General features: G+C 46.6%; 1 protein-coding gene across 2 annotated transcripts; it reads right to left on the reverse strand.

Moving 5' to 3' along the window:
* Positions 1-3570: 3570 nt before the first annotated feature.
* On the reverse strand, positions 3571-49149 carry BDH1 (3-hydroxybutyrate dehydrogenase 1). 2 transcript variants are annotated; one of them, XM_043594536.1, is made up of 7 exons: positions 48903-49149; positions 34454-34580; positions 27370-27442; positions 26639-26749; positions 12548-12689; positions 5612-5764; positions 3571-4368 (listed from the first exon to the last, which is right to left on the reverse strand). In XM_043594536.1, exons 2-7 carry the CDS (start codon positions 34534-34536, stop codon positions 3899-3901), a joined length of 1032 nt encoding a protein of 343 aa, XP_043450471.1. In that variant the 5' UTR covers positions 34537-34580; positions 48903-49149; the 3' UTR covers positions 3571-3898. The 2 variants fall into 2 exon arrangements, with proteins under 2 accessions (XP_043450471.1, XP_043450470.1); XM_043594535.1 differs by lacking the exon at positions 48903-49149 and adding an exon at positions 43269-43705.
* Between the last annotated feature and the right edge of the window lie 22614 nt (positions 49150-71763).

Here is a 71763-nt window from a genome sequence, read left to right on the forward strand (position 1 = left end):
TGACTCACAAGCGGACACACGAGCGTAAGAAGTTGTCAGCATCTCACCAAAGGTACTGAAACCTGTCTCCAAGTTCTAGCTGCTTGAGGAGACGCAGGTGGCCACTCAGCGTGAGGAGTATGGAAACCTTGCCAAACGAGGGACCTGGGCTCTTGAACGTGACCCGGCCACTTCCAAACACCCGGTGTCCTGTGCAGTTCTGGGTCATCGCCACTTGCCAAAGGAGTTATGTTAGGGGTGGTGGGTTTTGGCTCAGTCTTTGGGTAAATTCTCCCCAACCAAGGAAACGTTGTCTCAGGAAGTAATGAGCCTCTTGTCACTGGAGGACTTCAAGGCTTGGCCAGCTCTCTGGAGGCTGAGAGTCAGGCTTGATGGTGGTTGAATCCCCTTTTCCCCTCTGAGGTTCTGGGGGCTCCTAGCAGCCTGTCCCAGCCCTAGCCCAAGGCCCTGGTCCCTGGGGCAGCAAGTCTCACCCTACACTTCTGAAGCTGCTACTCACAAACCACCTTCCGTAGTGCCCGCACACATCAGGAAGGCCTTGTCTGGTCGGTCTCCAGCAGAGCACCAGGGCCCCATAGCTCTCCTTGTTCTACATCCTTATCTGTGGATTCTCAAGCCCCGTGCTCATACAACCCTCGAGCACACTGGGAGCAGCTACAGAGTCTGTCTCTGCCCAAGGTTGGGTTTCGGCATTCCTAGAGCATGCCCTCAGAAATGCCACTGATGGGGGGGCAGTGTTGGCCCAGTCAGGGCACATTTCCTACCGGAGGGACACTAATGGGCTCCTCTGGCATATGCTCTCCTAGGGAGTGGCACCCGGAGCCCAAAGGGGGAAGGGAAGGAGGGGATGGCTCATGTGGCAGTGCTCTGTGGCTGTTACTGTGTATATGCTTACAGATTTTTCTCACTGTTACGTAATTGAGGTATTTTTTTCCCCTCCTTATTTTAGATCCTGGTGCCATCTGCCCTGCTTTTCATGCATCACTAGCTCTGGGCTGGAGGTTAGATCTGGCTTGGCCACCTAGTTCTATCCCTCACTTGGCAAAAGACTTGGGGTAATCTGCTTCCTTATGTGTAAAATGAGATAGTAACCCCACCCTGCCACCTCCCAGGGCCACTGTGAGACTCAGGGGAGCGGCAGTGAACTGGCTGTGGAAAGCACCCAGCACTGCACAGCTCTGCCCAGTGGTTATCTGGCAGCCTGAGCCTGGTGCCACCCAAGCAAGGGAGCCTCTGCTTGCTCATGTCTGCACCTGCACCAGACGGGCTTCACATAGCTTTGCAGAGCCAGGCTCTATTTGAAATGCAGGAAGTGAACAGGCCTCACAGGTGGGGAGTCTGGCAGACCGCCCCCTCCCCCACCAAGGACAACAGGGACACCATCCCAGCAGCTGGCAGCAGGCAGGGCCAGGCTGGCCCATCACCTGCTCATAAGCTTCTTGGTCCCAAGTAGAATGTTAAGTGCACCTTGTCAGAAGCATCTTGCAAAAAGCTCTCACCCAGCTCCGGCCATCAAGGAGAGTACCCTAGAGAGTGGGTGCCATTTGTACCCAGCAGAACTGGAGCCTCCTCCCTCCCGTCACCACTCCCAAGAAGGGGCAGCTCTCTGCTGACAGACAAGCAGTGAGGGTCTAGGTGCCAGGGGACCCTGATCTGCTTAGTTCCCAGGGCTGTTGGGGCGAGGTGATGGTGAACAGCACCACTCAGGAGACATTCAGATCCACTGTGACACTGGGTGAGTCACTTTCCCTCTTTGGGTCTGAGTTATATCATCTGTAAAATGGGAACAACCACCTCTGTTCTGCCCACTCAGCTGTCTCTTGTAAGGATGAGGACGAGACGTGCACCCAAGGAGGCTCAAGGCTGCCAGGGTGAAAGGTAATTGTGAGGTTTTCATTACCATTGAGATTATCTGGAAAGAAGGTGTCTGCGCTTTTCAATCACTGGGGTAAAAATAAAAACTCTGGGAAGCCTGGAGGCCAGTCTAGCAGTCCTGTATTACTCCTGGAGACCCCAGCCGATGAAGATATGGCTTGTCCAGTGCTCAGGTGACTGCTGATCCCGACCGCTTCCCCTTCCCTCTGGTTCCTGGGTGCCCATGTACACATGTAACTCCAAGTGTCATGTCCATCTCTCTTTCATAAATTTGAGCACAAAAACAAAATCTCCCAAGATGTAGAAATGCGATCCTGAAAGGTAAGCTCTGTGATTTAAAAGGATGTGATGGCCATCAAAAGTCCACCTCTGGTCTCTAAAAGGCTTCAGCCCTGCCTGCCCACCCCATCATCCCCACAGGCCCTTTCAGGCCTCCCCCTGCTGACAGGTGGCTGGGTAGGGCATCTCTGATTAAAGACAGAGGGGACCAAGGCCCAAAAGGCAGGCTGAATTTCCTCCTTGTCCAACCCCCTATTCCTTGGCACTGCCTGAGCCCCGCCAGAGGCCAGGCCCAGCTGCACAGCTGTTCTGCCTTCTCCTGGTGCCAGGCTCCGCCTTTAAGCCAGACAGCTATTGAGCAGGAGTGCTGTTTCTAAAAGGGTCTTGCGTTTTTGTGTCCAGATTGTCTGGGAGGTGGGGATCTGGAACCCTCTGAGACCTCAGGCATGGGTGGAAGCACCCAAGTCCAGAGAAGAGGCCACAGGGGCTGGAGAAGAGGCAGAACGCCCTCTAGCGGCCGTCCTAGCCATTCCAGGGAGAGGCGGAAGTGCCGGTTTGATTTGAAGGGCTGGCGCTCAGGACTCTACCATGGGGGGATGGGGGGGGGGGCAGCCACCTGGAGGAGAGAGTGGGGCCTGTGGGGCCTGGTTTTGATCCAAACATCCAGGCTCTGGACAATTGCAGGGATAGCGACTTGCAAACCTAAACCCAGGAAGTGATAATACACTCTGCCTATCAGTGACCTGGCTTTTGATTAGAAATAAGGCCATAGCAGGAAAGCAAGCCATCAGTAAAGGCCACCCTGAGTTTGTGTGTGTCTGTGTGTGTGAAGGCTACTCTGTGTGTATGTGTGTATACACGTACTACATGAGACAGGCAGGGAGCCTGGACCTACCCCTGGTGCAAGCTTATATACCACGCACGGTTCCTGCCAAGGATGCCCCATCACCATGGTCGCACCCCAGGCAAAACTAAGCAGACTCAAACCAGAAACAAACCAACCTCTTAGCCAACAAGCACCTCTACACAAGTCCTAAGAGAGGTTGGAGAAATCACGAATGGAAATTTCCAGAATGTCCCCACCCCTTCGAATTGCTGGCTCTGGGTCACACACAGACGCACCATGGACGTGCAAAGGGGTGCTCAGGTGAGGATACAGAGCTCATCACAGGATTCTCAGGTAGCTGGATTCAGAGCAGCCCTGGAACACAAAACATGAGGCGATTCTACAGCAGTGGCAGGAGCACACAACCCGGACCATTTACAGGCAATAAACGGGTTGCTCGTGTATCCTCTTTGGGCCGCAAATTCATGTACCAAAGGAAAGAATATCTGTCCTTTCTACCCATCAGGCTGGTTTAAGAATCAAATGAGATACATTTTTGAACTGATGTTTTGGCTTTAAGATGTGAAGAATTGATAATAAATCTGTTTTTAATATACACATGTCTTCCCAAATGCTTTGTATGAAATCAGCTCCAGAGAGTTGGATGTACCGTGTTTGCCCTGAGGTTTGGGGGCCCTGCACACCACTCCATACCATGACTGCAAAGGCCCAGACCACTCGTTGTGCGCACAAGTAGGTCTGGGCTGTCCCCTCTGGCTAATGCTAAAACGGGTGGTAGGTCCTCCTGAGACTGTGTGTGGATAATGCACAAGTAGGTAGTCAAGATCCTCCCTCCCTTCCCCCCCTCCCTCCTTCCCTCCCACCAGGGCTCCCCAACAGAGGCCAGTGGGAAACTCTTCAGTGTATGTAGATCCTGTCAGAGACCGCTCCGGGCAAGTGGGTCATGATCTGCATTCGAAGCCACCAGTAGTAGTCCATGGGGTGGTAGCGAGTGTAGGGCGTGGCAGAGGTCAGAGCGTGGGTGACGGCCTTGATGACAGGGGATGTGTCTGTGGAGCCACTGTTACAGTAGGTCTCCATCTTGGCGATCTTCTCATCAAAGTACTTCCTGCCATAGTCCTTGCGCACCACCTCAGGCAGTTCTTCCCACATCTTATTGGCAATGGCCTGGATCCGCTCAGGGCTATAGAGGCTGGTGGCAGCAATGAAGTTGCCAGGCTCCACCACACTGACCTTCACACCCAGCGGGTACATCTCGTAGCGCAGGCAGTCAGAGAAAGCCTCCACTCCGAACTTGGTGATGCAATATGGGGAGCGGGCTGGGTTGGCCATGCGGCCCAGCATGCTGCTGATGTTGACAATGCGACCTACAGAGGGAGACGGCAAACACCTGCTCAGGAGGCACTGCCTGGTGGGGCAGAGGGCCGGGGGCCCGGCATGTTTCCAGAGGCCTGGCTGCAACTGGCTTCCTGGCCCTTACACCTGTTTTGCTGCCTGTCAGGCTGGGGCCTGGACTTCTGAACCACCCAGGGTCAAGGGACCTTCTCGTTTATAGTCAGCTCAGACCCACATGTCAGGATGAACCTCCCTGATATTTCCCAGGCAGCTGATGGTGCCGGGCAGGACACGGGAAGAGCAAAGAGCAGGCTGCATATGAGCAGGGCACACAGAATAGGCAAATTTCTACCACCTGCCAGGGCTCCAGCTGCAAGCAGGCAGGGCCAGGGTTCTGCACCTGATTTCAGGGCTAGGCCATGTGGACAGGGTCTCCGGCACCGGAAGAGAGTGGCGACCTCAAGAGGCTTTCCCACAGACCCAGCCTTGGGTAGTGGGATACAGGTGGAGCTGATCCAAGTAAGCCCAAGCAGACCTGGGACCTGCTTGCCCTGGGTGTGCACTCAGCAAGTTAAGGCACAGCCTCATCCTGGACACTGTGGGGAGGGCAACTTTCAGAAACTTCTAAGCTGGAAGTCACTGGAGGGTTGGGGTTTTCTTTTAAAATCCTACAGCTGCTCTCTGGGTTCATCCTATCACTGCCGAAACTTTGGGATAGACCGTATGGATTGTGCCCTTTTTTCCATTATTGTTTGCTATCTAGGGAGAAAATCTGAATCAGTCACTTCCTAACCAACTGACACGGTTTGAGTGTTTTGTCTGGTTCCAGATTTCTAATCCTCACTGTTACTATTACTGTATTTTACTTACAACCACAATCATCTTATTTTTTAACTGTGGCACAGTAACTCATAGAACGGATATACCAAAATTTACTTAACCACACCTCTGTTGATAGTTGCTGTGCACACACAGCTCTGTGCACAAGGGTGGTTATTTCTCTAGATAGGTCCCGAGAGTGGGATTATTGCTGTTAATTTTTCAGCCTTTGAGACTGCTGACCTCTTAGTGGCCCTTCTTCCTGAGAATCACACATCCCTTTCCATCCGCCTGGCCATGGCACCTCCACTTACCACCATCCATAAGACCTGCACAGCCCCTGAGAGTCAGGTGCTCAGCCTCACCGGGGAACGGATGCTGGATCTGCTGAGACCAAGTTCCATACTAAGCAAAGAAGAAAAGGTGGGGCAAGAGGAAGATCCCTTTCCAACTCACCTTTGGCCCTTCGGATGAGGGGCAGAAAGGATTTTGTCATCCGCACCGTGCCCCAGAGGTTCACTTCTGCCACCTCCTTGTAGGTCTCCATGCTGGTGAACTCCACCTCTCCGAAAGTCGAGATGCCCGCGTTGTTGACCAGGCCCCACATGCCTGGACAGGATGGGACAGAACTGCAGTCACCACCTAGCCTTGGCCTCAGACCTCACCCATCAGCCTGCAGCCCATCCCCCTCCCTGCTCTTGTCCCTTTCCCCCCAGACTTGCCACTTCCTATCCAAGGCTCTTGGGACACTTTCTAGACTCACCAAGAATAACAGGAGACCAAGAGGATGAAAGTGCTGGTTGTGACGCTCCCTTAAGTCTAAAAGGTCCAATCATCATCTTGCTTTTACCTGCATTGACTCTCTGGGCCCCACCATGACCCAGCGCTGCCAGGTGCCCTCAGTCCTGAGTCCCACATCGGCTAACTCGTTTCCACTCTGCTCCGTGCAGTCACGTCCTCGCACCCTGCACCCCGCACTGAGTATTCATCCCTGCCTCTGCAACTTCACCTGAATTCACCCTCCTGCCGGAAGCCAGGAGAACCACAGGAGTCTTCCAGGTCAAGCCTTCTCTGGAGGTCAAGGGAGGGACCCAGCCTCCAAGGTCACATAGCAGTGAGAGGCTCAGCTAAGGCTTGACCTCCGGCCGAGCCCCAGTCCTACTCCACCCTGAGACCCTTCTGATCATTACTGCATTCTCTGATCTCCCTTCTGTGAACCACACACTATTTGCCGGTTACCACTGGTAAGCCCCAGTGTATACATACACCTGGCCTTTGCGGGTAGAGAACCCCCCTCAGCCTTGTGTGGTCCCAGATGGAGTACGGAATTGGGGCAAACGTACACTCTGAGTACACTTGGGTTGACTGTTCCTGCAAGACCAGCGAGGGGAGAGCTGGTTTCTGTAGACTCAGTGAACACTGGTGCTGGAAGGATCCTTGGAGCTCTGACGACTACTTTTACAGCCAGGGAAGCAGAGGCCCCGAGGAGAAGGGACTGGCTTCAGGGTGCCCCAGAAGTCAGAGGCAGAGCTGAACTGGGGAAAGTGGCACCGAGGAGGCGGCCTTGATTTGCAGGGCCCTCTGAGTTCTGTTTTTGGGGGGCCAGGGCTGGATGGGCTGGAGCCTCAGGGCAGAGCTGTCCTCCAGGGCCTGTCCTCCTGCTGCCTGTGGGAACCCTGGCCCTGCTTCACTTTCCAAGTTAATCATGGAAATGAGTTTCTGTAAATGACAGAGTGATTGGTCTCTCGCTGCTTTTCTTCCATGTTACCCAAATTAAAGCTTCAGCTGACCTCTGGTGCCTTCTCCTTCAATTACAGAGAATTAAGGACATTTATTAAGAGAGGAAATTGCTGGTTAACAAAGTGCTCATGAAGCTCTCACTCCCACTCCCCACAGTGGCTGAGCTGACGCCTCAGGCTCTCAGGTCTCACCAGTGACCTCGCAGTGACGCAGCCACTACAACCCCCATCCTGCAGACCTCCCCGGGAAGTCTTCACCCCTCTCTTCTTCCCAGGAAGGGCAGGAGGCCTCCCGCCACCTGACAAGGCTGACACTTCACCCTCCACCTTCCAAACCATAAGCCATCACTCCTTGTCCCTTTTTTATGCAACCTCAACCCTTCCCTTGCCCCTGACCCCCTCCCTTCAGCTTTATACCCATTAGATGCTCAATAAATGTTTGTCAGATGAGTGCATGTCTACAAATACCATGTCTCAACACTCTAAAGAACCTTCTCTTAACCATGCTACCTCCTCACACCGCTGTCTGCTCTCCTTCCCTCCACGGCCCATTTCTCTGCTCCCCTGGGCCCCAGCCCTGCTGCTGCTCCATGGTGTCTGCGGTGCTACCTGCTGAGGATGTCACCGTCCCCCCTCATCCCTCCCTCCCACCTTCACTCCCCTCAACCTCCCACAGTATGAGCACGACTCACGGTGCCTGACATTCACTCCTCCCTTGGCATTAATGATACCCAAGCACTCCTCCATCCTCCCTGACACCCTTCTTCTACCTGCCCCCTAAATACAGGTGTCCACCAATGTCCTGTCCTACACCACCTTCTCTCAAATTACACCTGATGCTCAGGCAGCCTCGTCTTCTTTATGTTCATGGAAATTTCCAGCTGCTTTGTGTTTGATTCACACAGGACAGTATCACACTTAAAATGCATACAAGGATTTTTTTTTTCCCAACTAAAAACTAATTACATCTGACACTGATATCCAAAAAAGTGTAATTGAACTTGACCTGTGGCAGCACATTGCTCCTGGATTACAGCTCTGCTGACTTGATAAGCAGTAACAGTTTGTGGACCTAGGAGCTCTCTGGAGTCCTCAGCCAACATTCCAAACCCACTCACAGTGAACATTCCTGCTGTTTTCCTGCGACAGCCCCGTCACATCACCGCCTCTGCGTCAAGGGTTCCCATGTACCCCTTGCACTCATGGCTCTCTCCTAACCCCGGTCTCCTCCTCCTGATGGGCACTTTCACCTCAATGCTCCCCAGGGCCCCAGCACCCCCGACCCACAGCAACACGTCACTCTCCAGCTGCTCCAGCCCGCACTTCCTCTTTGCTAACAGCCTCACTTTCATCTGGTTCCTCGCTTCTTCCCCCATCTATGAGTACTGATCAAGAGTATCAGTTGATATTACTGATCAGTTGATACTATTGATCAAGATCAAAAGGACAGCTGCCAGCCCCTGAATAAGCACTTTGCATGCATTCATTCAGATACTAAGTTGTCCCAGGTCTGGATGAGGCAATTGAGGCTCAGGGAGGTTAAGTGCCCTGCTCAATGTCACCCAGCTAACACGTAGACAGGATAGAAAACACAGCCCTCATGCTCAACTCTGCGCTGCTGTTGGCTTCCTCTGCTGTCACAGAATCGGTGTCTTCTTTCCTCTTTCCACAGCGTTACTCTGGGTCCTGGTGGCCTCCCTCCAGTATCATTGGAGAAGACTCTCCCAGGTCTCCTTGTCACAGCCTTTGTCCTCCACCTCCATCCTGATAGGCCGGTCAGCCAGACTGTCCTCTATCAGTCACTTCCCCCTCTGATAATTCCCTTCCAGAGGGGGTATGTGAGGCCTCCTTTGCCAGGCTTCTTGTTCTGCCCTCTGGAAGCCTGAGCCACCTACGCTCCTGCCTCATGCTCCACCCCGCCCTGCTGCTCCCTGGCTCTGCTCAGGGCCCCGTCCCTCAGCCGGAGATGAGAGCAGCTTTTGCTGACTTTCTGCCCATGGTGCTGCGGCAGTCAGATCTAGGTGTGAGCACTGGATCACTCACAGGCACTTCTCCCACTTCACAGATGGGCAAGCTGAGGCCCACACAGAGGAACATACAAGCCTAAGGTCACACTTCCAAATAAGAGATGAAGCCCACAATAACTCCAGTCTTCTCACTCCCAGACTGAGGGAGTCCCAGATGGAGGACAGGGTCTTCCCTATCTGCGGCATAATGTCCCCGGTGCTGTAACTGTTCCAAATAGGTCCTGCCGTGAAGCCACCAACTTACGCTTGGCTGGTGTCGCACCACAAACTCCTCCTGCCAGGTCAAACCCTTACTGGTGCTCAGCACACTACCAAGCATACAGCAGGTACTCAATAAGTATCTATGGACTGTGAGGTTAAGTGATGGTTGCAAGATCAGGCCTGCCGGTTGGCTCACTGACTTAGCCTTTCCCTGGGGTGCAGGTGGGCAGTGCTGGTTACGGGCTCCAGGTGTCCATCCAGTCACTCAAGAGTTCTGCTGGCAGATGGCTCACCTGCCCTGATCACACAATCCCCTTCATCTCACCCCCCTGAGCCTGGCTCCCGTGGCTTTGACAGATACTGTTCCACGGAGCCAACGTGAAGGGCACCAAACTCCTCATCAAAATGTACGCTCCACTTGTCCCGGTTAGGATCCTGTCTGGGTGGTGAGTTGGAAGCAGCCACCCACTTTGGAACCGCAGGCTGATCTGAAAGTCCCAGAGGGCGCCACCTGGAGCTCAAGGACAACATTGCCTGGAGAAGGGGAGAACTGCAGCGGCTTTACCAGGAAAAAACCGGCCCTTGGGGTGGGGGTGGGGGCCACAGGGAAGGAAGAGAGGTGGAGGGGGAAGTAGGGAGAGAGAGAGAGAGAGAGAGAGACCTGGACAACCACATGTCTGACAGATTTATTACCTTTTTCAGACCGAAAAATCTTCAAATCTTTTTCCAGAAAAGGCAGTATTGGTTAAGTAAGGTAATGGTGTGGTTTATCAGCCCTCACTGAAATGCGTCATGAGGGAAAATGCAGTAGGGAAAAGTTTACGCATCGAGGCGGTACTAGGCTTTGAGCTCAATGTGGCTCCGGGTCTACCCTGCTTTGCCTGTTAAGCTAAAGGGCCAGACTAATACAGGGAACCGAAACTGTCCTGCCCCGGTGGCAGGGGACAAAGATCAGGATCCTGGGCAGCCCCCAGCTCTGGTGCAGCCCCACTCTGTGCTCAGGTCTACAGTGATGATTTCTTTCTGTGGGCATTTTAAATCACCACAAACCCTCAGGCTGCAATGAAGTGGCTTTATGGTGCTGAATGCAGCTGTTTTCCTGCCTAATCGCTTATGAAGGCAACATCCTGGCCATCCGGGAAGGTGGGCATGAGGAGGATTTACCACTGGGGAGGGGTGAGGCAGCCTGTTCCTCTCAAGCTGATAATCATCCCAGTGGGACCCATATCCTGCCTTTTCTCAATGGGACAGGAGCCCTGGCTTTGCCTGCTAATTATTAAACAGATGTTCAGTGAGTGAGGGAACTCACAGGCCTCTCCTCAGAAAGCAGAGAGACCTGGCCATGGCCTGCCTTGGGGTGGGGGCAGCACTGAGCTGACAAGGTGACACATCAGGGACAGGCTGGCAGGCCTAGCAACAGCTTCTCTGATAGCCACACAGCACAGGAGTTTCTGAGGCAGCTGCTGGCCTCAGCATCTCCACCTGCCTGATAAATGCTCAACAGGGTCCAGCACAGGCCCTGGTGCCCTCCCCTCCTCCCTACTAGTGCTTGAAGTCACCATTCAGGAGAGCTGTCCCCACCCCATTCTGTGGAAAAGCAGAGAACTGAATGAGGTTCTCTTTCTGCATGGTCTACCAGGAAACTCAAAGGTAAATGTCTTAGGGGCACCTGGGTGGCTCAGTCGGCTGAACGTCCGGCTTCGGCTCAGGTCATGATCTCATAGTTCATGAGTTCGAGCCCCGCATCAGGCTCTGTGCTGACAGCTCAGAGCCTGGAGCCTGCTTCCAATTCTGTACCTCCCTCTCTCTCTGCTCCTCCCCAACTCATGCTCTGTCTCTCTCTCTCTCTCTCTCTCAAAAATAAATAAACATAAAAAAAAAAAGGTAAATGTCTTAGATGAAGCAAGTAGCCCAGAATGCAGCACCATCACAGCTGTGTACTTCATGAATGGTGTCTCCTCCCACTTAGGTCCTCCATGAGCCGAACTGGGAGGACAGCTAAGTCCTTATGTTACAGGAACTTTCTGTACCATCTGACCTTATTAGCTACTGGCCCTCAAACTTTTTGTTCCTTCAGCTTCCAGTGCCCAGTACCCACCTTCTCTGCCAGCTGCCTCTCCCCCTTTCGTCCCCTGACTGCTTATGTTCCCAGGAGTCCCTCTGTATCCGTACCACCCCGCCCCCACCCCAGCCTCACCTCCCGGCCTGGACATCTGGTCTCCACCCAGACATTCCCCCAGGGTGTCCCATGGGCACTCCCCATCCCTCAACCTGCTCCTCCAGTGGGGGGCACCAGGTGACAGGAGAGGCCTCATGCCCCTCCCTCATCCCCACATGCATCCATCACCAAGTCCAGACAGCTGTGCCTTCCCGAATCTGATCCCTCTTCATCCGTAACACCCACTGCCCTTGTTCAGCACTCCTGCACTCCCTTTAAATCCACCCTCCACACTGCCGTCACAGTCCCCAGACTGACCAGGTCATTCCCCTCAGAAAATCCCCTTCAGTGGCTCCCACAGGCCTCAAGAGAGTGACCATGGTCCCTTGCCTGGACCCCAGGCCCTGGACGACCTCCCTCCTCAGCCCCATTTCCTGCTCCCGCCTCCACCAGACTTGTCCCCTGGCTCGTCCCCTGGCACATGCCGTGTGCTTCTCACCATCGTTCACGCTCTCCCCTCCTCCTGGAACGCCCTCCTGCTCTCTACCACAATCTGCTTTCAACAACCAGCTCCCCACCCCTCTGAAGACTGGGCTGTGTCCTTCTGTTGTGTGTTGCTCCCTGAGAGGGGATTTGGAAATCATCTGGGCTAGCCCCCCAATAAACTGTGAGGTCCTTGGGGACAGGAACTGTGCCTTGGTCATCTCTGTGTCCCCAGCACTTGGTCTGGCACCAGGCCCAGAGTGGGCATCCAATGAGCACTGTCTGAACGGACCTGAACCAGCACTCATCCATTCATCTCTTCTAGAGATTTAAAAAAAAAATTTTTTTTAACGTCTATTTATCTTTGAGGAAGAGAGAGAGAGAGAGAGACAGAACGCAAGCAGGGGAGGAGCAGAGATAGAGGGAGACACAGGATCTGAAGCAGGCTCTAGGCTCTGAGCTGCCAGCACAGAGCCCGACACAGGGCTCGAACCCACGAACCACGAGATCATGACCTGAGGCAAAGTCGGACACTTAACCAACTGAGCCACCCAGGAGCCCCATTTCTAGAGATTTTTAAACCACCTCTGGCTTTATTTCGCATTGCCTTATTGCGTGTGTGTGTTTAATTTAACCCACTGCCTCCCACTGGGCAAGAGGAAGAGCTTAAACAACAGGGAAAGTAGGCTTTTGGCAGGACACAAGTAAATGGGGCGTAGTGTTTAGGAAAGGTGCCCTTGGGACGGCTAGTGCGCTACCCCTGCTGCCCCAAGGTGCCCCTTACCTTTCTCAGGGTCCTCCAGGCTCGAGCGGACAATCTCCACCACTTTGTCCACTTCCTCGCTTTTGCAGACATTGAGCTGAACAGTTCTTAGTCGATCGCTCTTCAAGCTGTCCAGCTCCTTGACCCCATCATTTCCTTTGTCCTGAGGAGGAGAGAGGAGCTGCTTCAACAACTTCCTTCCTACCCTGCCTCCAGGATGAGGACCAGGGCCAAGGCCCTGCCAAAGCCTGGGCTTACTAACAACTGCAGGAAATGGTCTCTGGAGACCCACTGGGGCTGTTCAACCAGCAGGCGGTTCTATTCAACCCTAGTACTGATGACAAATCAGGCCAAACCAAATGCCCTAGCTCAAGCCCCCAGGAGAAAGACTCACCGGCAGGAGTCTTTCTCTAAGCAAATGTTGCAGACTCAGTACCTGCCCCGGCCAGGCATGTGGGTATCAGATAATGGGGAGGGTGGGGACTTGGGAATGAAGCATGTGCCTTCCTCTCAACCCCTGCCAGCTGCTGCCCATGTGGGTATGTATGTAACATAGAGTTGCCAGATGCTCAGATTAGGATTTCCTAATTTTTTAAGTTTATTTTGAGAGAGAGAGTGTGCGAGAGAGGGCATGTGTGCACATGAGGGAGGGGCAGAAAGAGAGGGATGAGAGAATCCCAAGCAGGCTCCTCACTGTCAGTGCACAGCCTGACACAGAGCTCAATCCCATGATCCCACGAACCATGAGATCATGACCTAAGCTGACACCAAGAGTCAGATGCTTAACTGACTGAGCCACCCAGGTGCCCAGGATTTCCTAATTTTTTAAGTGTTGGCAACTTACATTAAAAAAAAAAAAAAAACAACATAGGCCAAAGCACATCCACAGGCCATATGTGACCAGTGGGCTGCCAGTTTGTCACCTCTGTTCTAAGACAAGGGCCTGTCACCACCAAGATGGTCAGAGGCCAAAGCAGGCTCTAATTCCAGCTCAGTCACTACTCAGGCTCAGGTACTCTGGTGCATCCTTTACCAGGTGCCCAGTTTTTCCAGCTTAGAAATAAGGACATTGCCATCTGTCCTGATCTGCTCAGGTTAACAGAATGAGGAAATCATCTTTATTTAAAGCCTGCTAAACTATAAAGTGCTATGCAAATCCAGGTATTCTTAAACACGAGAAAGCAAACATTTCTTGGGCCTCCATCATGTTCTTAGCCCTGTGCTAAGAACTGGAGACACAAAAATAAATAACTCAGCCCCTGTTGTCAAAGAGGCACCTTGTAAGGAAGGGAGCAGATGCGTCAGCGAACAACACAGGCAGTATTTGCTGCATTGAAACCTTGCAAGAGGTGAGAGACTGCACAGAAGGTGGGACAGACAGGGAAGGCCTTTCAAGAGCAGTGACAGCTGAGGCCATGAGCCAGAGGGGCCCTGGGGATGGGACATCTCAGGCATAGGAAAGTCCTTTTCAGGCAGAGCAGAGGCATAAGGAAATGGTTGCACATGCGGCTGGGGAAGTGGGCGGCGGTCTTCTTGGGGGCAGTGGTGAGCTGCTGGAGGGTGTGGATAAAAGCAGGCATCATTTACTGAGTGTTTACCGTGCTTCCCACTGTGCTAAGCACTTGCCGTGCGTTTCTCATTAGCCCTCACATCATGAGGCCGGTTGTATTACCATATTTCATCTATTCTATAATCCACATTTTTTCCACCATAGGGATCAGCTACAATGGATATGAAAGTCAAACACTGTCCGTTACAATTTGATTGACAGTGACTTTCTTAGTGGTGCATGAAACGGTAACACATCTTATAAGAGGACTACATAGCTGCCAGATGCTGACGTGAGGGAGCTATCCTTACTCCCAGCCAAGGGCTTGCCTCAGCTACAAGCAGTACTGAGCATCCTCAGCAAGGGCAAGAGTAGGAAGCACAAGGATGTCAGCATATGTCAGCGGTGAAAACTTCTCTACAAATTAGGCTGAGCCTCATTAAGTGGTCTGAACCACGAGGACCCTAACCCCAAGGCTGGACACTCTGCACATGCATGTCAGAGGGACAAAGGAGAGAATGGCGAAGGGACTATGTCAAATGTGGCCAAAGGTGCTGGAGATAATCACTCTGGAGAGAGACTTAGGGAGAACAGGACAGTGAGGGAGCAGACTTGTCCTACGCAGCCCACAAAACAGAAGCAGGGCCAGGAGGAAACTCAGCCCAAAACAAGAAGTGACTTTCACAGTCCACGGATGGTGTAGACTGCCCAGGAGCTCAGACAGTGAGGGTGGAGGTCATGGGGCAGAACGTGGTGCAGAGAAAACCCAGGCAGGAGACAGAAGGCCAGGCTGATCCCCCCCCCACTCCCCACTAAGATCTCCTACACCCCAAAACAGTCACCCTCTACAGGGAGCCTCCCCTGAAAGAAGCAACATGCGTAGCCCTTCCTAGACAACACGACAGGTGTTCCATCTACAGGTAGAGCTTCTGCTGCCGTTCCCACAGACGGCTCCACCAGCAAAGAACTCCCTGGGACGACGCCATCTTCAGGCCTGGAGGTGGGAGGGGCTGGTGCCCACAGACACCTCTCTCTTCCCCAGACAGCACACAGGCACCACAAAAACACATATCTTGTGTTCATGCAGTCTTCATGTCATGCTTCCTCGAATGCCCCTCAGAGCAGAGCCCACGTGGTCTGAGTGTCCAAGGGGTGCTGACGCCAGTTCCGCCAGGAGAGGCACCCATGAGTCCTGTCTTCTTCCTGGGCTTTGTTAACCCTGCTACCACCTTTCAGCAACTCTCAGACCCCACACCAGACCTCTCCTTGAGCCTCTAGCCAGCATTGAGCCAATGTCCCTGAAATCCCCAGGGGAGACTCCTCATCCGTGTCAGGGGGCCCATACGAACTTGGTTTGGTAACAGAGCAGCTAAGAGCCTTCCCCCAGAGAAACTGGGGGTTAACCTCACTGCTCACAGCTTTGGGCTCAGCATTCAGGACCCCAGGAGAGAAACCCACCTCCTACCTCCACCTGACAGATGTCCCCAAGAGTTCTCATCACTCTGAGCAGCCTTCACATCCTGCTCCTGACAGCCACGTCAGCAGGGACACCACGACCGTCCCCTTCCAGATCCACCAGCTGGTCCCCTTCCAGATCCACCTGTCCTTAGTCCAAGGCCACACTGCCTGGGCTGCACTGCCTCCCTGGCTCCAGGGTTTTTGTGTCTTTGTCTTCATCTGTCCTGCTGCTCAGGGACAAGCTTTCAGTCCTGCTGTGCTGGTGCCTATGTAACTGGTTTACTAATAAACCCACTTCTTTCACTATCCCTTTATTATTTTTTTAACGTGTATTTATTTTTGAGAGACCGAGAGAGACAGAGCACGAGCAGAGCAGGAGCAGAGACAGAGACACAGAATCTGAAGCAGGCTCCCGGCTCTGAACTGTCAGCATAGAGCCCAACGCAGGGCTTGAACTCACCAACCGTGGGATCATGACCTGAGCCACAGTCGGACACTTAACCGACTGAGCCACCCAGGTGCCCCTTTCACTATCCCTTTAAATTTCATCTGTCAGCTCTCTTTCTACCCCTGGATGAAATCTCAGGCAATTCTTGTAGCGATTCCACACACCCTCAGATAGTAGAGCCTCTTTGTTTGACTTAGGGTGCCCAGCCTGGTTTGAAGACCCAAACCCTCAAACTTGTATCCAATTTAAAACCTGCCCTGACCCAGGCCTGAGGGAGTGCAGAAAACCCACAGGATGCAGGTAGGGGTGAATTTTCTAGCTCCTCCTCACCTGTGCCTTAATCTCTGACCCTTTCTGGGGTGGGATCCAGGGGCTGGCAAATTAGGGGGCAAGACTGTAGTCTTCAGAGGCTGGTACTCCTGCTGTCTTGCTGTCCATGCCCTGGGACAGCAGGTGCACAAGAGCTGGCCCTCCCTTCTTGGGGTGCTTTTGTGGGTTCTGCAGGGATCCCTCCCCTGGACATCTCCTGTGCCTCTTCTCCCTCAGCCTCGGCTTCAGTGAGGCAGCCCTTTGGCTGGGGCCACATGGGTGCTCCTAGGAGTCTCACTGGATGGGCACCCTTATGATGACTCGGGGGAGCCCTCCCCCTTGTCCACATCAGGTCCAGGCAAGCGTGTCCTTCCGGGCAGGACAGCCCTTTCCCGGTACAGCTTTCTTTGCTCTGCCTCCAGATGAGCCATTCTGGCCTCATTATTGGGGCTCTAGACTTCGGTTGGTAAATAATAAGATATCATTCTGTGGCCTCAGACTCCAGAGCATAAATGGTAAGCTCTCCAGGTAGCTTTTAAGTTTGTTTTTGTTTTTGTTTTTTTAATGTTTATTTTTGAGAGACCGTGAGCGGGGAGGAGCAGAGAGATCCAAAAGCGGAGGATCCAAAGCGGGCTCTGTGCCCAATGTGGGTCTTGAACTCACAAACTATGAGATCATACCTGAGCCAAAGTTGGACACTCAACTGACTGAGCCACCCAGGCTCCCCGCTTTTTTTTATTTTAATTCCAATTAGTTAACATACAATGTTCTACTAGTTTCAGGTGTATATTACAGTGATTCAACACTTCCATACATCACCTGCTGGTCATCACAAGGGCACTCCTGAATCCGCATCACTTGTCCCCCCACCCCCACCCCTGCCCCACCCCCCACCCTGGTAACCATCAGTTTGCTCTCCATGGTTAAGAGTCTGTTTTTCCTAGTACTTTTCTTGAAGTCCACCTCATTTTACTGGAGACCAGAAGGAAAATATCACAGCACATTAACAACTCTGTCCAACCTCTCCACCTCTTCCACCTCCACTTATTACCATCTTGAGGCAGGTGACGGACTAATCGACTAATCGTGGCAGGAAGGTTTTACAGACTCTCAGCATGTCCTGGTAGGTGCTCTAGCACCTCAAGGCATGAGTGAGGACACTCAGCATGTTAAATGGGAGCAGTTAACGCACATATTAGAAACACTGAAGAGGAGCAAGCCTGGGGCATTGTAATAATCACAGGATGGGTAGCAAGAGCAGCTCGCAAGGGAAATGGAAGAAAAACCAAGAGAGCAGGTGTCCAAAAGGCAAGAAACAATGTGTAACAAACAAGAGTGGTTTGTTAGGTCAAAGCTGCTGATGGGTTGAGTATGATACGATCCGAGAAGTGGCCAATGGATCCAGCAAAATGAGGGCTGCCGGCATCCTCGAGAAAAGCTGTTCAGAGGCATGCAGGGGCCTTCCTGGTTCCCTGCCTTCTTTTCCCAGCTGGTCTCCTCTCCCTCCAGGAGGGTTCTGGGCTTCACCTACCTCAAACTACTGACAGTGTCTAAGTATGCAAACTCCATCACAGGAACTCCTGTTTGTCCTTCCAGATGGCAATGAGATGCCACCTTGGCCTATCCAAGCCTTCTCCCACTCCCAGAGAGAGGCAATCTGTCCCTTCTCTGATACAAGATCCACCCCCAATTCCATTTTCACCTCACACCACTCCCCCTCCCTCCCTCACTGCAGCCACAGAGGCCTCCTGCTGTTGTCTAATACACCCAGGCACACACCCTGCTTGGGCTTTGGCTTGGCCATCCCTTCTTCCCCCTCAAACCTGCAAGCCTTGCTCCCTTACCTCCTTCCAATGTCACTTTCTCGGTAAGCACTTTCTTCCCTCTTTAAACTCAACACCCGCTCTACCAAATACACCATCCATCTTCTTTCCTGTTTTATTTTTCTCCACAGCTTCAATATCCCATAGAAAAGCAATTTACATTTTTGTCTTCTCTATCTCCCTGTGCATCTCCCCTCCTCCACATAAGCTCCACAAGGGAGCTTACCCTCCCTGAATGGGTATATGCTGTATCTCAAAAGGAGAACATTGTTAGCTCATAGTAGGTACTCAATAACTATTTGTTGGGTGAAAGAACAAATAAACAGAGTGGTGGGGCCCAAAGTCTAATCTAGATGGGTTGGAAATAAAATGGGAAGTAAATAGGCGAAAATATCTATTACAAACAACCCTCTGGGGATGCAGAGAAATAAGGTAGTAGCAGACACAGGATATGGGGTTGTGTCAGAGAGAGAGAGTGGGTGTGTGTGTGTATGTGTGTGCATGCACATGCAACCAAATGATTCAGTAGAGAGCGAGGAGTTAATGATGTAGGAGAGGAGAAACATCTCTGGAGCCAAGTCCTTGAGTTGGCCCAGGGACTGAGATAAGAGCATGTGGAGTGTTTGGGCACAGATGTAGTCAGAATCTACCATGTGGCTTAGCATTGCAGAAGCAGGCTGGAAGACTGATCTCCTGTTTTCAATTCCTATAGCACTTCATCCCTGGTCTCTGGTGGCTCTGACTGCTCTCTGCTGTGCATAATTAATTCAAACCTCTAGTGACTTCTGTCTCCTCTAGCCTTTGACCAGAAAAGACAGACCATGACATCAAAATAGTCAAGAAGTAGCTCCAACAGACATAATCTGGCAATGACCTTGTCCGGTATTTTGAAGAAAATACAGTCACTATATCAGAGTCACTGCCGTGGGGGTGGACGGAATAAGAGCACCCAGTCCAACCCCCTTATTACAAGTAAGGGGCTCAGGGAGGGGAAGTGCCTAGTCCCGGGCTAGTGGCTGATACGGCACTAGAATCCAAGGTCATGACTCTCTCTCAAAAGCTCCTCTTCAGCACTCAGCAGCTTCTGTCCTGCAATGTGGAGTCAGGGTGCAGCCCCTGGGTCACTGGGTAAGCCACCATAATGGCACAGGTGTTTAAGACATGGAGAAGGAACTTCAAAGGCACAAAACATTCTGTGGCATCACAGCTCCTGCCAGGACCTGTTGAAGCAGGTCCACATTATGCAGAGAAGCCAGCTCCAAAGATGCCCCACCCATCATCCCCAAATCCATCCTGAAACAGGATTTTGCATGCACTATCACAGGGAGTAGGCATTGGTGTGGCTTTTGGAGGCAGCAGTTTGGCAGATTTGAATGAAACCTAAAATCTGTACACCTTTTTCTACCCAATATTTTCACATCTAGAAATTTTTCCTAAGAATGACTAATGAAAAGCATGCAAAGATATGTGTAAGACGATTCACTGTGGCTTTGATTTTAATAGCAAAAGTCACAAATAATGTGCACACATACGTTTTAGTTATTCTGGGGCAAGAGACTGCAGTAAAAACACTTCCCTTTTTTATATCATCCACTTCTGTCTGGTTTGAATCTATTATAAATATGTATTACTTTCATAATTCAAAAGAAGGAAAAATTAAAAAGACAAATAAACCCTCTCTGATTTGTGCCAGCACCATACTGTCTTGACGATTACAGCTTTGTAATACAGGTTTAAGTCTGGAAACCCTCTCTGATTTTGAAATATGTTCAAACAGTGGCCATGCAAATTACTGTATTATTTGTGTTTGTTTATCTTATTGAACATTTACATTGGACAGGTATTGTTTTCACAGATATTAAAACTACTATAAAAAAATTCCTTCTCTGGATTCTTACTGCCTTCAAAATAAAGAAAAATATCTCATCTACTGAGAAGAGGCAGCAAATTATTCTAAATACCCATTCTTCCCTTCTTCTATAGCAGTAGAACCCCTAACTTTAAGCAGGGTACATACTATCTCAGAATATGGACTACATTTCCCAGCCTCCCTAGCAGCTAGGTAAGGTCATGTGACTAAGTTCTGGTCAATAGTGAACGTGAAGGTTGCTAAATGGCAACTTCTGGGTCACACATGCCTTTAAATACCAGGGCAGAACTCACAACAGAAGAAATGCAAATTAAAACTGTACTGGGATATATTTCTCACCTATCAGATTGGCAAAAATCAACAGCTTAAAGTACATGGGGTGCCTGGGTGGCTCAGTTGGTTGAGAGTCCAATTCTTGATTTCGGCTGGGGTCATGATCTGATTTGAGCCCCGTGTCGGGCTCTGCACCGACAGTGAGGAGCCTGTTCGGGATCCCTCTCTCTCTGCCCCTCCCTTGCTTGCACTCTCTCTCTCTCTCAAAATAAATAAAAGAAACTTCAAGTACACTGTTGGTGAAATTGTGTGGAAACAGACCTTCTCATACATTACTGGTGGGAATGTAAAGTTACACGGCCCCTATGATGACAAATGTGGAGATATCTTTAAAAAATGATGACATATTTTATTAACTCTTGACATAAGAGTAATCTCATTCCTAAGAATTTACCCTAAGATAAACCCCCAACAAATACAAAAATACACATGCACGAAGTTATTCATTGTGGCATTATTTACAATTGCAAGATATTGAAAAATATTCTAAATGTTCATATATAGGAGATTGGTGGGGTAAACTATGGTCCAACCACACAATGGAGTACTACAATGTTGTTAAAAAAAAAAGTTAGGAAGATCTCTATGAACTCACATGGAGTGATTTCTGATATATTATAAAGGTTTTTTTTCTAAAAAAAAACTCAAAAAGGTCCACGCAGGATACAAACATTTGTGTGGGAAGGGGAAAATGAAAGAATGGGGTGGGAAAGATAGGAGGTAGAAGACTAACACTACTTTGAATGTACTTTTAATATAATTTGATGTTAGAACCTTAATGTTTTACATATTCCAAAATTAAATTAACAAGAATGAAAGGAACAAAATACAAATAAATGAATCAAACTGCATTTAAAATAAAATAACAACAAAGAAAATAAAAAATTAATCCAAGTAACATTCATTCATTTTAAAAAAAAATTTTTTTTTTAACGTTTATTTATTTTTGAGACAGAGAGAGACAGAGCATGAACGGGGGAGGTTCAGAGAGAGAGGGAGACACAGAATCTGAAACAGGCTCCAGACTCTGAGCTGTCAGCACAGAGCCCGACGCTGGGATTGAACCCACGAACTGTGAGATCGTGACCTGAGCCGAAGTCAGACGTCCAGCCCACTGAGCCACCCAGGCGCCCCTCATTTATTTTTTTTAATGTTTATTCATTCTTTGAGAGAGAGTGAGAGAATGACCAGGGGAGGGGCAGAGAGAGGGAGACACAGAATCTGAAGCAGGTTCCAGGGTCTGAGCTGTCAGCACAGAGCCTGGCATGGGGCTTGAACCCATGAACCACGAGATCATGACCTGAGCCCAAGTCGGATGCTTAACCGGCTGAGCCACCCAGGAGCCCCTCATTCACTCATTTATAATGAAGATCCTAATAGTTCCCATTAGGGCTACTGTCATTTAGTTTCCGATTTCTCTGTTGTTGGTCATTTAGGTTATTCCCAAGTTTTTATTATTACAAATAGTACTTCGATTACAGTCTTCATAGATAAATCTTTGGCTATATTTCTTATCATTTCTTTATGACTGTTTTCTTGGATGTTGTCCAAGTAACTTTTTTTTTTCCTGGTCCACGTAACTTCTAAACACAGTTAATACATAAAAACACTTCAAAAAAATCTTAAGCTCTACTGCAGTAGACCTCCCTTCAGGACAGTCTGCTGCAGGAGCAGTTGACTGAAGGTCTCTGGCTGCCTCATCTTCAGATCCACTGTAGTATGAATGCCATGGCCATGGCCATGCTGGCCTGAGCTGCTCTCAGCCAGTGGCCCAGCATGGCAGGAATACTGGGCCATTCCTGGTATACTTTACTTGGAGACGCCTAATCGTCCCAAATGAGACTCTCGGACTGGACCGCAGTCAGAAATTCTGCCTACCTAACCCTCCTTCCTTCCCACTGTTTTTCACAGAATGGCACCACAATCTGAAGGATTTTCCTGCCTTTTCCTGCCCTATTCCCCTTTAGCCATTACAGGCACTTCCCAAATCAATCTCTTGCACATCTTATCCTATGGTGGCATCTGCTTCTTGGAGGAACTGAGCTGACACAACTTAGTAGGTTTTTGTTTGTAATGGTATGAATGTAGTATTCTGAAGCAATTGTGTGTGTATTATAGTATTAACCAAATGAGTAAATATATTGATATAGTTGGGGATCAAGGTTCAAACTGCAGGAAAAGGAAGACAGAAATATGGGGGGCACCTGGGTGGCTCAATCAGTTAAGCATCCGACTTTGGTTCATGTCATGATCTCACGGTTCATGGGTTTGAGCCCTGAGCTGGGCTCTGTGCTGACAGCCCAGAGCCTGGAGCCTGCTTCAGATTCTGTGTTTCCCTCTCTCTCTGCCCCTTCCCTGCTCATGCTCTCTCTCTCTCTCTCAAAAATAAACATTTTTAAAAATTAAAAAAAAAAGAAATATGGAATGAGGGAAGCAAAGAAGAATGCTGTAGTGTTGAACTGGAATAGAAGGTCAGTATAACCTCATGAATTATACGTGTGTGAATGTGTGTGTGTGCGTGTGTGCATGCGTGTGTGTGTGTGTGTGTGTGTGATATTTGTAGGAAATGTAGATAGGGGATAGTTATAAATATATATAGTGTGTGCATATGTATGTATATGTGTGTGTGATTATTTATACATCTTCTAGTTCTGTCCACTGAGAGAGACAAAGAGCACAGCTGTTGGTTTCTAAATTCTGTTAAAAGGAATCTGGTAAAAACATTTCTACACAGAGAGATGTATATGAATGTTCATAGCTGCATAATTCATAATGGCCAAAAAATCCAAACATACCACCCAAATATCCATCAACTAGTGAATTAATTTTTTTAAATGTGGTACATCCACACAATAGAATACTATCCAGCAATAAGAAGAAGTAAACTGCTGATACATTCTACAACAAGGAGAACCTCAAAAACATTATGCTGAGTGAAAGAAGCCTGGCATAAAAGCCCATGCACTGTATGATTCCATACATGAGCAGTCCAGAAAGGGCAAATCTAAAGAGACAGAAATAAGTGCTGTCTAGGACTAGAGAAAGGTGTGGGAATTAAGTGAAAATGGACAGGAGGGAAATGTCTAAGTGATGGAAATTGTTCTAAAAGTGGATTGTGATGAGATTGTACAACTCTACAAATCAGGAGAACTGTCCCTGATTACTTTTGCAGCCTCATGTCCTAATGCTTCCCTTCATATGCCCCCAAATTCCACTTGAGGAATTTCAAAGGATCCTCAGTTTCTATCCAGAACAGCATCATTCAGTCTCCACCTGGGACAGCATTATTCATTCTCCATAGCCCAGAACAAATGTCACCTCTGCCGTGATGCCAGAATCAATCCCTTCCTTCCATTCAATCTCATGAAACACTCTTTGCGCAACCCTGAGAGCCCTCTTTGCTCTAACTCTTCCAGCTGTGTCTGTGCATGGCTGTCCCCTTACCACTGGACAGTGAGCTCCTCAGATGCAGGGACCAGGTCTTATTCCTCTAGAGAACCTATCAAGGCGTCAGGCACATCACTGGCATTTGGCAAATGAATGAATAAATGAATGAATGAACAAAGCCATGAAGAACAAGTGAGAATGAAGTGAACAGAAAAGGTATGGTCTGTTTTAAGCAACAGATGAACCAGTTGTTAGGAAAGCAATTAAAAAACAACTACAAATCTTGGCCCATAGTACTGGTATGAAATACTCAGCTTGAAGGAGGATTCTGGGAAGATGGTAGAGTAGGAAGCACCAGGAATCTCTCCCCGCCCCCCTGCCCCAGACAAGTGTACTGGCAGAATCTGTCTGAAGTAACTATTTTGGAACTCTGGAGTCTGTCAAAGAAATGAAAGGCATCCAAGTTGGAAAGGAAGAAGTAAAATTGTTTTCAGATAACATGATCTTATACATAGAAAACCCTATAGATTCCCTGAAGAACTTACTGGAACTAAAAAACGAATTTTTTTTTTTAACGTTTATTTTTGAGACAGAGAGAGACAGAGCATGAATGGGGGAGGGTCAGAGAGAGGGAGACACAGAATCTGAAACAGGCTCCGGGCTCTGAGCTGTCAGCACAGAGCCAGACGCGGGGCTCGAACTCACGGACTGTGAGATCATGACCTGAGCCGAAGTCGGCCGCTTAACCGACTGAGCCACCCAGGCGCCCCTAAAAAACGAATTTAGGAAAGTAGCAGGATACAAAGTCAACACACAAAAATCAGTTGCATTTCTGTACACAATGAACGATCTGAAAAGGAAATCACAGAAACAATTCCATTTACAACAGCATCAAAAAGAATAACATATTTAGGAATTAACTTAACCAAGGAGGTGAGAGATTTGGACAACAAAAACTGTGAAACATTTCTGAAAGAAACTAAAGAAGGTATAAATAAATGGAAACACATCCCACATTCATGGATCAGAAGACTTAATATTGTTAAACTGTAGATACTACCGAAAGCAATCTCCAGATTTAATCCAATACCTGGAAAAATCTTAGTGATGTTTTTTGCAGAAAAACACAACTTAAAATTCACATGAAGTCTCAAGGGACCCCAGAAAGCTAAAACAATCTTGAAAAAGAAGAACAAACCTGGATGATACAGACTTACTGATGTCAAAACTTACTACAAAGCTACATTAGTCAAAACAGTCTCGTACTGGCGTAAAGACAGACATATGAAACAACAGAATAGAAGAAAGAGCCCAGAAATAAATCTTCACGTGTACGGTCAAATGACTTTTGCAAGGGTGCCAAGACCATTCAATGAAAAAAAAGATGGTATTTTCAACAAATGGTGCTGGAAAACTGGAAATGCACATGCAAAAGAAATAAGTTGGATCCTTATCTAATACCATATACAAAAATTAATTCAAAATAGACCAAAGATCTAAATGTAACACCCCCACACACACACAAAGTAAAAGGCTTAGAGAAAAATAAGACAAAACCACCCTAACTTTGGGTTTGGCTATGATTTCTTGGATATGACATCAAAGGCACAGGTAACAGAAGAAAAAATTGGCATAAAATTTTTTTAATCTTGTATATTAAGAGACACTACCCATGGAGTAAAAAAACAACTCACAGAATAGGAGACAATATTTGCAAATCATTTATATGATAAGGATTCAATATCTAGAATATATAAGTCCTAAAATTCAACAACAATAACAAAAAACAAATGACCCAGTTTAAAACCGGGTGAAGGACTTGAATAGACATTTCTCCACAGAAGATAATGAATGGCCGATAAACACATGAAAAGATGCGCAACGTCACCAATCATCAGGGAAATGCAAATCGAAACTACGATGAGATATCACCTCACAGGCATTAAGGTGGCTGCTATAAAACATCAGCAATAGAAAACAAATATCGGTGAGGCTGTGGAAAAATTGGAACTGTTGACACCATTGGTGAGAATGTAAAATAGTGTAGCCACTGTGGAAAGCAGGTCATTTAAAATAGAGCTACCTCACTTAACAATAGAACTACCATATGGGGCGCCTGGGTAGCTCCGTCAGTTAAGCATCCAACTGGGGCTCAGGTCATGAGCTCACGGTTCCTGAGGTTGAGCCCCACACCAGGCTGTCTGCTTTCAGCACAGAGCCTGGTTCGGATCCTCTGTCTCCCTCTCTCTCTGCCCCTCCCCTGCTCTCTCTCTTTTTCTCTCCCTCATAAGTAAATAAACACTTAAAAATAAATAGAACTACCATATGGTCTAGCAATTCTACTTCTGGTATACACGGACAAGAATTGAAAGCAGGGTCTCAAAGAGACATCTGTACACCCATGTTCACAATAGCTAAAACTTGGAAGCAACACAAGTGTTCAACAGCAGACGAATGGATAAGCGAAATGTGACATATACATACAATGGCATATTATTCAGGCTTAAAAAGGAAAGATATTCTGTAATATGCTACAATACGGACAAACTTTGAGGACATTATGCCAGGTGAAATAAGCCAGTCGCCAAAAGACAAATACTGTAAAATCCACTTATATGAGGTACTTAGAATAGCCAAATTCATAAAGACAGAAATTGTAATGATGATCGCCAGGGGGTGGAGTGGGGAAACGGGGATGGACAGTTATTGTTATTGGGTATAGAGTTTCAGTTTTACAAGATGAAAAGTGTTATGGGGATGGATGGGGGTAATTTCTGTACAACAATGTGAATATATTTAATACCACTGAAGAAGAGTACACTTAAAAATGGTTAAGACAGTAAATTTTATGCATATTTTACTACAATTTTAAAAACGCTACAAAACAATAAGTATGTGTAAAGGACAATGGTGACAAAGATGACCCATCTCTTACCTTCATCAAGCAGCCAGCAAACACAAGGAAGCCTCTTGAATGCAGATGTTTGGCCAACGAGAACCCAAATCCCGAGTCACAGCCTGTGACCAGGACAGCTTTGCTGCCAACCTGTTTTAGAAGGTCATACCCCACATTAGGAACCCAAGATCCTCTAAGCATAGTGATCAAGCCTCTTCTGGGCAGTAACGATTAGTGCTTCCTGAGTGAGCCAGTCCTGGCCCTGCCCACCCGCCTCTAGCTTTCTAGAGAAGCACCATGGTATAGTGGGAAATGCTTGGACTCAGAATCAGACCAGGTTCTAACCTTTCTGGCATCAGTTCCCTAATCTATAATCCCCAACACCACCATCCCCATCATTATGGTATATTGATCGTTTCCTACCATATGCAAGGCACTGTGCACGCATTTTTCTTATTTAATCCCCATAGTAACTCCATACTGTATGATTATTACACTACGTTGCAAGTGAGGAAATAGATATTTTCTAAATGCCCAAGGTAGTTAGTTAGTGGTAGAGCTGGAACTGAAACCAGGAATGAGAGATTCCAGAGTCTAAACTCAACCCCTAACTTCATTTGATGGGGGTAAAGGGGGGCAGTTAAGAGAGTGGAAAGTGGTTCCAGCTGTCTCAGAAGTACTGAGGCCCTGCTCTGAAGGTGGCCCGGGCCGGGGGTCGGAAGGGAAGGGCTCTGATCACCTGGCTGGTTTTCAGCTGGGCTGCCACTCACCGGGTTCACCTCATCAGAGTAAGTGCGCAGGCTGACAGGGACAGGGGAGGCGGAGTAAAGCAGCAGCATGCGTCTGCAAGAGAGAAGGAAACCATGAGTAAAGTCTGTGGTAACACCTGGCCCTGTTCCTGGGTACCAGCGAGCACCCCACTGCTCCCTGCCCCAAGCCCCTGAGGACAATCTGCTGGTACTAGTGAGGAAGAGGACCTTCTTCTTCCGGGGTTGCTAGGCTGGGACAAAGTAAGCCAGCAGTTTGCGGTGGCCATTTTTGCCACTGTGTAAGGAATGGAATCGTCCTCCAGTAATGCAGCTTTGTTAACAAAGCCTTTTGCAAATTCAATGTCAACCCTTAGGTGTTACGCTGCTTCCTGATAGCTATTTTTCAATTAAACTTTTGTTTTTGAAATAATTGTAGATTCATATGCAGTTAAAAAATAACACAGAGAGATGTCCTGTAACCCTTTACCCAATTTCCCCCAATGGCAACATTTTGCAAAACGATATAGCACAATATCACAATCAGGATATTGACATACAGTGAAAATACAGAAGATTTCCATCACCACAAGGATCCCTCATGTTACCCTTTTATAGCCACACCCACTTCTCTCCCACCTCATAGCCTCTTTAACCACTCATCTGTTCTCCATTGCTACAATTTTGTCATTTCAAGAATGTTATATAAATGGAGTCACACAGTATATATAACCTTTTAGGATTGCTTTTTCACTGAACATAATTCTCTGGAGATTCATCCAGATTGTTGCATGTATCAATATTCTTTTTTTATTGCTACATTGTATTTCATGGCATGGGTATACCACAGTTTAACCATTCAACTATTTTTGTTTGTTTTTGTTTTTAAGTAGGCTCCACATCCAACATGGGGCTGGAAATCACCACCCTGAGATCAAGAGGTGTATGCTCTACTGACTGAACCAGCCAAGTGCCCCTGACCATTCAACTATTAAAGGGCATCCAGAATGTTTCCAATTTGGAGTTATTACAAATAAAGCTGCTATGAACATTCCTGTACAAGTTTTTGTGCAAATCTATTTTTATCTTGGGTAAATGCCCAGGAGAGCAATTGCTGGGTCATATGGTAGTTGCATGTTTAAAGAAACCTTCAAACTGTTTTGCAAAGTGGCTGAAGCCTTCTACGTTACAGCAGCAACGGATGAGTGATCCAGTTTCTCCATATCCTCGCCAGCATTTGGTGGTCTCACCACTTTTATTTTAGCTATGCTGATGACTAAAAAAGATAATCTCACTGTTTCTAATTCGCATTTCTCAAATGGCTAATGATGTTGAACATCTTTTCATGTACTTATTTGCCATCTGTATATGTGTTTTGGTAAGATGTCTCTTCATGTCTTTTGTCTATATTCTTTTTTTAAGATTTTATTTTATTTATTTTTTTTATTAAAAATTTTTTAACATTTATTTTTGAGAGACAGAGAGAGAGTACAAGCTGGGGTTGGGGGAGCAGAGAGAGAGGGAGACACAGAATCTGAAGCACAGACACAGAGCTGTCAGCACAGAGCCCGATGCAGGGCTTGAACTCACCAACCGTGAGATCATGACCTGAGCTGAAGTCAGTGCTTGACTGACTGAGCCACCCAGGCACCCCAAGATTTTATTTTTAAGTTACCTCCACACCCAACATGGGGCTTGAATTCACAACACCGAGATCAAGAATCGCACGCTCCTCTGATTCAGCCAGCCAACTGCCCCTCACTATTGAGTTTTGAGAGTTTGTTACATGTTTTAGATGCTAGTTCTCTGTCAAATATGTAGTATGCAAATATTTTCTCCTATCCTGGAAGTTGTCTCTTCATCCTCTTCACGGCTCTTTCGCAGAGGGAACGTGTTTCATTTTGATGAGGTCTGACATCAGTTTTTCCTTTTATGGGTAATGTTTTTGGTGTCAAGTTTTGGAACTCTGTCTACCCCAGAACCCAAAGATTTTCTCCTGTTTTTTTTCTAAGAGTGTGATAGTTTTGTGTTTTACATTTTAAGTCCATGATCCATTTTCAGTTAACTTTTGTATACAATGTGAGACTTAGGTCAAAGTGCTTTTTTTTTTTTTTTTTTTTTTTTTTTTTTTTTTTTTTGCCTAAGCATGTCCAATTGCTCCAGAACCATTTTTTGAAAATGTTGTCTTTTCTGCATTGGATTGCTTTTGCACCTTTGTCAAGTATCAGTTTGGCATATTTGGGTGGGTCTATTTCTGGATTCTCTTTTCTGTTTCATTGAGCTATGTACTCCCATCTTGTTTTTCTTTTTCAAAACTGTTTTTGCTATCCTATTTTCCTTGCCTATTCATACAACTTTTAGAACAATCTTATCCTTATCTACAAAAATCTGGCCAGGATTTTTATACAAATTGTGCTAAGCTTGTATATCAATTTGAGGGAAATTGACATTTTTACTTTTTTTGAGTTCTTCGACCCCTGAACATAGTATGGGTTTATTTAGATTGTTGATTTCTTTCATCAGCACTGTATAGTTTCCTGCATAAATCCTGTACATGGTTACTGTATTTATGCTTCAGTAGCTCATTTTTTTGAGTTTTTTAAATGGTATTGTTTTAAATTTTGATATCCACAGTTCATTGCTAGGATATAAAAATACACTTTATTTATATTCTTTTATTTTGTGTGCTATCATGATTCCTGAAAGAAACCTATTTTTTCATGGTTTATATTTTTGTGTATTACTGAATTCTATTTGCTAATATTTTAAGAATTTTTGCATCTGTATGCATGAGGGATATTGGTCTGTGGTTCTTTTTTTTTTTTTTTTTTTAATGTTTATTTATTTTGAGAGACACAGGGACAGGGGAGGGGCAGAGAGAGCGGAGAGAGAGAGAATCCCAAGCAGGCTCCACACTGTCAGTGTGGAGCCTGACACAGGGCTCGATCTCACACACTCTGAGATCATGATCTCGGCCAAAATCGAGAGTCAGATGCTCAACCAACTGAGCCACCCAGGCAGCCCCTCTTCTTCTGTACAGTATTTGTCAAGTTTGGAATCAGGGTAATATTACCTTCATAAAGCGCAAAGTGTTCGCCCTGGGTAGGGATTGAGTTCCGGCTCCCTATGAGGTCTCCACTCATACTCCCTGCCTGGGAGGGGTCAGGATGTCTCACTACTGCTCCCCACATGCACGGGAGTGTGGTCTCACTACTGCTGAGAGGTTGGCAAAGTCCTGACTCTCCCTGACTCCCACCCACACAGGCAGGGTGCCTGATTACTGATGGGTGAGAACAAAAGTCCTGGCCCCTCGTTGGCTTTCTCTGACACTACCCCTGATGGAGGGAGTGCGGTACCTCACTACAGCCTGGTGAAGGTGGAGGTGCAGGCTCAACACCTCACCATCGGCGGGGGAGGCCACAGCTTTTTTCTGTGGTGGCTGCCTAGAGTGCAGTGATTATTGTCCACAGTTTTCTGTCTTGCTAGGCTGGTCTTTTGGCTAAAGAGAGCAAGCTTTTGCTGGGGTTTTTTGTGCCTAGGCTCACTAGCATTTTTGGGTCACCAGCCTCTTCAGCTCCAAGTGTGGGATAGATGAAGGGGAAAGAAAACCTAGAGAGCTCATCACTGTGTTGTTTCTTAGTCCCCGAGGTCCCTAGCTGATCTGCCTTCTTCTCTCCATCTTCTAGAAACTTGCTATGCTTGCTTTACATAATACCCGGGGGGTTTAGTCGTACCTTTTGGAAGCCAATAGAGAAAAGTACATCTACTCCATCTTTCCAGAAGGAGAAGTGTAGTTAGTTTTTAAACGAATATTAAACCAGAAATGATAAATGGAGGTGGTGGAGGCAAGTGAGCAGCTGGTAACAGGGGAGAGAAGGTAGGAGATAGACTTGTACTGTTTTCTACCATTTGAATTTTGTACTCTGTTAATATATTATCTACTCAAAACAAAGTTTTTTAGATATTCATAAAAATGTGTTATCCAACATTCGTCAAGAACAATGGGTTCACTAGCCAGAAACAAGGGTCCAGTAGAAAATCTGCCAGAGTAAACTCCTGTCCTTTTGAACTGTCATAGAAGAGTCTCTTTGGATTTTAAATCCTAGTACATGCTGGTCTCATGAGCAGAATGGTACAGTTAGAATGCTCAAAGGTAGTTAAATGATTTTATCCAAAGAGAATCACTGTTTTTTCCAAGACCCCAGAGGTTAATCTGCAAGAAAAGAACAAGGTGTCCGTCTGGACCAGATCATATGTGTCCCCCTCCTGCAAGTTCCTTTGTACTACTTGATACTTTGAGAAGTAACAGAAAGGTCACAGCAAGAGAAAGAACTTATTTCAAATGGACTTGCCGCCAGATTTTTTCTCCTCTACTTCTGCATTCTCAAATATATTCGGACCCAGACTTGACTCTCTCTGGGTGTACTGTAGCAGGCTGTACCGCCCAGACCCAGCTGTCAGTGGTGTATTTCTTCCTCTCTACGCAGTACAAGGCTCCATCCCTCCACACTCACCTCCCAAGAGGCACAACCTTGACAAGGTGGGGGAGGGGGGCCAAGATTAGCATGTGGAAGCTCCAGCAACATGAGGGTACCCTCCTGGGGACTGCGTGGCTTCTCAGCCTTTCCCCCTTGGCCATTGCTGGGATCGCCTCGTCTGCTCCCATTCTCTCACTGGGAGGCTCCTGTAGCTGCTGTGGGTCCCTAGCTTGGGGCTACTGCTCAATTTGAGGGTTCTTGGGCCTGGAAAGGCCTTAACACCTCAATTCTCTAACTTTAGTTGACAAGCACCTGGGGAGCTTGTTACAATGCAGACTCCCAGGCCCCTCCCATTGACCTTCTGATTCAGCAGGAAGGGGCGGCAGCAAACTGAGGGTCACCCAAACCCCTTACTCCATCAGCTATGCCAGTCTCACAGGCGGTTCGAGTTCAACTCGGGACAGTCAGTAAACTTTCTGAGGGGTAGAATCCCAAAGAGGTAGCAGCCAGATTCAGAGGAGAAGAGCTGGCTGGCTGCTGTCCTAACCTACCAGTGCCATTAGATGGGGCAGGCACTTCCCCGAGGGCCTGTGGGAGAAGCCCCTGGTCCCCAGAGCACTGTCATCTGGGAACTTGCCAGGCCACATTTGAGATGCCACCCCATGCTGGCCAGGGCATTAATCCTGGCTTCTTTTCCATCTTACCAGTCTGTGTCTCTATCCCTTTTGTTCCTCCATCATGAATCAGCCATAATGACCGGTAACCCAGCTTTCTGCTGAGAGGAGTCATGACTAAGTGATTTGATAGGCTAACAAGATGGAGTCTAGGAGGGACAAATGTCAGGGATACAATGCAGCTTGGGAGAAATATGGCCTCACACAGCAGCATATGTGAAAACATAGTAGTCTGCTCAACCATGAATCACAAGTGATGTGACTGCCAAAAGAATCTAATGTGAGCCAAGGCTGGAAAGGATAACGAAGCCCTTCTCCACTCTGCCTGGGTCAGGCTATCCTGGAGTATTACACGTCATGCCCAGGCAGGCAGTGCTAAGCACTGGAGTTAAGCCAACCGGTATGTATAACCAGGATCCAGGAGGTGGTGTCCAGGAGGTGGGGAACACACCAGTAAGTCACCTCTCCTGGGGCAGGGCAGGTCATCAGGTCATTGTCCTTCAAAAGAGCCAGGCTCCATTCTCTCTTCAATGGGATGCTGCCTTTGTGGGAAGGGCCATTTTATACTCCTCCTCCTCCTTCTCCTCCCCCCCATCCTCCCCTCCTTCTTCCTCCTCCTCCTCCTCCTTCTTTCAGAGACAGCACGTGTGCATGAGCAGGGGAAGGGGCAGAGGGAGCAAGAGAGACTCTTAACCAGGCTCCACACTCGGCATGAAGTGCAACGTGGGGCTCAATCCTACGACCCTTGGATCATGACCTGGGCCGAAATCAAGAGGCAGATGCTCAGCCAACTGTGCCACCCAGATGCCCCTATACTCTTCTTATATGAGGTCTTCTGCTAGTTGAAGCCCATCTCCAACCAAGCTTCTGTAGCCCAAGGAAATGCCTTTAAGAAAATGGTGCTAAAAGCCTAAATGCATGTTCTTCTAGACAGACATATTAATCAGTATTGAAAATATCCATCAATTTTCTAGCTGCTGAGACTTTGAATTGAACCTGACACCTAATTTCTCTCCTTTCAAATATAAAGGAACAGAACGTATTATTTTTTCCTTGCCTCTGTGCTGCAAAAGACAAAAATGAGGTAACAGAGCACTCTGAACCCCCTTGGAAAAGGCAATTCCAGAAGTTCTCGAAGAAGAGCTGCTTGTTTAATTTGTACTTAATGCTTTCTCTAAATAACACAAACAGTTCAGTGAAGTCTCAGGACATTTTAGTTAACTGGTTCCATGTGTAAGATTTAAAAAGAGCAATTATCCAGGAGATCAAAGTATTGGGACACATCAACGTTCTATGTCTCCATAGACATAAAACATTTTATGTTCCAAGAGGGGCATCACCTCACTTAGGTAGGACTCTTCCAGACATACACATCTGAGTGTAAATATGACAAAACATCACACAAACGCAAACTGACAGGCATTCTTCCAAAGTGTCAAGGTCATGAACAACAAAAACTGAGGAAATATCCCCAGTAGGAAGAGACTGAGGAGACATGACAACTAAATGCACTGTGGGACCCTGGTTTGTACCTGGAACCAGGAAAAGGTCCGTTTGTAGGCTATTTGGTAAAATTTGAATCAGGTCTCTAGATCAGTCCATCATATCACATCAGTGGTAATTTCCTGGTTTTGCTGATTGCACAATGCAAGGGAAGTTAGGTGAAAGACACAGGAACCCTTTGTACTAATTTTGCAAGCTTTGTATAAGGGTAGTTATTTCAAAATAAAAAAGTTGAAGAGAATAAAGCAGTGTTGAAAGATACTCTTCTGTGCCCTGTGAAAGTCTTTGTCTGTTGCAGACACCTTTGGGTTTCCTTTGCTGGTAGACAGCAGCGGCTGGCAGACATCTTTGAGGGTCAGGCCTTAACACCTCCTGCATCATCCGTGTGTGAAGAGCTCTGTTTCGCCTAGAAGGTGTGACCCTCGAGGGCACCTCCATCTTTTAATTTCTTACCTTGTTCCCTTTTCTCTATCACACAAACTCAGGGTTTTCCCTGGGAGCTGTGACAGGGGTCTGAAGAGGCGGGCAGTCAGCATTATGGCCACAAGAGGTAGAATGGTCAGCCTCCTCCCGGGGGGTTCTGAAACGCAAAATGTATACTTAGCATTGCCTTGTTGCCTTCCCGCATTTACCTTTCAGGGGCTTGGACGGGAGTGGCCATTTTCACTCCAGGTTGTGAGAGTCCCAACTGGGCCTGTCTGTCTGGCCCAGGTCTGCTCAGGGCACCAGTGTCCTCCTGCACCGCCTACATCAAGCTGCAGCTTCATAGGATAGAAAGAGTCAGGAGGCTGGGTTCTGGTTCTGGTTCTGGCTGTGCCACCAACTCCTTGGGCAACCCTGGGCAAGCCATCACCCATTTGTAACATGAGAAAGATGGACCAGGCCAGTGATCCTAAAACCAAGCTAAGTAGCAACCGCAGGAAGGACCTGGGGACCTATGCCCTTGGGGATTCCAACTCCATGAGTCCCATTCTCCTGTCTGTGTTCCCCACAACCTGCCGATCACCAATCTGTGGTGACCCAGGATACCAGCCTGCACTCTGTTTGGTCCCGTGCTTCCACAGGCAGCTCTTCCAGCCCATGGCACGTATCACTGGACTCAACTCTCCACCTCTCTCCCCCACCCCACCAAAAACAGGGTCTGGCTCTGAGCCTCAATTCGTCAGTAGCTCTCAGTGCATGGAGACTGGAGCTAGAAAATGAGACACACTTCCATCGACCTAAATTAAAACACGTACACACCCAGTCTCTCCCACCACCTTCTTCTGAAGTCAAATCAACCTTATTGCAACAAGCCCATGTACCACGTGGCGACTACTCATCGACAAAACATCATACGCATGTCATGCACATCATGACCAGTTGTGCATTATTAACAGTTGACTGGTGTGTGCATTAGTAGCCCTCCCGTTCTGGCTAACAGTGAGCCCTCCTGGCCCAAAGGAAGGAACGGAGGCTAGGAGGGAGCTGAGCAAGGCAACGACAGCTGGAGGAGCTGTGGGTCTTTTCCTGGTGAACCTCTCTAGCCCCTCCTTTGCACACCTGCCTGGGGTTAGACCATTCTTATCAGGAATGAGGTTCTGCCTAGGAGGCAGCTCCTCCCTGCCCTTTTGCTGCCACCCAAACCTAACTGATTACCAGCCACCTGGGTCACTAGGTCTGTAATAAATTCACTACCTGGCCAGCCACTGCGCTGTTCACTGCCACAGCAGGTAGAGGTATCTAATCTGCTTAACCCTCGAGAATAGAAAACACATAGGGATCCCTTGGCTTGCGTGATCTTTCCCGGACACTGCAGCAGACTCTTGCTCCCACTCTGGCCCCTGCTCTCCGCACTCTATTCTCAACACTGCAGCCAGAAAGATCTTTATAACACAGTCAAGTTATGTGACTCCTTTGCCTAAAAGCCTCTCCATGCCTGCTGGAGTAGACCTCTGCCTCCCTTCCCAACCTTGTCTGGTACCACCCTCCCCTCTGCTCACTGCTCTGTAGCCACACTGGCCTTCTGAAAGTTTCTCATGTGTGCCAAGCTCCTTCCTGCCTCAGGACCCTGGCCTTTGCTCCTCCCTCACTCTAGATGGCTGAGTCCTTCTGACCCTTGGGACATCAGAGAGGCTGTCTGTGATCCCCTATGCAGTACACAGAGGTTGCTCTCTGTAAGATCACTCTTTAATCCAAAATCACCTTGTTTCTTTACTTTATCCTCTTCAGTGGGACCAGGGGCCTTGTCCGTTTTGTTCCCCACTGACTCCCTCATGCCTCAAAGAAGCCTGGCACAAAGGAGGCACTCGGTGAGTCTCTGCTGAGTGGGGATGAGCTGTGTGTAGGTCAGCCTGTAGCCCAAACGCAGATTCCACGGCAAGTACTTGGCAGGCAACAGCAAAATGGAGCCCAAACTAGCCCTTCATAGAAGGCACAAGCCCATGTGGCTCATATTCTTTACCTGGGTGCCTCCCTCCCCCACCCAAGTGGCTGAGCTGGCTGAGCACACACATCTCCACCTCTCCCGTCAGGACTAGAGTCTGAGGTCACCACCACTGGGTGACTCCAAATCCAGTTGTCTATAATTAAAACACTTCCATGCCTTCTGCTCAGTGCCTGTGGTAGAGACTACTTCAATATTATCTCCAAACAGAGGGCTGCTTTCAATTTTATTTTCCCTCGAGTTAGCAATATGGAAAAGGATTGGAGTCAAAAATAGCTTAAAGAACGTGAAAACTCAGCCCCTTGAATAAGGCACCAGTCACAATGTAGTCTCTTACACACAGAATGGTAGAATTTTAGATCTCTTCTTTTTTAAGTTTTTTTTTTTTTAATCTTTATTTTCAAAAGAAGAGAGATGAAGTGTGAGCGGGGGAGGGGTTGAGGGAGAGGGAGACAGAGAATCCGAAGCAGGCTCCAGGCTCCGAGCTGTCAGCACAGAGCCCAAGACAGGGCTGGAACTCACGAGCTGTGAGATCGTAACCTGAGCCGAAGTCGGACACTTCACCGACTAAGTCATCCAGGTGCCCCTCTTTTTTAAGTTTCTTAAACAAGTTGCTTTTTTCACCCAAACACAGTGCTATAGGCAGTGGGATTCCCACGTAGTCTTTGGGGATGTTTGCCATCTTAATGCTTTGTGCTGGTCTTTCTTCTCTGTAAATATGGAGTTCTCAACCTTGAAGAGCCGTCACTTGTCTTTTGGCTTGGAAGCAGAGGTGGCTGTGACAGGCGGGTGCTACAAGAAGGCAGAGTACCTGTGGCGGTGGGGACAGTCTCCTGAACCTTGAGCTCAGTCAGCTGCCCCAGGGCAACTTGGCACAGGCAGCTTGACCGCCAGTGACCAAATTTCTAAGATACTGTCACAAAACCAAGATGCTCACGTGTCAATCTGTAATCTGGGAGAATCTTTCCTCATGCTGAAAACACCTGAGCCTACTCTCAAGGACACCTCCTTTCCATTTTCAATGTATAACCCGTGGAATGTACCTCCTCTCCAAAAAAAACAGTGTGTGCATCCTTGCCCCGATGCTGGGCTCCCTTGTCACATTCTGACAGGACTATCTTACAGAGGACACAGCTGGTTGCATTCCTGTGGGTCAGGATCAAGGTCTCCCTTGTAAGGGACAGACATTCCCTATACTGACATCCTTGAAAAAGGTGAGGAATCAGCAGGAAACAGGAACACAGGAGGCAGGGCTTAGGCAGGAAAAAGAACATATGTAATTCGAGATATGAAGTCTGGATGGACCGTGGCAATACCAAGTGGGAAAGGAAGGCCCTGTCCTACTGAGGAGGGCAAGCTGGGTTTAGGCAGGAATCTTCCTAGGAGGGGACCCCACACTGAGCAGCTTTAAGACCAGTGAGCTTCTGTGTGAGATTCCAGTTCTGACAGTTGGCAGGTTGCCTCCAATGTGTCCTACCTGGCTGTTTTGTTTGGCCAGCCTTGTGTTTTAAAAAGCAATGCAACTAGGGCAATGCAACTAGGCCGCTAAGTTATGCTTGAACTCAATACAAAGTTTACACTTACTGTCTATCTTAAGCCTACCTACAATCACCTTTGTTAACTTCCTGGACTCCATGGGCGTTGGAGTTTGAAATCCCTATGCAGATAGAGACATATTATCCTTTGGCTATTTCCCTTCTGATTACTTAGTATATATGGCCTTGCCTAAAAGTTCCAGCCCAGCTCAGCTACACATGCTAACTACATAGTTAACAGGGACTTCCTTAAGGCCATACAACTGGGAAACCTGACAAGGTTTAAAGCCCTAATTTGAAAAAGATGCCTGTTATTCCTTAGAGATAGGACTATTCTGGAACCAAAGTCTAAAAGCACTATATGGAACATTAAATGATATAGTAGACGATGGTCTCACCATTTTATCATAAATGCAGGGGTGACTCATATGGCTATATGTGACAGAGCCCTTCGGTACAAGCCAAGGATTTAACTTCATAGCCCAGTACAGTGAAGGCAAACCTAATACAGGCACTTTAGTTAGTCTGAGAGACATTCCAGGCACCTGATTAAACTGAGGTGATGCCAACTCTCCTCTGATAATAAAGCACCACCACTCTCTGAAGTAGTCATCTTTTGGGGTATCTGTCCTGCTCACCTGATCCCTGCCCTCTCAGACCCACACAGGATTTGGCCTCTGCAGCTGCAGCCCAACAGTGAGACCTCACCTCTGGCCGCAGAGGACTGGGTCCGGGAGAAAACCCATCCTTCTGTCTCCTGGCACTGGGAAAGAATGCAAATCAGCCTCTGTGGGGCAGGGACAAGTGAGCTAGCTGCAGCAGTGGGGAGGGGGACAGCCAAGCTACACGGGGCCTGAAGCCAGAGAGGGACAGGGAGAAAGCCAGTCTGCAGAGAGAAGAGCCAGGCCCACATGCAGGAAGGAGGAGAAATGGACGTGGAGAAAAAGAGAAACACAACAACAGAACCGCCTCAGGACAGGCCTATTTCTGAGACTCATTTGCCCTCCAGTCCTCCAGCTCTGTAAGGCACACAAGATGCTTATTCTCCATGTTATTTAAATATGGTTATAGTCCCTGTTCCTTGGAGCCGAAACAATACTAGCTAAAATACACTGAAATCAGGTTCTTTCTGCACAGCATTATTAATAATTCTTTAAAAAAATTTTTTTAACATATATTTATTTTTGAGAGACAGAGCAAGATGGAGCATGAGCCGGGAAGGGGCAAAGAGACAGGGGTGACACAGAATCTGATGCAGCCTCCAGGTTCTGACCTGTCAGCACAGAGCCCCATGCGGGGCTTGAACCCATGGACCATGAGGTCAAGACCTGAGCCAAAGTCAGACGTCCAACCAACTGAACCACCCAGACGCCCCTCAGAATTATTACTAATTCTTAAGCCTGCCCCATATTCTGAGACTGCCACACTGTAGATCTTGCAATGACAACAGCAACACGTGCGTCCTCCTCTCTACTTCTCATCTGTCTTTCCCTGAGAGAAAATGTTACCAGGGCTATCAAAATTGCCATAATCACAAATGCCAGATTAAGCAGGTGTTCCATCCCTAGGAGAATAGGACTTGCCTATCAAGTTCAAGTCAGACCGCTAAACGACAGGAGGCTCAGGGCTCCATTTGTGGGCTCTTTGCACCACCATGATGAGCTCTCGTAGCTTTAAATTTGATTTACAGGGGTGCCTGGGTGACTCAGTCGATTAAGCATCCAACTCTAGACTGCGGCTCAGGTCATGACCTCACGATTTGGGAGATCAAGCCCCACATCGGGCTCTGCACTGTCAGCGCAGAACCTGCTAGGGGTTCTCTCTCTCCCTCTCTCTCTCTGCCCCTCCCCCGTTCTCTCTCTCACTTAATTTAAAATAAATACAGGGGCGCCTGGGTGGCGCAGTCGGTTGGGCGTCCAGCTTCAGCCAGGTCACGATCTCGCAGTCTGTGAGTTCGAGCCCCGCGTCAGGCTCTGGGCTGATGGCTCAGAGCCTGGAGCCTGTTTCCGATTCTGTGTCTCCCTCTCTCTCTGCCCCTCCCCCGTTCATGCTCTGTCTCTATCTGTCCCAAAAATAAATAAACGTTGAAAAAAAATTTTTTTAAATAAATACATAAGATATACATGCTATCAACTCCTAAATGTTTATCTCCACCCAGCCTTCTCCTCCAAACTCCAGACTTATGTATCTACCTGCCCAACCGACATCCCCACTGGAATGTTTAACATGTATCTAATTTATTATTATAAATTTTAATAGGCATATACTATACTCAAACTTAATTTATATTAGTATATATTATATATTATGAACTTAATTTATTATTATAAATTATAATAGGTATATTTTATACTTGAGCCTGTCCAAAACTGAGCTTGTGCTATGGCATTGAATATCTGCCTCTCTACATCTTCCTCATTCTTGATCCCTCTCTTTTTTGCCCACTCCACGGCTAAGCTGTCAGCACATCCTGACTCCACCTTCACAATATATCTAGGACCCCCGGATAACATCTTTGTCTAACCCTTCATCACTTTTTGCCTGGATTATTGCAACCACTTCCCAACCAGGCTTCCTGCTTTCCCCCTTTCCCCTCTTCAGACACGGCTCAACACAGGCCTACATGACCTTGTGAAATACAAACTTGATCATGTCACTCCTGCACCAAACTCTTGCTCGGACTAAAAGCCAAAATCACTACGAATTGCCCCCATGACCGTCCGTGATCTGGGTTCTCATGACTTCTCTGGCCTCATCCCTCTCGTTCACTGCCCTTAGTCACAGTGGCTTTCTGGCTATACTTAGAACATGACAAGCAAGCTCCTGCTTTGGAAACTCTGCCCTTCCTTTTCCCTCTACCTAGAACATTCTTCCCCCTTACCATCCACAAGCTCATTCTCTCACTTCAGTCTTTTACTCAAATGTTTACTCAGTAAAACATTCCCTGGCCACCCCACCAATCCCACCCCATCCTGACATTTTCTATCCCTTTCCCTGCTTCTATTTTTTCCCCCTCCTTGGCTTACCACATTAGAACGTTATACACATTGCATTTATTTATCTTGTTGGCGCTCAGTCCCATTAGAATGTAAACTCTGAGGGCAGGAGTTTTGGTCTGCTTTCGTCACTGTCATATCTCTAACACCTAACAGTGCCCTGAATACAGTAGGCACATAATATGCAAATTACTTAAAAGGGTTTTCAGCAGAGGAATACTATGATCAGACTTAATACAATAATACAGTAAGTCTCACTGGGTTAACAATAAACTGAGGATGAACCAAAGCAGAAGCAGGGAGACCATGTAGATGCTATGGCAGTAATCAAGGGCCACAATTTATAGCCACAAAGGTCGTGCACTGCACAGCTCCAGTGAAATGTGGAAAGGTATTCTCTGGAGATACATAAAAGGGAAACCACGAAGGTGATTAGAAGTGGTCAGAGTCTGGCTACATCTTGAAGAGCCCAATATGATTTAACAGGCAAATTTAATGGAGGATGTGCAAGAGTGAAAAATAAATATTCCCAAGGTTTTGGTGCAGATATTAAAAAAATAATATTACCACAACTGAGAGATTAAAGAGCCATTCTATTCATAAGTGCTTAAGACATTTCAAATCAGGGTATACAAACTGGGCCTCACCTGGCCGCTCCAAATCATGTTTCTAGTCATCCTTTCCCATCTACTCATTACCATTTGCGATACCATCATTCGGCAAGCCCTGAACTCTCCAATTTCTGCATCTTGCTCATCCTATACCACGTGTGCCTTCTTCATATGACCAAGTCCTGATTCAAATAACACTCCACCAGGATGCCTTTCTGGTGCCCTAACTAAAAAATCAATCTCTCGCCTACATTTGCATTTCGTCGCTTCCTTCTGTGCCTCTGTAATAGCACTTAGAATAGCACTTACCTAAACGAGTAGGAATAGAGGTATTGAAGCATTCAAGCCCCTATCTAACTACTAATTCCCACCTGGACTGTGAGCGCCCCTCAGATAGGATCCACGTGTTCTATCATTCACTTCTGCGTCCAAAATACCTACGCTGGTGTCCGGTAGGAAACAGACACTATACAAATGTGTATGGAGAGAGTATGAGAGTTGCACAAACTCCAAAGGTCAGCTTCCTCGCCGGCCTGGGGTGTATATAAACCCGTGCAGGGCCAGGCTCCCAACGCTCGGGGAGAAAATAGGACAAATGCTGCATCGTAAAGGATCCCGGCAGCAGGAGGACTGCAGGCGGCCCTCCGTAATTATATACGTGCCCCTGCAACTAACTCCTCGCAAGGTTAGCCGATGACTCCGCATCAGCTGACTCTAAGCCAATTTTGGCCGATTGGCTGGAAAAAAACGCGCGGAGCTCAACGACACGGGCAGCACCGAACCCTCCCCGAAATGGCCTAGGGCGAACCGCCAGCCTCACGCCTTCTCCCGCTCGCTCCAGCACTTAAGCAGAGCGCGGGACGCCTGAGACGCGCAGGCGCAGCCTCCCCTCGTTCGACACACCGCGGAGTCAGCGCAGCCAATGGCAGCGCCACACTTCTCACCCGCCGGCGGGAGGCTGCAGCCACGGGGGCTCGGCTCGAGCCACGCTCCCATTGGCTAAGACGGCTCCGCCCAGACAGAGCCCGGCGGTCCACGCCAGCGGCTCAGCGTGCTCCGGGGCCCGCCACCACCTCAACATCCCCAAACTGCCCCCCATGGCGCCTCCACCGTGCTCCCTTCTCCTCCTCCAGTCCTGCTGCCTGTCAGGTCCTCCAGCAACCACAGTCTCAGCTCGTGCTCAAGGCAGCAGGACCGGCAGCCTAACGCAGGCCGTCCTCCTGCGTTGCGTACCCCCTACCTAGCTCCCAGCCAGAGATGAACCCTCTGTCCACCATCCTTGACTACGATATGACCTTGGGCCGCTTCCTTCCCTTTTGGGAGCCAAGGTGGTCTTCTGTAAAATTCAGCGGCGGGGATGAGTGCCAAGGGCTTCCCCTGGGAGCCTCGGGGTGGCATGTTCAACCCGGGCCTCTTCCTGCTGAGCACATTATTCCAAATAATAAATGCCAGGCAGGCTCCCAGAGCGCGGACAGAAAGCCGGTAGGGCGGCTGGGACTGAGACGGGTCTGGGCAGGGCAAGTCCACCCTCCCACCTAGACTCTGGCCGCAGCTGCAGGGCCAGACCTACAGGAACCTGTGGCACCTTCCGCACCCGCATCCTGGCGACTCGGCTAAGGGGCCTCGCAAGGCCAAACCAAAGTGAGCAAGGGCGCAGGCGCACCCCGCCAGCGCTGCAGAGATGCGGACCCCTCCTCTTACCCGAAACCAAATGGGCGGAGGGGCTCGGGCGGCGAAGGGCCAAGCTGGCGCGTTCCCCAGAGACCTGCGCTTCGCGGGTACCTGCGCTCCTGGCTTTAACCGCCGAGTGGGGGCGCTGTCGCCGTCTCCTTCTCGAAGCCCCTCTACCTGCTCCTGCTACCACGGCTTCCTACGTGGGCTACCGGATACGGACAAGCCTAGACACTGGGTGCGCGCGTTAGGGCTGCGCGGGGCGGGGCGGATGGCGGGCGTAGCCGGGGCGGGGAGTGCTCCTGCGTTTCCTCCTTCGTCCTCCTTCGTCCTCTTTCGTCCTCCTTCAACCTCCCTAGTCTTCCCTTGTCCCGCCTGGCCGTCCTCCTGCGTTGCGTACCCCCTACCGAGCTCCCAGCCAGAGATGAACCCTCTGCCGGGCGCTGATCTCCACCGCCAGCCCCCTTCTGGAGCGGCTGGGGGGCTGGGGGGCTGGGGGGGTGGGGCTTGGGCTGACAGGAGAAGGTGCCGCACTGGGAACTGAGGAAATCTGGTGAGGAATGAGGCTCCTTCCAGGTTCTGTGTATGTTTTCTGTCTTTAGAACTCATCAGGGTTGGTTGGATGATTTCTCAGTTTGCCTTTTGATCGGATGAAATGCATTTAAAGAATTACTCCTACGGATCTTTAAAAGTACTTTAAGAATAGCACAGCCCCCAGAGTTTCAACAATCGAACATCAGGGGCCAATTGGCCACAGATCAGGATGCCCTCGCCAAGTTTCCAGAATGAAAAACCGGCTGAGGAGAGAAGGAAGCGATCAGGAAAAATCCGTGGCAGAACTATGTTTAGGTCAAATTACAGAGAAGCACGGGTGGAAATGGATGAGGCAGATGAAAACTGGGGGAAGTACTGGCCTGGTGGGGCTTAAAAAAACAAAAAACAAAAACTTGTCAGCTCAGTTCCATGAGCTTCTTGAGAGTTGCTGTTTCTTCCCTCTTTATCCCCAGCTCCTGACACACAGAATTTTGAAGATCCTACCTTTGGATCACAAAGGTAGGACGCACTTGATTCTCTACACCCAATTTTCGGACCAACTCAAGCAAGCATACTTTCTTCAGTATTGTGTTTCAGAATAGTCAGTCTGTACATCTTGCCACAGCCAAAACATAAATTGTTATATTGGGCCACTGGTTACACTTTGGGAGTTATGCCTTGCTAGATAAGCAGTTAACTAAAGGGTGAATTAATATTTCCACCTGGGCCCTGATTTTGGACTCAGAATTAAATGGAAATGTAGTTCTATTTATGGAAAACAGGGAAAGGATATTTGACCAGAAGTTATACCGGACTGCACCTGTGGCTGACCTCACATCTTCCCAGACTGTCTTTTGAATCCAGCTTTGCTATGGCAAACAGCTGCACCTGGTGTTTTCCTGCCTCAGATCTCTGTCACAGCAGCTAGGGACCCCTGCAGAAACCACTGCCCACTCTGACATATGCGTATACCTGCAAGTGCAAAAGAACTAACACCTCATGGGACAACCTTTGAGGCAGAAATGAGCTGGTAGAGAAATACTCCACTCTTCCGTCCTCCGGGTGGGCAGTTCTGAGGTGCATTCTTGGTAACTCCTAAAATGATAGGGCCCTGGTGGCCCATGGTGGTGCCCAACTTGCAGTTCAGTACTGCACTCTTGGATTGCTTTTCTCTGTTCTTTCTTGATTGCCTGATTTTCCAGTCCTCCATTCCTGTTCCTTGGGATTTGTTCCCAAAATAAGCTACCTGTACCAAAATTCTTGCTCAGAGTCTATTTTGCAGGAGAACCCAGACTAAGCCAATCATGAACCCAAAAGAGGCATCTCTGCCCACCTTTCACGGCCTTTCTCAACAGACCTTTCCCAAGTCTGCTAACAAGGAATCAGTTTGTTCGGCCTGAGCTTTTGCTCCTTTTATTTCCCAGTTGCCCTGTCCTCTAAGGCATCACTAGTAAGCTCTCAGAGACAGGCAGGAAGTATCAGGGATTCCCAAGAGGTAGGGCCAGTTGAAGGGCTGAGGCTAAGTGAGAGTCTGACAAAGCTATTCTCAGACCACTTGAACCTTTCCCCTGTTTCCAAGGTCCTTGCTGTGGACTCTGAAACTGTTGAAACTCTCAGTTGAACATGGAGGCAGAGACCATGTGAGACCCAGTTCACTCTCCACACAGCATGTGCTGAGATTCTGTCTCTTTTCTGCCCTCCTCTTCCCCTTACTCCCTTGTAAAACCAGTTCCTCTACCCAGATACAAGGTTTCAGGCCAGGGTGTTTGGCACCTAGTACATATCATCTCATTTCAACACCAACGGTGCTGTTGCAAATTGCGAAGCTAGCCTTGGGAGGGAAACAGCCCTTCGTCTCTGCCTTCAAGGAGGGAAATGAGACATGTACCTAAGCTAAATGAATCATTGGAAGTCCTGGAGATCTTCTAAAAGAGGGACATGGAAGTATAGTGGGAGTACTGGTAGGGCTTCAGGGTGGGCTTTGTAGAAGAGCATCCTGAAAGACTCTCGGGTTGGAACGAAGTCCCCTAAGAGATCCCACTGCCCAGAAATCCACAGTGTTTGCTCCTGTCCATATCAGTTCCTAATTGCCTCCTGGTTCACACCCTTCCTGAATCATGCTAATCATTCCCTCATTTTCCTAGACCCGAGCCCTCCCTTTGTAGATCTGGCCCCGTCCCATCTCTGAATGCCCTTGGTCTTCTCTGCCCTCAGTGGTAAGTGTTGAATGCCAAATGGTGCAGGTTTAATCCTGCCCTTGGCCAGCCACCTTGAACTCCTCCGGAAGCCCACATGTGCAGCCCTCTATGCTGAATTCCGCTGGGGAAGAGAGAAGAATAACATCGTTTACTATTTCAAACCCTGAAGGTCTTCTATTTGTTTCGATACAATTGAATTTTCTTAAATAAAAAAAAAATATTGGCGGAAGGGGGGGCTGGGCGGTGGTGGTGCTAGATATGCCCTTAATTCAGAATTTTAAAAGTATCAAGCAGCTTTTTTTCAATAATTGATAGTGAAACCAAGAAAAAGCCCAATGGATTATTCTAAAAGCTGTGGTGCTCAGAATCTAATGGGCTGCAAAGAGCCCTTGATCCTGACGTGACTATAATACTGATTTGTGCCCATTAATGAGAACTGGAGTTCCAGCCTTTTTCCCTGCCATGAATGAGCAAGTAAAACAAGAGCTTGGACCTTTCTGGAAAAAGAAGGGTGGTATCAGGCACCCACATTCGCACCTTCTTTCTGTCTCTTGACTCCTATGTATTTAATTAAATCTTTGGTTTTTTTTTCAACGTTTATTTATTTTTGAGACAGAGAGAGACAGAGCATGAACGGGGGAGGGGCAGAGAGAGAGGGAGACACAGAATCCGAAACAGGCTCCAGGCTCTGAGCCATCAGCCCAGAGCCTGACGCGGGGCTCGAACTCACGGACCTCGAGATCGTGACCTGGCTGAAGTCGGACGCTTAACCGACTGCGCCACCCAGGCGCCCTGAATCTTTGTTTTTTTAAACACAGTTTGGTGTGGGGAGTAGTTTGGTTGTTGTTGTTGTTTTTAATTTTTTTCTAATTTTTTCATTTTATTTTTGAGAGAGAGAGACAGAGCACAAGTGGGGGAGGGGCAGAGAGAGAGTGAGACAGTTGCTTAACTGACTGAGCCACCCAGGCGCCCTGTTGTTGTTGTTTTTAATGTAGGCTCCACACGCAACATGGGGCCTGAACTCAGGACCCTGAGATCAAGAGTCACATGCTGTGCCAACTGATCCAGCCAGGTTCTCCAGTAGTTTGGAAATTTAAGCAACGTTTCTTTCAGGTAATTGGGATCTTAAAAGAGGGAAAGTGAGGCGCCTGGGTGGCGCAGTCGGTTAAGCGTCCGACTTCAGCCAGGTCACGATCTCGAGGTCCGTGAGTTCGAGCCCCGCGTCAGGCTCTGGGCTGATGACTCAGAGCCTGAAGCCTGTTTCGGATTCTGTGTCTCCCTCTCTCTCTGCCCCTCGCCCGTTCATGCTCTGTCTCTCTCTGTCCCAAAAATAAAAGTAAACGTTGAAAAAAAAAATTTTTTTTTTAATAAAATAATAAAAAAAAAAAAGAGGGAAAGTATGAGAAGATAAAAAACAGTGTCCCCACCTCTGCCCATTCACCTCACGCTATAAAACTCCTTCCTTCCTTCTTTCAGTTTACATCTAGCCCTTATATCTCAGGCATTGTGCTTTGTTCTGGGAATGCAACGATAACCAAATGCTGGGTCCCTGCCTTCAGCAACACAAGTTAGCAGCTAATCACTATGTACCAGATACTATGTCAAGTGCTTTGTGTGTTATTTCACTTAATCTCTGCAACAATCTTAAAAGTGACCTAAGATTATCCCCATTTCTTATCTAAGGAAGTTGAGGCCTAGAGAGGTCAAATAATTGGTCCCAGCAGCACAACTAGCAAGAGGCAGAGTCAGGTCCCACACAAGTCTGCCCTGTTCCAAAGACTTTCTTTAAGCATACCACCAATTGTTCTAATATTGTTGCTTCATAAAAGAAAGAAGAAAGAAAGAAAGAAAGAAAGAAAGAAAGAGAAAAAAGGAAAAAAAGGATGAGGGGTGCCCTGGTGGTTCAGTCGGCTAAGTGTCCAACTCTTGATTTCCACTTAGGTCATGATTTCACAGTTTGTGGGATCGAGACCCTCATCGGGCTTGGTTTGTGGGATCGAGACCCTTGTCAGGCTCCATGCTGATAGTGCAGAGCCTGCTTGGGATTCTCTCTCTCCGTCTCTCTCAAAATAAATAAACTTAAAAAAAAAAAAAGAATGAAAATCCCAGTTTATAAGGCTATGTGGAGTACAGAATTTTTTGTAACCTGTTGGGCATTGTTTCTGTGATCTAATAGAAGCTCAAATTACCTTATTACATGGAAATTTCTGTCAACAAATACAATACAGATGCCAAGATCTGATGCCCTCAACTAGGAAAAGTAATTATAGGTTCTTTCTTTAAAAAAATTTTTTTTAATGTTTATTTATTATTTTTGAGAGAGAGACAGAGTGTGAGCAGGGAGGGGCAGAGAGAGAGAGGGAGACACAGAATCTGAAGCAGGCTCCAGGTTCTGAGCTGTCAGCACAAAGCCCAATGCAGGGCTCGAACTCACCAACTGTGAGATCATGACCTGAGCCGAAGTCGGACGCTTAACCAACTGAGTCACCCAGGTGCCCCTGAAAAGTAATTATAGGTTCTAATTGACTATATGAACTTTGACATACAAGAGTATGGGACAAAATTCTAAACCCTTAAATCTGATTTTCTGACCTTCAAATTCTATTTTTTTAAAGAATATTTGTTACAGTAAACTCTTAAAAATCAGGATACAAAACCATATGCTTCTTTTTATTGATATCTTTTCAACTTTTTTCCAATGAATGTATATTTTTTTATATATATATTTTCTGCTTCTTGCTACCAAAGACAGAGCCTACTATTTCAAAAGGAAAATCAAATTGCCAAGTTGCTGCCTCTCTGTTTTGGGTTGCCAGCACCTCTTTCCCAAGGCGTATCAGCTCCTCTGCAACTCGCTCCCCTCAACCAGTCTCTTCCCAAGACCTGAAGTTTTTACCCCCCTAGATAGTTCTCACATTCAGTGTTCACTCACCTTAGCCGGTGGTGGGGTAACAATGCCCCCTCAGCACTGTCCACATGCAGGGTACTCTCCAGGTAAGTTACAAGGCAGATACACCTGGAATCCTCTTAATGCTCAGTTAATAGGGTATAATACACACCCCTGGAAACGTCTCCCAAAATGTATGTGTATTATTTCAATGCCTGCCTTTAGCTGGGAAGGGAAATTCTCACACCCGTATGATAAAGCCAGCTACTGACAAAATACAGTATTTAGAGTTCTGGATGTTTGTGTGTTTGTCATTAAATAGGCAAAGTTCAGCTTTGTAAATGTTTGTTTTAGGCTTCAAATGTCTGCGAGTTTGGCCCTCTTACAAGCACAGGATCAGGAGTAAATGCCATTGCTTAGGGACACATAAGAAAAAAAAATGATGCCAAAGGGCAACTCCAACTGCCTCCATCTTGAGCTCTCGCTGCCAGGTATATGTGGACGTAAATGAACACAGGAACTGGCTTGAACAGAAAGAAAGATGCGGAGAATGTCCTGAGCTGACCCCAGATCAGGACTTGAGAAAGATTTCAAGATGGCCAAGTAGCTTTGGGCAGATTAACTACAAGAAGATGGGGCTAAAACATACCCCTTGAACATCACAATGGGGTAAGGAAGAGTATGTCTGCAATATAGGAGATCCCTTAAGGGTATTTCTTAGTACTACCATACCCTGTGATTAAAGTCAGTGGAAAATTACAACAATCAAATTCAGGCAGGACTGCTAATGACCTTGATCCTTCATGAATGAAGGTTTGGGGCACCCTACCGGGTAAAGAAGGACAACCAGCCAAGGACAAAGGGAATATGGACTGGGCAGTGGGAAAAGGTAATTACAAATACCAGCTACAACTGTGTGACCAGTTTCAGAAAACAAGGACTGTGATTGTCATGAGTATTTCTTCCTTATTTTGTTATGTGTGTGTGTTTCATATTTTTGTTTTCTTTCCTCTATTACTCCCTTAAGTAATGCAAGATGTTTTGACTTTATATCGTATATATCATACATAGTATTAACTTTATTATTTTTTTAAGTTTTATTTTTATTTATTTTCAGAGAGACAAAGAGAGCGCCAGCAGGGGAGGGGCAGAGGGAAAGGGAGACAGAGAATTCCCAAGCAGGTTTTGCACACGGCTCAGCGTGCAGAGCCCAAGGCAGGGCTCGAACCCACAAAACCATGAGATCATAACCTGAGTCAGAATCAAGAGTTGGTCGCTTAACCAACTGAAGCCACCCAGCCACCCCGGTATTGTTAACTTTACATCATAGTATTTAAGTTATGGGGTATCAAGGAGAAGAGTAAATATCACCCAAGAACTTTGCATCCTCTTCCAGGGAAAAAGTTCATGCATTTTCAGTCGTATACAGGATGGTCATATCATGTTAGGTAGAATTATGACCTTATTATTGTCTTTATTTGGAGATTAAGTATGGTTTAAGTAGATGTATATGGGTGCCAAGTTGACAAGGAATGGGTGTTGATGTTTAATTTTATATGTCAACCTGGCTAGGCCATAGTGCCCACGTATTTGGTCAAACATTATTCTGAATGTTTTTGTGAAGGTGATTTGGATGAAATTACTATTTAAATCAGTGGACTTTGAGTAAAGCACACTACCCTTCCTAATGCAGATGGACTCATCCAACTAATTGAAGGCCTTACTAGAAAAAGACTGACCCCCTCAGGAGAGAGAATTCTGCCAGTAGACCACCTTTGGACCCTTCTCTGCAGCTCTTCCCTGGGAAGAGCCTATGCTGCTGGACTATGCTGCTGATTTTGAACTTGCCAAGCCTCTACAAACATGTGAGCCAATTCCTTAAAATCTCTCTCTCTCTTTCTCTCCCGTTCTCTCTCTCCCCACCCCCCACCCTTGCTCTTCCCACCCCTCCCTTCATATACATCCTGTTCCTTCTGTTCCTCAGGAGAACCGTAACCCTAATACACCCACTCAGAGTGGTCTCTTCCCTAACTGGACCCTGATACAACATTGAAATAGATCCGTCTACTCTGGAATTGGTCTGTGTCTGGGAGGGCAGGACCCCAAAGGAGCAGGAAGGGCCATTACTTAGGGGGGTGCTCGCAGGACAAGCTGGGACGTGGCAAGCCTTGCTTTTCACCCTCTCCATCCCCTGAGGCCCCTTCAGCCCCTGCCCTCCAGGTGCTCACAGCCCAAGAAGGACGCAGGCACAACTGCAGCTTACCCATTCCAGGGCAGCTTGGGCTCCGTGATATAACACGCAAAACCCTGGGCTCTGGGACCATGGTAGAGAGAGCTGTTCCTAAAGATAGGGGCCGAGAAGCAGGCTTCCTAAAGGAGGTGACCGTCTTGGATCGCAGATTCAAAGGCAGGAGATTTTTCCTCCAAATTTTTATCTTGAAAAAGTTTAAAATTACAGAAAAGATGAAGAGTATAATGAACACCCATACGGCCATAATCTAGAGTCACAATTGGTAATAGCTGGTCACATTTGCTCTCCCTATGTACACATGCAGTTACATTTATAACTTTGCTGAGTCATTGGAGAGTATGTTGCAGACATCATCACAGACCACTCCCAAATATTTCAGAATCTTTTACAAAAGAAGAAGGAAATAAGGCAATTCTTCTATATAATCATGGCACTATTGTCACATTCAAGAAATTTAACATCTGGGGCGCCTGGGTGGCTCCGTCGGTTAAGCGGCTGACTTCAACTCAGGCCGTGATCTCATGGTTTGTGAGTTCAGGTCCCATGTCAGGCTCTCTGCTGTCAGCCCAGAGCCCACTTCGGATCCTCCGGCTCCCTCTCTCTCTGCCCCTCCCCTGCTTACACTGTCTGTTTCAAATAAATAAACTTAAAAAAAAAAAAAATTTAACATCAATGATAATAGTATGATCCTGTTAATCTAGACTCAGATTTTTTCAGTTGTCCCAATTATGTCCTTCTGTAGTTTTAAGTTTGTTTTTTTTTTTTCTCTCAGTTAAGATTCCAACTGAGGAAAATGATTTCTATTTAGTTATCATGTCTCTTTAGTTTCTCTTAATCTAGAACAGGACCCTGCCTTTTCTTCTGAGGGGACAGGGTCTTTCATGATATTGACAGTTTGATGAGTCCAGACTAGTTGTTTTGTAAAATGTCCCCAAATCTAAATTTGTCTGATCATTTCCTCATGATTGGATCCAGGCTAAACACTTTCAGTAGGAATACTAAATAGGTGATGTTTAGGTAGAATTTGGACAGGTTGCATTCGGGAGGGGTACACCAGACATAGGGAAGCAAGACTTATGTCCCTTAGGTGTGGGAAAGCCCAGCATGTCTGGGAATAGCCTTGGTCCCAAGGAGTCACACTGGGATGGCCTGGGGCATGTGGGCAGAGGACAGGAGAAGGGTAAGTGATGGGAGACAAAGATGGCCAGGGAAGTTTGGTCTTTGTTCACTGGCATTTGTTCAGAGGGCAGTGGGGAATCATAGCCTCTAGAGGCATATTAGCTTTTTATAAAAGAGCCTCAAGGACCAAAAAGCCCTCAAGACCCAAAGAAATGAGTCTCAAAGGGTGGAGTCCCAGCCCCTAGAAGAGATATTTTGAATAATGGGACCTTAGCAACCATTCACCAGTACACAACATATTATTAATTGGAAAAAAGAGCAAATCTCAAATGGAAGGGAGCATAACTACCTTTAGTGTCATTCCTCTTTCTTTCACAATTATCTCCCAGCTCTGTCATATGCCATTTTCCTCAGAGATGTTTCCTTCAGCCCCATCCTTTCCCTTCCCTTCTCTCTCCTTCCTAGTCACCCAAGCTGAAAACCTGGGATTCCCCCAGTGCCTTCCCCTTGCCCCTCACTTCCAGCCTGCTTGGCCCAAGTCTCTGTGCCTGGTTCTGCAGGAGAGGATGAGGGAAGGTAGGTGAGGACCAGGTCACCTGGTACTGGCTGTCAGGACTGCCCTCTAGGGCAGCTCCACTTGAGGGCCTTGAGCTATGCCCAAAGGCCCTGACTTAGGAGGGAGAGGCCAGTGGCCAAACCGGAAGGAAGAGCTTGTAGAAATGAAGAGAGTCTAAAGAGATGGGGTGATGTGGAGAGCTAGGAAGCCTGGATTTCCTGATGTTTGCAGTGTCCCTCCGACTCCTGGCAGATTCACTAGGTGATGATAGGTGTGGTCTTTTTTAATTTTTTAATTTTATTTGAGAGAGAGAGAGAGAGAGAGAGCATGAATAGGGGAGGGGGCAAAGGGAGAGAGAAACTTAAGCAGGCTCCATGCTCAGCACAGAGCCTGACACGGGGCTCAGTTCCACGACCCTGGGAACATGACCTGAGCCAAAATCATGGGTTGGATGCTCAACCCACTGAGCCACCCAAGCACCCCTGATGATGGGTGTGTTTTTTAAGGTTATACAACTACCCCGGCAACATGTCTTTTTTTTTAGGGGATCATGGCCACATGGGGTATCTCTTGGTTACCCTAGCACAATGTTTCCTCATAGCTGGAGACTACTTCAGGCAGACCAAGAGCTATGGAACCTCTCCTTGCTTCTCCATCCCTCCCATTTGCCCAGGCTCTGCAGCCAGCCTCCAATGCATCTGTGCCAGCATTCTCTGTCCAATGCCTGGCTCAGGTCTGCGGTGGCAGAGGATGGACACATAAGTGGGGGTCCTCGTGGGTCAATGAGAGTCGAGTAAAGAGAGCATAGACATGAGGAGATGCCCAAAGGGGAAGAGGGAAAGCTGGAAACAAAGGATACCAGACTGACCAACCCAGTCTTCCAGTACTGAGCGAGCCAGAAGCAAAGGCAGAGCCGGCAGCATGAAGGGAAGTGAGCTGTGATGGGGCCCAGACGTTTGCTGGCATTCAGGGTGTAGCAGGTCGTCTTTAGAGGTGTTTCCTCAAATGGCTGCTCATTTTCTTGTACAATGTGAGGCTGCAGCAGCCACAGATGAGAAGGGTGAGAGCCATGTTTGCAGGGAAGGTGTGTTCTGATAAGTAGAGGCTGGTTCAGGGTATGGCCCCTGCCCCCCCCCCCCCCCACACACATACAAAATAGTAATAGAGTTTCATCCATGGTTGAAGGACTTGCAGTAGGAAGGCAGAGTCCCAGTGTCATGGCCCGAAGGAGTGCCAAAGAGAGACACCGTGCCCAGACTCCCAATGGCAAGGCCAAAAGGCAAGAAAAGGAAATGGAGTATAAGTAAAAGGAATCAAAGCTACCATTACTGCAAGCACTATAATTATTAATCTTGACTATTTTGGATAGTTAACATAAAAGCTATTAGAATAATAATGGAGTTAGTAAATTGGTTGAATATAAGACAAATAGAGAAAATTAAAAGCTTTCCCACTTAGAAAATGTAACGGCAAAAACTCATGATAATCACATTGCAATAAAAAGTAAAGTACCTGGGGATAACAAGAAATTGCAAAGTCTTTGTTAAAAAAGAAAAAAGCTGTGTGTCTGTATTAAAAGATATGAAAGATGAGCTGAAAATTGAGGGGCCATATCATGTTTCCAGATAGGAAGGTGACATTATAAAAGATGGGGTTTCCCCACATTTATCTAGAATTCATTGCAGTTTAGGGGGAGAGAGGGACTTGATTCTAAATTGATTCTAAATGAGTAAATATGTAAAATTAAGCAGGATCATTTTGAAAAATGCTGCATGAGATGAACACATACTACAAAGCTAAGCTAATTACAAAGTATGGTGCTGGTGCGTGAGTAGAAAAGGCAGATTAATGGAACAGATGGGCAGTCCAGAAACAAAACCACAAGTTAATGAAAACTTAATATACCATAAGAGTGGCATTTCCAGTCAAAACAGATGAATTATCTAATGACATGGGGACAATTACCTATGTATATACCATACACAAAAATAAATTCTAAGTAGATTAAAGATCCAAATATGGAAACTAAAACTATAAAAATATTAGAAGAAAATATGAGACCAATTCAATAATCATGAGGTTGGAAAAGGATTTCCTAACCCTATCGCAATGCCCAGGAGACAAAAAGGAAAAAAACTGAAAGCTTAGACTACTTAAAAACTTAAACGTTTCTACAAGGAGAGCCACCATTCATGTGACTGGCTGAGAGAAAACATTTACAACATGTATAACAGATAAGGGCTAAAAATCTGCGGCATGTAAAGAGCTCCTACATATGAATAAGAAAAAGATAAACAATCTAATCGAAAAAATGGACAAAGGTAGATAAATCACAAAAAAGAAAACTGAATGGCCATTACACAGAAAAAGTTGTGCTCAATTATGAAGATGTATCAACATTTAAATGCAAGTCAGAAATATATTTTTGTCAATCACATTGGTGAAAATTAAAATATGGGAGAGAAATGAGGAAGCAGCACCCTCATTCATACACTGCTGACAGGAGTGAAAATTGCAATCTTTTAAAAAATAATGTGGCAGCATGCATGATACCCATTGACTCAGCAATTCCATTCTAGGACTCCAGCCTACAAAAATACTTGCACACTTCACAAAGATGTGTGTATGTGGATATTTGATGCGACATGATTTGTAACAGAAAAAAATAAAAAATAATCTAATAATGGAATGTTTAAATAAATCATGGTCCACCTATACCAAAAACATTGTCTGCCTAGATTGGCTACTTTTCTGAATCCCTCTTCCTCGTGACCTGGCCTCTCTATCCCCTGAAACACAATTCTTGGGAGAACAAGTCAGCCTTGGGGCACCTGGGTGGCTCAGTCAGTTAAGCCTACACTTCAGCTCATGTCAGGATCTCACGGTCCGTGCGTTCAAGCCCCGTTTTGGGCTCTGTACTGCAGTTCGTGGCCTGCAGCCTGTTTCGGATTCTGGGTCTCCCTAACTCTCCGCCACTCCCCTACTCTGCCTGCCTCTCTCTCTCTCTCTCTCAAAAATAAATAAACATTAAAAAAAATTTTAAAACAAATCAGCCTTCCTGGCCACAGCTGATTGATTTATGGCGTTCACTCGATCCACAGGCCAATCAGACACATTCCCTGAAATTTTGGAACTGAAAGTAAGAAAGAGAGACAGTCTAAAGATGTAAAATATTAACTTCAGGGGGTAGCTGGGGAGTTTTCTCAAGCCACATTTCTAACACCTCTAACCTGACAAATACGGCTGGCCTGGGCATGGGGAGTGTGAACACAGTAGTGAAGCTGAGATGCAGAGAAGACCTGGACGTAGAGAAGCTGAGAGAGTCCTGCCCTGGCTGCTGGTGTCCCTCTTTCTCATGAGTTCCACGAGACATCCTTCTCGCTGAAGCTAGTTCGCACCTGCATTCAGTCATATGTACATACAACCAAAGTAGTACTAACTACCGTGATTTCCCACCACGGAACACTGTGTGGCCAATAAAACGATTGGAGTCCAACATATGTTAAGATAAGGAAAGATATCCAGGACATATAATGTGAAAAAAAAAAAATCAAGGTACAAAACAACATGATACCATGATTCCATTGAAAGTGCTTTTATATTTGCAACTACATGGATGGAACTAGAGGGTATTATGCTAAGCGAGATTCGTCAGAGAAAGACAAATATCACATGACTTCACTCATATGAGGACTTTAAGACACAGAACAGATGAACACAAGGGAAGGGAAGCAAAAATAATATAAAAACTGGGAGGGGGACAAAACATAAGAGACCCTTAAATATGGAAAACAGAGGATTACTGGAGGGGTTGTGGGATGGGGGATGGGCTTAAAGGGTAAGGGGCATTAAGGAATCTACTCCTGAAGTCATTGTTGCGCTATATTCTAACTTGGATGTAAATTTTAAAAAAGAAGTTGAATTAAAAAGAAAATAAATAAGTACATAGATAGATAGAAACTGTTTTTACTATATATCCTTTTTTTAAAATTCCAGTTAGTTAACATATATTGTTATATTAGTTCCAGGCGTAAAATCCAGTGATTCAACAATTCCATACATCACCCAGTGCTCATCACAACAAGTGCACTCCTTAATCCCCATCACATATCTCACCCATCCCCTCTGCCCACCTCCTCTCTGGTAACCATCAATTTGTTCTCTATAGGTTTTTTGTTTTTTGTTTTTTGTTTTTTGTTTTTTGTTTTTAATAATAAGAGAACTCTTTGTGCAATATACAAAATTACAAACTTTTAGGCATGGAGAAAGATGTGGAATATTAGATACCGAACGCCCAATAGTTATTATTTCTAAAGGATTAGATGGCAGAGGGATGAGGAACTTTTATTTTTGCTTCACTTCCAAATTGCTTGAATTTTTCATAGTGAGAATATTTTGCTTCTTTTGTGTTTTAATAAGCTTTTATTTTGAATAATTTTAGAGGTACAGAAAAGTTTCAAAGATAGCATAGAGAGTTCCCATGTACTCTTCACCCAACTTCCCCTAATTTGAATATTTTACATGACCATAGTATATTTGTCAAAACCAAGAAACTAACATTGGCACATCACAATTAACTAAACCCCAGGCTTTCTTTATTTGGATTTCACCCGTTTTTTCCATCAATGTCCATCAATGTCCTTTTTTCATCCTGTCCCAGGATCTAATCTAAAATACCACATCACATTTACATGTCATGTCTCCTAGCTTCCTCTAATTTTTGATAGCTTCTCAGTCTTGCTTTGACTTTCTGGACCTTGATCATTTTAAATAGTACCAGTCATGGGATGCCTGGGTGGCTCTGTTACTTAAGCGTCTGACTTCGGCTCAGGTCATAAACTCGTGGTTTATGGCTTCAAGCCTTGCGTTGGGCTCTGTGCTGACAGCTCAGAGCCTGGACCCTGCTTCGAAGTCTGTGTCTCCCTCCCTCTCTGCCCCTTCCCTCCTCATTCTCTCTCTCTCTCTCATAAATACATAAATGTTAAAAAATATTTTTAACAAAATAAAAAAATAAGGAGTACCAGTCAGGTATCCTGTGGATTACTCCTCAATGTTTAATGTTTTCCTCATGGTTAGACTGGGATTTGGTTTTGGGGGGAGAATTCCAGAGGTGAAGTGCCTTCCTCATCATATCAGATCAAGGATATATATTATCAACATAACTTAACACTGATGACGTTAACCTTGATTACCTGGTTAAGGAAACGTCTGCCAGATTTCTTCTACCCTGTAAAGTTTCTGCCTTTTCTTTTCCAGATTCATTCGTTGGAGGCAAGTCACTATGGTAGCTCATGCTCAAGGGGAGGAAATTAATCTCCTAGTCCTGGTGTACTACTTTTTAAATTAAAGAGACTTCTGAGAATAGAGGTGCTGCCCTATACATTTTTTTTAATTGCTCCAATATTAACTTATTTATTGTGTAAATATGTATTGAGCCCCTGCTATGTGGGTTGCTAGCCCCTGATGCAGACATTGGATACAGCAAATTCTCACTCTTATGGAACATACGTTGTAGACTAATACTGAATGTACAGTAGATTGAAAAACAACAGAGGGCTGCCTGACTGGCTCAGTCAGAAAAGCATGCGTCTCTTGATTTCAGGGTTGTGAGTTTGAGCCACGTGTTAGATGTAGAGATTGCTTAAATAAATATTTTAAAAAACAGACAAAGCTTACAGGATCCAAGGAACTAAGATATGGAACCAAAAGTGGAGGTGGGCAAGACACAGTCCCAAAAGCAGATAAGTGGAGGTAGGGGAAAGGGAGAGAGAAGAGCAACCCTAGAGATGTGGCCAGTGCACATGGCGGCACACTGCAGTATGTGGTGCCTATCACGTACTAGGTTTAGTTGAAGGGCTAAGCCAACTGGCGGGAATAGGAGGGGATATTATATGCAGTTCTGGACACATAATAGGTACTTCATAGAAATTTGCTACATAAATGAGTGAAGGAATAACTACATTGAGTAGGCCCATTTACCCTTGCTTGCTTCCACACTAAAAATTCCAATAAGACGTTCCAAGGTAATCAGAGAAGGGAGAATCTCAACATTCTAGAGGGCAGCTGCTCCTCACAGCCCCATCTCCTGCCTCCAGGCTTCCTTTCTTGGGTATCCTCAAAGCTACTCCCCTTTACCCTACCACCTGGGCATGAGCACAGACTTTTCCCCTAATTCCAATGGGGGCCAAGAGGGCAGAGTTGTTCTGAAACCAGGTTGAAATGTTTGCTCAGTCTTAGCCAGAGGCAGAGAGTAAACTGAAGGGAACTTCCCCCATGAGATATCAGGCAGCCTGATTCCTGAGGTGATAGAAGTGGAATCACCCAAGGGACGCTATGATGACAGCTAATATGGAGAGGTCCCTGGGGACAGCCACTCACATCTGTGTCCATATTTACTTCATCTTCTGAGTTCTCTCTAGTGTTTCTCCTTCCTGAGTTTTGGTGGAACAAAAAGCAGGGTTTTCTGCTTTTATTTGCCATTGTACCTTTGTCCTGAGAGCAGAGAGCCAAAGGAGAGTCCTGAAAACAGACGCCCACTTTTGTTCTGGTTTTCTCCATTTTTAAAGTGCTCTTAGAGATAGGATTTTCAAAGGCAGCCTGTGTTAAAATGACAAAGCTGGGAAGAACTCTTCCTCTAGAGTCTAATTAGAAATCAGCAAGTCACTTCTCAATGGTCAAAAAACCAGCATCCACGGGGCGCCTGGGTGGCGCAGTCGGTTAAGCGTCCGACTTCAGCCAGGTCACGATCTCGCGGTCCGTGAGTTCGAGCCCCGCGTCGGGCTCTGGGCTGATGGCTCAGAGCCTGGAGCCTGTTTCCGATTCTGTGTCTCCCTCTCTCTCTGCCCCTCCCCCGTTCATGCTCTGTCTCTCTCTGTCCCAAAAATAAATAAAACGTTGAAAAAAAAAATTAAAAAAAAAAACAAACCAGCATCCAGTTTCTTCTACTATCTTGCCATGTGACCTTAAAACCTCTCCCACCTAGGAACAAGACAAGGATGTCCATTCTCACCACTTTTATTTAATGTAGTCCTGGAAGTCCTAGCCACAGCAATCAAATATGAAAAAGGAATAAAACGCATCCAAATTGGTAAGGAAGAAGTAAAACTTTCATTACTTGCAGATGAAATGGTACTAAATATAGAAAATCCTAAAGACTCCACACATACACAAACAAGAAGCCTACTAAAACTAATAAATGAATTCAGTAAGGTTGTAGGATATAAAATCAATGTACAGAAATCCATTGCATTTCTATATACTAATAATGAAGCAAAAGAAATAGTAGCGCGACCCCATTTACAATTGCACCAAAAATAATAAAATACCTAGGAACAAACTTAATCAAGGAGGTAAAACGGCTGAACTCTGAAAACTATAAAGCATTCATGAAAGAAATTAAAGATGGCACAAACAAGTGGAAAGACATTCCATTATCATGGATTAGAAGAACAAATTTTGTTTGATATGTTTGATATGCCTGTCAAAATACCACCAGCATTTTTCACAGAACTAGATCAAATAATTCGAAGATTTGTATGGGACCACAAAAGACCCCAAATAGCCAAAGCAATCTTGAAAAAGAAAAACAAACCTAGTAGTATCACAATTCCAGATTTCAAGTTATATTACAAAGCTGTCATAATCAAAACAGTGTGGTACTGGCACAAAAATAGACACACAGATCAATGAAACAGGAGAGGAAGCACAGAAACACACCCACAATTATATGGGTTATAATCTTTGACAAAAGAGGCAAGAAGATGCAGTGGGAAAGAGACAGTCTCTTCAACAAATGCTGTTGGAAAAATTGGACAACTACATGCAAAGGAATGAAATTGGACCACTTCCTTACACCATACACAAAAATAAACTCAAAATGGATTAAAGACCTAATGTGAGACCTGAAACCATAAAAATCCTAGAAGAGAGCACAGGCAATAATCTCTCTGACATTCTTTTTTTTTAAATTTTTTTAATGTTTTTATTTATTTTTGAGACAGAGAGAGACAGAGCATGAACGGGGGAGGGTCAGAGAGAAGGAGACACAGAATCTGAAACAGGCTCCAGGCTCTGAGCTGTCAGCACAGAGCCCAACATGGGGCTTGAACTCATGGACCGCGAGATCATGATCTGAGCCAAAGTCAGCCGCTTAACCGACTGAGCCACCCAGGCGCCCCCTCTCTGACATTCTTCATAGCAACATTTTTCTAGATGAGTCTCCTGAGGCAAGGGAAATAAAAGCAAAAGTAAACTATTGGGACTACATGAACATAAAAAGCTTCTGCACAGCAAAGGAAACAATCAACAAAACTAAAAGACAACCCATGGAATGGGCAAAGATATCTGCAAATGACATATCCAATAAAAGGTTAGAATCCGAAATATAAAAAGAACTGATATAACTCAATACCCAAAAACCAAATAATTCAATTTAAAAACAGGCAAACGACATGAACAGACATTTGTCCAAAGAAGACATACAGATGGCCAACAGACACATGAAAAGATTCCCAATATCACTCAGCATCAGGGAAATGTGAATCAAAACTACAATGAGATTTCACCTTATACCTGTCAGAATGGCTAAAATAAAAAACACAAGAAACAACAAGTGTTGGCAAGAGTGTGGAGAGAAAGGAACATTCATGTACTCTTGGTAGGAACGCAAACTGGTAGAGTCACTGTGGAGGCTCCTCAAAAAGTTAAAAAGAGACCTACCCTATGATCCAGTAATTGCACTACTGGGTATCTATCCAAAAAATACAAAAACATTAATTCAGAAGGATGCCTGCACCCTTATATTTATATTTACTGTAGCATTATTTACCATAGCCAAATTATGGAAACAGCCCAAGTGTCCATCGATAGATGAATAAAGAAGAGATACATATATACGTGTGTGTGTGTGTGTGTGTGTGTATGACAGAGAAATAAGTTAGTCAGAGGAAGACAAATACCATTTGATTTCACTCATGTGGAATTTAAGGAACAAAACAAATGAACAAAGGAAAAAAGAGTGGAAAGAGAGAAACCAAGGAACAGACTCTTAACTATAGAGAACAAAGTAATGGTTACCAGAGGGGGAGGGGAGGATGGGTAAAATGGTGGTGGGGCTTAAAGAGTACACTTATCATGATGATGACTGAGTAATGTATAGAATTGTTGAATCATAGGGCGCCTGGGTGGCTCAGTCGGTTGGGCATCTGGCTTCAGCTCAGGTCATGATCTCATGGTTCGTGGATTCAGGCGCCATGTCGGGCTCTGGGCTGACAGCTTGGAGCCTGGAACCTGGTTTGGATTCTGTGTCTCCCCCTTCTCTCTGCGCCCCCCCCCCCACACCCTGTCTCTTTCTGTCTCTCAAACATGAATAAATGTTAAAAAAGAAAAAAACCTCTCCTGCCTGAACTTTCATTTTTGCATACGTAGAATGACAAGGCAGGCTTGGGTAATGCTGAAGATTGCTAAGAGTCCTGATGTTCCATTATTTTTATCCAGTGTGATGCTCTCCTGACTCCTCCATGAACTTCGCTGCTCTTTCAAGTTCAGAGCTGTGATCCAGGGCACACAAGCAGGAGACAGGGTGGAGAGCCAGATAAGAGCCCAACATCTCTTCCCTACATTGGTACCATCACTTGTGAAAAACTGCAGTGAATCAAACCGACTAGAGGTGGAGCTCTAAACTGTGTGTTGAGTTAAAGGTCTAATTAAATATTATCATCCAACAGTGTATCACTGAACATTTTAGGTAAATAATAGTTCTCAAATATCAATCAATAGCCTCTTCCAGTGATGAGTGATTTACCATGTCTACGATCCCAGTTGCCTTCTTCTCTTCTAGGAGTAATTAATCTGAGTGTGACAACTTAGTTTAGGCCAGAACACTAAGACATTCAATCTAATGGACTTAAATTAATTAAAATAAGATTTCGACTCATCATCAGGGAAATACAAATCAAAACCACAATGACATATCACCTTACACCTGTCAGAATGGCTAACATTAACAACTCAGGCAACAATAGAGGTTGGCAAGGATGCAGAGAAAGAGGATCTCTTTTGCATTGTTGGTGGGAATGCAAGCTGGTGCAGCCGTTCTGGAAAACAGTATGGAGGTTTCTCAAAAAACTAAAAATAGAACCACCCTACAACCCAGCAACTGCACTACTAGGCATTTATCCAAGGGATCTAGGTGTGCTGTTTCGAAGGGACCCATGCACCCCCATATTTATAGCAGCACTATCAACAATAACCAAAGTATGGAAAGAGCCCAAATGTCCATCGATGGATGAATGGATGAAGAAGATGTGCTATATATATACAATGGAGTATTACTCAGCAATCAAAAAGAATGAAATCTTGCCATTTGCAACAATGTGGATGGGACTGGAGGGTATTAGCTAAGTGAAATTAGTCAGAGAAAGACAAAAATCATATGACTTCACTCATATGAGGACTTTAAGAGACAAAACAGATGACCATAAGGGAAGGGAAACAAAAATCATATGAAAACAGGGAGGGGGACAAAACAGAAGAGACTCATAAATATGGAGAACAAACTGAGGGTTTCTGGAGGGGTTGTGGGGGGGGATGGGCTAAATGGGTAAGGGGCATTAAGGATTATCTACTCCTGAAATCATTGTTGCACTATATGCTAACTAATTTGGATGTAAATTTAAAAAAATAAAAAGTAAAACAAGTTAAGAAAAAATAAGTTAATTAAAATAAAAGATTTTGGAAGATCCCTCTCAAATCTAGTGCTGAACATTTTGTGTACCATGAAGTTGCACATATTTATTCTCTTAATAAAACTACTACATAAAAAATGCATCCTTTTGTTCCCAAATGCTCAATGGCATTTAAAGCAGTAGCAACCTCAGTCTTTAGAGCAAGGAAACTTGCCTTCCTGCCTATTGCTCTGTCTCTCAAGTCCTTTGGATGCTCCAAGCTGGATACAGGTCTTTGAGACCCAGGCCAAATGACTGCCCTGGAAAGGCAGTGACTCTGTCAAAGATCCAGGTCAGCTGATGATAGGTTCCTGGTGGCAGGGACAGCTAGCAGGAGATTTAGGCCTTAGCAGCTCCTTCTGCAAGAAGCACCTGTGTTTCCAGCTGCCACCAAGCCACTTGGCCCCTGAACCACACAGCTCATACCACTTCCTGCTGAGCCTGGAGAACTCTTGCATGTTCGTGGCATTTGTCCAGAACCGGGAATCTTGGCCCATCTCCAAGTGCACCCTGACCTGTCCTGGACTTCCCTACTGTGTCTTTTTCCCCCTTGTCTTTGGGCTAATCTGCCTCCCTTATAAATCTAATGTGGACACTCTCTTATCTTTGTTTTCATTGTACCCTTGTTCATTTTAGGTGTTCAGTGGTCCTAGCATGTGTCATGGAGCATTACTTGGGAACAGGGGCTTCCTATCATGGAAGAGGAGAGGGACTTCAGGGACACTGCTCAGAAGTGGAGCATCCTTCCACAGGGAGGTGCCTTAGAGACAATAGAGAAGGAATGGGTCCTCTATCCTGCTCCTGCTTCTGGGCATTTGCTCCTTATGGAACATCCCTATGCTACTGGTCTGCACTTCCAGACCAAACACCAGCCTAGGAGTGTTGTCAGGGGGACTTGGGCATCCAGCCCTTGGTGATCACAGAGCTGCCTGTCTTTTCCATTCCTCCTACTTCTGCCCTCCTCCCAAGGTCCTGCTGCCTTTCTTTTGGAGTCTAGAAATGCAAACTATCTTATTCCACCCTTTCACTTTAAAAGTAAAACTTCAGGGGTGCCTGGGTAGTTCAGTCGGTTAAGCGTCCGACTTCAGCTCAGGTCATAATCTCACAGTTCATGGGTTTGAGCTCGCTTCAGGCTCTGGGCTGACAGCTCGGAGCCTGGAGCCTACTTCAAATTCTGTGTCTCCCTCTCTCTCTGCCCCTCCCCCACTTGTGCTCATTCGCTCTCTCTCTCTCTCTCTATCTCTTTCTCTCTCTCTCTCTTTCTCTCTCAAAAATAAACAGACATTAAATTTTTTTTTAAAAAGTAGAAGTTTATTCTATTTTCAAGGAAAATTTATTGATCCCTCACTATTTGCTTTAGGTGCTGGGGATATATCTAAAAACAAAACACATAAAAATCCTGCTCTCACTAAAAACTAGTGAGGGACACAGGAAAGAAGACAAACATTAGTATTACCAATGATGATAAGTGCGAAGTAGGAAAAGGATATACACAAAGTAGGAAAAGAGGATGCGAAATTGCCAGAGATGAAGGGATGGTGGTACAATTTAAAATAGTTTTGCATGGAAAGTGATTTTTTTTAAGAGTTTGCGTTTTTTAAGTAAGCTCTGGGCCCACCGTGGGGCTTGAACTCACAACCCCAAGATCAAGAGTCACATGCTCCCCTGACTCAGCCAGCCAGTTGCCCCTGAAGGTGATATTTGAACAAAGATATGAAGGATGTGAAGTACAACACCATGCAGATATCTGGGGGACAGAAGTAGATCTAAGATTTGTGGGACCTGATTGTTATATAATTTGGAGATCTTCCTTAAGAAAAAGAATATAGGGGCTACTGGGTGGCTCAGTCCATTGAGCGTCCAGCTCTTAATTGAGACTGGGGGTCCTGATCTCATGATCATAGGATAGAGCCCTACCTTGTGCTCTGTGGTGAGTATGGAGCCTTCTTAGAATTCTCTCTCCCTCTCTCCCCCCCTCTCTTCCCCACCCTGCCCCTCTCCCTTGCTAGTGCTCTCTTTCCCTAAAAAGAAAAGAAAGAAAAAGAATATAAAATCATCAATATAAAATTAGGTGCAGAACCTTAGATAGGCCCATGCAAGCGAAGGGCCTGAAGCCTAAGCTCCCTAGCACTGGAGTAATTCTGCCTGGCTCTGGGACTAGCATCCATGCGGGGGGAATGGCAGGTGCAAAGGGAGGCGCGAGCATGCGCAGTTAGGCATGGACAAAGAGGCCGGGGATAGCTGGAGCAGAGCCAATGAGAGGAAGAGCGGGAGGGGGTGTTGTCTGAGTGAGCTGGGGGCAAATTAGAGGGATTTTGGCTTTACTGGTTGGGATGGGAGCTGCTGGAGGGTTTTGAGAAAAGGAGTAACATGACTGGGCTTCAATTTTGAAAGAATTTCTCTGATAGCTATTTTGAGAATGGACAATATTTTGAAGCAGGTCAAAGATGGAAACAGAGACCAGTTAGGAGCCAGTTGGAATAATTCAGGAGAGAGATTGTGGTGGCTCAGACTGGGTCTCAAACAGCGGAGATGTGAAATATGGTTGATTCTGAACGTACTTTGAAGAGCAAATCCACAGGATTTGCTACAATATCAGAGGTCAGAGAGAGAGAGCGAGAGAGAGAGAGATTGCAGAGATGATTCCGGGATTTGGTGAGCAAGTTTTATGTGGAAGGTTAGAGTTCAGTTTCAAACGTGTTAATTTTGGGATGCCTCTACACTCAAAGGGAGAGGTGGGAGTCTGGAATCCAGCCTGGAAGAGATCTGGGCTGGACATAATAACTTCTTGAACCTGAATTAGACACAAAGGGAGGGACTATGGATAGAGAAAAGAAGTGGTCCTAGATTTGAGTCCCGAGGCCCTCTGATATTTAAAAGTCAGGGAAGAAAGGAGGAGCTAGCAAAGGAGACAGAGAATGAGCAGGCAGGAGGTAGAAGAGGCTAGGAAGAGTGATCCCCCGTTAGCCAGGGAAACAAAAGGTGTCAAAGAGGTTGACGTGATCAAGCACCTCAAAGGCTGCTGATAGGTCAAACCTGAGGACTGAGAACTGACCACTGACTCGAACAACTTGTGGAAATCACTGGTGATCTTGACAAGAGCAGGGGGCATATCTGTGCAGATTCAGACCTCACCAGAGTGAAAATCAAACCACAGGGAAACCTTCAGTCCGGCATATCTGGCTGTGCTGCCTTTACCCATGGTCTGTGCCACCTGGTCTGGTCCCTGGGACCTTCCTCCTTCACCCCAACACCTGGACCAACGCTTTCCCTACTGGAAGCGCTGGGATTCTGTGATCCCTGTGTGCCTCGACCACGACAGCGACTGAGAACCTATCAAGTGCAGGCAGTGTGCTGGGCACTGGGTGACACAACCATGAGTCCCAGAATCTCCTTTTCAGTCCAGTGGAATTTTGTACAGCCATTTGCTGCCAGTTATTTCTCCTCTATTTCCAAAGTGACAGGAAACCCAGGAGAAAATAGGTCACACACTGAAGTGTTTTCTTCGTAGATTTCTGTAAAGGGCGGCCGGCATGGACAGTGGGTCAGTGGCCCATCTGACTGCTGGTTCGCACACAGCTGGCTCCCTGCAGGCTCCGGGAGGAGCTCTGACCTTGACCTGGTGGACTAGTCTCAACAATGCGGGCAGTAGATCAAAGGATGTTTCCTTTACTAGAAAAACAACTCAAAGGTGAGCCTTCCCAGCAGTGAGTAAATATCAACATCCCCAATTCTAAGAGAGGCCCAAATTGATGATCTCTACTCAGTCATGAAGTCCTCCGTGGCTGGTTTTTGATTATTGGCCTGGGACCTCCTGGACCTCAGGGACCAGATTGTGTTGATCTCTATATCCCTGATGCCTGGCACAGTATCTGACACACAGGTGATGCCACACAAATGGTTGCTGACTTGGCATCAGAGCCTGTCCCCTCCCCCTGCCACGTCACACCTCTGCAAAGAGTTGACTACTCCTGGATTTCATTCCTTTGGGTTTGGAACACTCACCTCTGAAGTTGGTCCATCCTCTTGCAGAATCTGCAGTATGCATCCACGAAGACTCACCCAATGAGAACTCTTGCTGACTTACTTGCTTTGCTACTGACAGCTTATCCTAGAAAATTTAGAAATTAAAGATTACTTAGTCAAAAGGATACAAATTATATTTCTCTCTACCCTCTTGCTCCAACGGAACCCCCCTGTGGAAACTACTCTCCCGGTGGATCTTCTGGCCTCACATGACATATTGATTCCAGCGTGCCCCCTTTCCTGAGCCTTTTTATCCCCTCACATTCATCTGCCAAGGCAAACCAGGCATTTCCACTTGAGCACTCAGCACTGGATGTCTCTCCAGGCTTCTAGGAGCTGCCTGGAGTTTGCGTCATCCCCTGGGCTCCTTGCCAGGGTGTTAAATCCATCATTCTGAGAAGGTGCCCCCAAGTCAGCTCTTACTTAACCAGTCTTATATCCCAGCCCCAGGATCAAGTACCCGTTGCCCGAGCAACCAGCAGTGTTGAAGATGCTATGGCCAGTTTGGTAATGAGCTGCCTCGTATTCACTTTATCTCCTCACTTGCATTTCCCCCTCACTCTGACTCATCCTCTCCCCACAGCAAGGATTTAGCATGCAAGCTCTGCCTCAGGCTCCATTTTCAGGGGAAACTGGGCTAAGGCAGGGACCTTGATTTAACCTGCTCTGAGAAGGGAAGACACTTTCTTCCTGGCCTTTGGACTGGAGAGTGCCCAGAGTAAGTCCTTCCAGGCTAGGGATGGAAATGGAAAACGCAGCTTTTCCTTATGGAAAGAGGTAAAAGGTTAGGAAGGGTAACAGAAAAGCCAAATAGACATTTAACAGCATCAAAATATAGTTCCTCCCTGAAACGACACAGCACTTTTTTCTTTCAAAACAGCTTGGTGATATTGCTATGTGAGGCATCCTCAGGCAGCAGAGGGGAGTAAAGGAGAAGGGCGAGAACATCCCGTACACTTTTTTGGTTCACAACCTGTGGTGTATTTCTGCTGTTTTCATGGTCCGTGATGCTCTAGATCCTGCCAAGAGTATGGTGAATTGGGGGGTGAGGAGGGAGTAGGGGAACCTGTTTCAGAATTTTTAAATTTTTTTTTTAACATTTATTTATTTTTGAGACAGAGAGAGACAGAGCATGAAGGGGGAGGGGCAGAGAGAGAGGGAGACACAGAATCAGAAGCAGGCTCCAGGCTCTGAGCCATCAGCCCAGAGCCCGACGCGAGGCTCGAACTCACGGACCGCCAGATCGTGACCTGAGCTGAAGCCGGACACTCAACCAACTGAGCCACACAGGCACCCCAAGGTGGAACCTTTTTTTTTTTTCTTTTTTTTTGGAGCCTTTTAAAGAAGACGAGAACTCAGCATGCCCAGCAGGAGAGACAAAGATCTTGTGGTCTTAAGTAGACAAACATTAAAATGACTGTTTGAAAGGGGCCCTGGTGACATACATCTGAAAGGGGTCACTGTATTTGTCAGTAAAACACTGAGTCTATCCTATTGTTGAGACTCTTCTTTGACTACTGCCATGAAGCAACCCTCTCATGGAGAGGCTCATTTGTTCATCACACTCGACCAGAAGTGACCAGGAAGTTTCAAATCCAAATGATAGGTCTTTGTATCTCATTATTGAATAATAAAGCCAATTAGTTCTTCTGGGACTCCAACTCAATGTTTGATAAAGATACAAAGGTCCAACAGGAAGTAGGGGATCATGAGCAAAAGAAGTTCTGATTAAATTTTCACTTAGTGTAAGATGCCCCCGATTCTACGTCATGGTCCCCAAAGGCTAGAAGAACAAAGAAAATATAAGCCAAGACAAATGAGAAGGGGCCATGCCCTGATGCATGGTTTTCCTGAAAGAAGGCAGGAAAACAACAGTTGCTGGAGGAAGTGAATGCTGGAAAGATGGTTCTTAATCCTGGCTGCATATTAGAAACACCCAGGGAGCTTTAAAAAAAAATGCCTAGGGGCACCTGGGTAACTCAGTCAGTTAAGCGTCCAGCTTTGGCTCAGGTCATGATCTCACAGTTCATGAGTTCAAGCCCCATATCGGGCTTTCTGCTGTCAGCACAGAGCCCTCTTCAGCTCCTCTGTCCCCCACTCTCTCTGCTCCTCCCCGCTCATGTGCACCTGCGTGCTCTCTTTTTGTCTCTCTCAAAAATAAATAAAACATTGGGGCGCCTGGGTGGCTCAGTCAGTCAAAGCTTCCGACTTCGGCTCAGGTCATGATCTCGCGGTTTGTGAGTTCAAGCCCCGCGTCAGGCTCTGTGCTGACAGCTCAGAGCCTCGAGCCTGTTTCGGATTCTGTGCCTCCTTCTCTCTCTCTGACCCTCCCCCATTCATGCTCTGTCTCTCTCTGTCTCAAAAATAAATAAACGTTAAAAAAATGTTAAAAATTTTTTAATGTTTTATTTATTTTTGAGAGGTGGGGGGGAAGGGGCAGAGAGAGAGGGAGACACAGAATCCGAAGCTGGCTCCAGGCTCCGAGCTGTCAGCACAGAGCCGGATGTGGGGCTCCAACCCATGAACTGTGAGATCATGACCTGAGCCGAAGTTGGTCGCTTAACCGACTGAGCCACCCGGGCGCTCCCTGCAAAAAAACTTTTTTTTTTTTTTATGCTGATGCCTGGGTACCACTCCGAGATTCTGATTTAATTGGTCTAAGGGAAGTCCTGGTTGTTAGTCATTTTAAAAGCTCTGCAGGGGATTCAAATGGGTAACTGAAGGCTGAGAACCATGTTCTAGAGGAAAGATACTTCTATCCTTGATTCTTTTAGCCTCCAGCTGTTAGTTTTCTCCTCATTTTTAAATCTTTTCCTCCTCACTGTTGGCCAACACAGCTTGCTCCAGAGCTCAGATGGGTTATGCTGACTGGTCAAGTTGGGGAGTCAGGTCAGCTCTCAGGGCATGCTTTCCTGCTCACCTATATAAGAATTCAGCCCTGGCCTCCCAAGCTTCAGCTTCCCCTCTGCTGCACAGAGTAGAATAAATTCCCACTCTCCTGGCAGCACGTTGCCTACAAAATAAATCTTGTGGAAGGATGCCTTGAGTGGTTCAGGAAGCTCCACTGAGAAGAAAGACCGAAAAGGGCAATTAATTGAGGTCCATACAGCCAGAATTCTCATTTCCTTTTTAGTTTACATCTGGTCAAGAAAAATCCACAGCAGGGAGGGTTGAGGGTTCTTTCCCTATTGATAAGCCTGCACCCACACCACCGTCTGTCGCGATGGCAGGGTGAGCAGGTGACACTGTTAGGCTCATTATGCTTCGAAAAGTGAACCAATATTCTTTCAGGCTCAGATCAATGATTTCTACCGAAACCCGTTTGGAAATGTGAAAGCTCTTTGTAGAAGGGAATAGCAGTTTCTACAGAATTCTATGCTCTGGACTGCTCTGGCTTTTACTTCCTGGAGACCTGATTGCCTCAAAAAAATAAATGGGATCCTTTTTAGTTTCTTTCACCTGGAAATGAGCCATAGACATAAGAGGCTGAAGAGAAAAATGTCTTTTCTTTAAGACAAACCTCATTTGGACCATCAGACTGCAGTGCTCTTGAATCTCGTAAACCATCACACCGAGGCCATGCTACTTCTGCATTTTTTGAAGCACGTCCAGCGTGATGGCCACACCTAAAAAGGCAATAGTTACTGGGAGTTTGGAAAGGACAGCCCGCCTAGGGGGTAGAGTGAGCATCAAGGGAAAGAACTGCTACGGGTTTGCTTCTCTTCCCTCTTTGAAGCAGCACAGGCCTTAAGAATGGCCAAGAGCGGTGGTTCTCACACTGTACCAGCCTGATTCAGCAGGTCTGGGCGAGGCCTGAGAACCTGCACATCCCACACATTTCTGGGTGATGCTGATGCTGCTGGTCCGAGACCACACTTGAGACCCACTGGCCTGGAGAAGGGGAAGCTGAAAAGAACGCTGTGCTGTAATGCCCACTGCCGGAACTAGCCACCACCCCCCCCCCCCCGCCCCCGCCAACGGCTGTGTCCTCGGAGACCAGAATGAGAACAGTCTTTTCTTAACTTGCAGAAAAACAGATGCTGTGTTCTTTTTAGGCAGAAGTAATTCAGAGAAACACCACGAGGAACTTTTTATTCTGCTAAAAGAAAATTAGGTTAATAGCATCTTTTTATGGTGACGACTTGAAACACCATTTCTAGCCTCTGCATTTGGGCCACTACACCCACTGTGGTCCAAGGCCTCTGAGCTCCTCTCTGAATCGGCTTCCCG

The sequence above is a fragment of the Prionailurus bengalensis genome, chromosome C2, assembly GCF_016509475.1.
Source record: "Prionailurus bengalensis isolate Pbe53 chromosome C2, Fcat_Pben_1.1_paternal_pri, whole genome shotgun sequence".
NCBI lineage: Eukaryota > Metazoa > Chordata > Mammalia > Carnivora > Felidae > Prionailurus > Prionailurus bengalensis.

What these genes read in the sequence shown, in the direction of transcription:
- BDH1 (XM_043594536.1), bottom strand. Translation starts at nt 34,536, where the DNA reads ATGCTGACTGCCCGCCTCTTCAGACCCCTGTCACAGCTCCCAGGGAAA. An exon ending in CCTGGAGGACCCTGAGAAAG is followed by an intron (nt 5,765 to 12,547) that starts GTAAGGGGCACC and finishes CATCCTGTCCAG; the next exon opens with GCATGTGGGGCCTGGTCAAC. An exon ending in CCTCATCCGAAGGGCCAAAG is followed by an intron (nt 4,369 to 5,611) that starts GTGAGTTGGAAA and finishes CTCCCTCTGTAG; the next exon opens with GTCGCATTGTCAACATCAGC.